Source organism: Ipomoea nil, unplaced genomic scaffold (assembly GCF_001879475.1).
Source record: "Ipomoea nil cultivar Tokyo-kokei standard unplaced genomic scaffold, Asagao_1.1 scaffold1043, whole genome shotgun sequence".
Taxonomy (NCBI): Eukaryota; Viridiplantae; Streptophyta; class Magnoliopsida; order Solanales; family Convolvulaceae; genus Ipomoea; species Ipomoea nil.
In genome coordinates this window covers 8,560,210-8,620,078 of record NW_017617471.1, presented here as the reverse complement: position 1 = coordinate 8,620,078, position 59,869 = coordinate 8,560,210, and the positions used below count along the sequence as shown (strand labels likewise).

At 31.5% G+C, this 59,869-nt stretch overlaps 4 protein-coding genes, 1 long non-coding RNA gene and 1 pseudogene across 7 annotated transcripts; 4 read left to right on the top strand and 2 right to left on the bottom strand.

The window, feature by feature from the left end:
* The first annotated feature begins 23,650 nt into the window (after positions 1 to 23,650).
* Positions 23,651 to 26,890, top strand: LOC109182187 (RNA-directed DNA methylation 4-like). The gene is made up of 11 exons (XM_019332283.1): positions 23,651 to 23,789; positions 24,234 to 24,347; positions 24,451 to 24,534; positions 24,687 to 24,778; positions 25,008 to 25,079; positions 25,166 to 25,216; positions 25,459 to 25,601; positions 25,714 to 25,832; positions 26,132 to 26,219; positions 26,302 to 26,375; positions 26,463 to 26,890. The coding sequence occupies exons 2-11, from the start codon at positions 24,257 to 24,259 to the stop codon at positions 26,729 to 26,731; spliced, it is 1,083 nt and encodes a 360-aa protein (XP_019187828.1). The 5' UTR covers positions 23,651 to 23,789; positions 24,234 to 24,256; the 3' UTR covers positions 26,732 to 26,890.
* A 1,422-nt stretch (positions 26,891 to 28,312) lies between these two features.
* On the bottom strand, positions 28,313 to 29,578 carry LOC109181227 (annotated as a pseudogene).
* Positions 29,579 to 30,572: 994 nt separating this feature from the next.
* LOC109181081 lies at positions 30,573 to 33,144 on the bottom strand. Of its 2 annotated transcripts, XM_019330838.1 has the most exons (9): positions 32,980 to 33,144; positions 32,691 to 32,937; positions 32,487 to 32,576; positions 32,305 to 32,405; positions 32,072 to 32,146; positions 31,807 to 31,972; positions 31,372 to 31,716; positions 31,071 to 31,280; positions 30,573 to 30,985 (listed from the first exon to the last, which is right to left on the bottom strand). In XM_019330838.1, exons 1-9 carry the CDS (start codon positions 33,111 to 33,113, stop codon positions 30,695 to 30,697), a joined length of 1,659 nt encoding a protein of 552 aa, XP_019186383.1. In that variant the 5' UTR covers positions 33,114 to 33,144; the 3' UTR covers positions 30,573 to 30,694. The 2 variants fall into 2 exon arrangements, with proteins under 2 accessions (XP_019186383.1, XP_019186382.1); XM_019330837.1 differs by having other exon boundaries at positions 32,691 to 33,144.
* A 2,516-nt stretch (positions 33,145 to 35,660) lies between these two features.
* LOC109181326 lies at positions 35,661 to 38,953 on the top strand. The gene is made up of 3 exons (XR_002054173.1): positions 35,661 to 36,025; positions 37,234 to 37,305; positions 38,624 to 38,953. It is a non-coding gene; the product is annotated as an uncharacterized LOC109181326 (long non-coding RNA).
* A 6,620-nt stretch (positions 38,954 to 45,573) lies between these two features.
* LOC109181962 lies at positions 45,574 to 54,977 on the top strand. 2 transcript variants are annotated; one of them, XM_019331948.1, is made up of 6 exons: positions 45,574 to 45,588; positions 51,542 to 51,636; positions 53,179 to 53,296; positions 54,103 to 54,199; positions 54,329 to 54,415; positions 54,694 to 54,977. In XM_019331948.1, exons 2-6 carry the CDS (start codon positions 51,573 to 51,575, stop codon positions 54,826 to 54,828), a joined length of 501 nt encoding a protein of 166 aa, XP_019187493.1. In that variant the 5' UTR covers positions 45,574 to 45,588; positions 51,542 to 51,572; the 3' UTR covers positions 54,829 to 54,977. The 2 variants fall into 2 exon arrangements, with proteins under 2 accessions (XP_019187493.1, XP_019187492.1); XM_019331947.1 differs by lacking the exon at positions 45,574 to 45,588 and having other exon boundaries at positions 51,498 to 51,636; positions 53,142 to 53,296.
* A 1,348-nt stretch (positions 54,978 to 56,325) lies between these two features.
* Positions 56,326 to 59,122, top strand: LOC109181961 (glyceraldehyde-3-phosphate dehydrogenase B, chloroplastic). Its single transcript, XM_019331946.1, has 9 exons — positions 56,326 to 56,479; positions 56,740 to 56,847; positions 56,939 to 57,097; positions 57,187 to 57,354; positions 57,485 to 57,645; positions 57,842 to 57,903; positions 58,003 to 58,052; positions 58,321 to 58,727; positions 58,816 to 59,122. The coding sequence occupies exons 1-9, from the start codon at positions 56,390 to 56,392 to the stop codon at positions 58,949 to 58,951; spliced, it is 1,341 nt and encodes a 446-aa protein (XP_019187491.1). The 5' UTR covers positions 56,326 to 56,389; the 3' UTR covers positions 58,952 to 59,122.
* The last annotated feature ends 747 nt before the right edge of the window (positions 59,123 to 59,869 follow it).

The following is a 59,869-nucleotide window of genomic DNA, read 5'->3' as shown; positions in this document are numbered from 1 at the left end:
TTCAAATTTAACTAACAGTGGTCATGAATCATGGATAATTAACTTAAATATTGAAAGACCATATGTCGTTAAATTTAAAAATTAAAAAATCACTAATGATTAACTTAAATGTTTATAACTAAATATAAAGATATTATAATACCCGAAAAATTACAATTGGTATTAACTTTTTTTTCCACACATTCACTCACTTATATGTCATGATTCTTTTTTAATTTCTACTTTTCTTTCATGTATTGTCACCACCACCACCGCCTACTTTGCCACCATGCATCCAATTCAGATATGGACAGAGAGTGATGGTGATGGGTTTAGACGGTAGAGGTCGTCACTCATCAAGGCTACCAAATAGGAAAAAGAAGAGCAGTATTATATATAAATAATATTATTTTATTATACATAATACTACTTTTATATATATATATATATATATATATATATATATATATATATATATATATATATATATATATAATTTTAGTCTACATTAGTGTCATGTTACGTTAATGCCCGCCACATAGAAAATAAGTCATTATAATAGTTTACTTGACGATGATGAAAATATAACATGCTAATTAACTATACTAATTATATTTTACAAGTGCTTTCAAAAAAAAAAAAATTATATTGTACAAATAGTTTTAGTAAAGTGGTTCCAAGTGTATACTTTTACATTTTAATACGATGGTCAAATTAAATATAAGTGGATTAGAATTTAGATAATTAAATTAGTATTTGTGAAAAAATTAATGAATTTATATATTTATTAATTAAATATAAAAAAAATTAATCAAATATATATTATTATCATTTAAGAATATGAAAATTAAGAGGGATGCATCAATACTCCTTGTACATTGTGTTACTTTATGTACAATTATGAATTCTTATCACTTTTACCTTTTTTTTTTTCTTTTTCTATTTTAATTGTTAATACTTTTAAATATAATAACTTATACACTATGATTCATTTCTTGCACACTAAAAAATTCTTTCTAATGTATTCTCAATGGTCTTTATGTAATTCTGTTAATTTTTCTCATTATATATTTATTTAATTGCACAATAATACATGATATTTAACTAGTCACTTTTTTTGAAAGCTACTGGCTCTATTACATTGTAGTATCTGTTCATATACTTTCTCAACCTACTGAAACACAAAGAACCAATAACGCCTCCACTGAGGTTCGAATTCATAATCTTCCAAATGAAAGTCCAACCCGGATACCATTAGACCACATAGTCCTGGTATTTAACTAGTCACTTATATAATAACTTATATACCATAATTCATTCTTTGTACACTTACAAATTCTTTCTAATGTTACATTTTTGTTGTTTATCTAATGTATTCTCTTTGGTCTTTAATTACCTTATTGTAATTTTGTTGATTTTTTTTATTATATATTTATTTAATTGCACAATACGAAATCCATGTTTACATTATTCAATGTATAATATTAATTTATAAAGAGGCACTAGAAAATTGATCACAATGTTAACGTTATTATATATTGTATGTATAATAATATTGGATAAGTAAAAACAAGTTTAATTAATATTCAAAATACATTTTATTATGGCTACTGTGATTAACAAAATGAATTGAAATTATGAAGAAAAACATAAGGTTCATTATACTTTTTGCCCCTAAAATATGCAAATCAAAAGGGTTAAATGAGTCGTCTCTCAAATCTCAAATACAACTTACAAGTATGAGCCAACTTGATCCTAATTATATACCAAGGTTGTTATTCTAGTCTATCTTTCTATGATATTCGTTAGTTTCATTTTAAACTTTGTACATATTCTAGTCACATATAAGTAAAAAATATTAAAGTAACATGGAAACTTTGAGCACACCAAATACAAGTGTTACCATTTAAGATAATTTATTTTCTACGATTATCAAATACACATTGATGGTATAAATGACGCGGTGTATGTATATACAAATCAATCATTCCTCTATGAAATTATTAAAAAAAAATGTTATCAAAATAGACTTGAAAGGAACAAATTCCATGAAAGAATCGGCTTAGAGAAGCTTTTGAAGGAATGTTATTGAGAGATGGCCTTGTCTATGTATATGGAATGACTCTTCCTTCTCCCGTGCTTGAAGGGTTAGGGCCCTTATATAGGTGGAGGTCGTGACCCTTCAGGAATAAAATATTTTTTAAAGGACATGTGACCTTAACTCGAACACTGAAGAGATGCACAAAACGTATAGGGAGGTATACTCGAAGAATAATATATTTCACACATATTAGCTAGCTAGTACAATTAACCCAAAACATAGTAGAATGCAAAATTTTTTTTTAAAAAAAATTTGCATAGATATTGACAAGAAAATTTTGATTTATGAAAAAACTCCGTACTCGCTATCAAAGGTTCTTGGAAGAAAACTAAAAAGTTGTAGGTAATGACACATGATCAAAACTTGCATGCACAGTGTGGGAGTTACATCCATATAGTGGCTCTTTGTAGGCACCAAATGTTGATCCTCCCACCTAATAGACCACTGAATCATCGTAATTTATATATTTAATATCTTATTGGACTGGTGTATGGAGTCTGGAAACGAGGCGAGAAAACAAAAAAGTATGATAGGTGTTAGTGTGTTACAACGATCTTCACAAAAAAAAAAAAGAAAAAAAGATAGGTGTTACAAATAGGATAATTTGCGATAGTAAAAAAGGAACCAATCATGCATGTGCAATAATAATTATTAATAAATGCTATATATAATAAGGAAAATGCAAATGAATTACGGAGTATGATGCCAAGCACCTTGTATTTAGATGGCATCTCTGTGACTCTCTTTGAAGGAAAGTCATAGGATCGAACTCCGGTGTTAGAGTGTCAATAGTATTCAAAAGAAATAGTTCAATAATGTGTGAAATGATTGAGTGCTGGAGGTGATAATTTGAACCATGTGGCTGCTCTGCTCAAGTGTATCATATATCACCCTCATAATAATGCTCTATTAAAAAAAACAAAAGCTCTATTATACATTTCCAATATTGCATTCAAACTAACCAATTTGCCTATTAATGAAGGAATAACTTGTGAACCACTCTCTAAAAATCATATACTAGTAATATTACAGTAAATATTTATTCCTGATATATAGTAAAGCTCTGACTTGCAGGCAGTAGGGTTGAAGTGGATGATTATTGGCCATCAAAGTATACATTAGGAGAATCATATATTATATATTTTGTTGGGATATGCATTTTTCATCACTAGAATACAAAATTTGTATCATATATTCTCGAGACCCTAAAATATTAATAATATAAAATTTCACTCGTTGTCAACACAAAATAGTCAAGGTAGACATCATCATTATGAGTACTAAACTCAAAGAAGCACACATATCTAAGTATCTAACCACACATGCAAGTGTGGACTATGATACTAGTGATAGAGAAAGTGTTGTGATAAGAGAAAAATAGGCTATTCATGAGTTTTCACCTAATACCAGGGTGTGTCTGGATTAGCTATTCCCGTTGCATGGGGAATAAGAATAATATTTCAAGGAATAAAAAACATTAACAAACAACGAAATATTACTATTCCCATAATTTCATTTCAGGTCTATTCCGTGAACTAAACATACAGTTAATAATTGCAATTTAGGATTAAAATGTATTCTCAAAAAAGGATTAAAATTTAGCGTTTTTTTTGTTTAGGTTTTAGCATATTTATTTAAAAATGCACTTTATACTGTTAAAAATTGCATTATATAGCGTTAAAAATTGCACTTTAAAGTTGAAAAAAGTAGAATGTCATTGTGATTTTTTTTTTCAAATTGAATTGCATTAGATTCATTTGATTTTTTTCAAATGGATGGTTGAAATTGGTTCTTAGTCTTCTCTCTCTCTCTCTCTCTATATATATATATATATATATATATATATATATATATATGTATATATATATATATATGTATATATATATATATGGGCGCACTCATGTGAGAATGGATGCTCAGGAAAGAACTGAGAATCAATCCGCAGTTAGCGGTTAGTGGATTTGACCAGCTAATTATATCAACAGTTAGTAAAAAGATATTTGAAAAAATTAGTTGTTTAGATTAACATGTAAAATGACTTAAGGGTATAATAATAATAATAATAATAATAATAATAATAATAATAATAATAATAATAATAATAATAATAATAATAATAAAACTCTATTGTGAGACCGTCTCACATATCTTTAATCGTTAGACGGGTCGGGTCAGATCATATCAATATGAAAATGTATTATTTATACGAAAAAATATAATATTGATCAGGAAATAAAGTATTTGTTACTTATAAGGGAAAACGTTACATTTTGATGTAAACGTATTAAATTTTTCATTAAAAGTATTACATTTTCTCTTATAAGTAAGGTTGACAAGCGTTTGTTACTTATAACGTGAAATGTAATACTTTTAAATCGAAATGTAAAAGTATTACACTTTTCTATATAAATATTCCGTAATAAACATTTTATTCATAATTATTATTATATTTTATAATATAAATTACATTTTAATCTTCACTAACTTATTTCACAGACAAAGATTTGAAAAACAGTTTCACACAAATTTTTACATTTTTATCTTTTAAAAATTGGAAGTGAAGAATTAAAAAAAAAAAAAAATAGTTAAACCCTCTCAACGCCTCAATCCTCTCCCTTAAGTCGGCTGTCGTGGTATCTCCCCGCCACTCGCAGCCGCCGATCTCTCTTTTTCTTGTTCCTCACTCTTCTCATATTATCACCGCCTCTCTCTTAGAACAAAATTGTCTTCAAAAGAAGGATTGGAGTAAGACCGTTGGAGGGTTACCTTAGATGGCTGTGATTTCAAAAACATAAGACCGTTGAAGCGCCTATTCCACAGCTTTAAAAGGGGGCGCCATCTCAACTCTTCTAATCGGGCTTGTTCCTTTGTTTATAGATATAGAGAAAGATCTCAGAGAGAGTTGGAATATAGAGAAAGATACCCAGAAAGAAGACGATTTGATTTTCCAGAGGCATATCTGAAAGAATGGCTTCAAGACCCGTGGTTCAACAGCAAAATAGAGGAGGTAATCATATATCTGATTTTGAAGATTTTATTACTACTATGATTCTTTAATCTCGCTCGATTGATGGGTTGATAAAGGTTATTTGGGCTTCTTGATTTTCTTGATTTTTCGATTTTTGGACTTGTTTCACCTAATCCAGGGCTGGGAGTTGTGTTCTTGACTGTTCATGAACTGTTTGATTTATTTCATACTGGTCTCTTGATTGGTTTTTTTTTCAATCTTTCTTTTCATGAGTTAGTAATGTGTGTCTGAGTTTATGTATGAAAACTAAGATTGTTAGAATTCAACTTTTATGTAAATTTATTTGATTTGGAGTAATTAAGATAAAATTCATAAGAGACTCTTGTCCTTATAGATCAGAAACATTTTGTGTTAAAACCCCCCTTTTTTTTGGGTGTTTGTTACCTAATGGAATGCTTTCTTTCAATTTTTCTGATTTGATGTATGAAAACAAGGAGTGTTAAAAGCCAGTTAGTCTGTAAATTTATTTGATTTGGAGTAATTTATAGATCAGAAAAAAATATATTCTTTGTTAAAAAGTCAGATTTTTTGGGTGTTTGTTACTCGTAATGGAATGCATTTCTTTTGATTTTTGTGTTCATGATTTACCAAAGTGTTTCAGATTTGATGTATGAAAAAGAGTCTTTCAATTTATTTGATGGAGTAATTATAAGAGACTATCTTTAATTTGTGGATCACAAATATTAATTTTTGGGTGTTTTCTTGCCTGACATAAATGAATTGCAGATTTGCAGTCGAGGGAATAAAGCAAAAGAACATGGTGGCAGAGGGAAGGAACCGCTGGGAACTTGGGGATATGTTTGATTTGGCTACAAGGAAGCTGAGGTAAACATCTTCTATCATTTATACTCTTTGATTAATGCTTCTATAAATGTTAGATGTGTTTACTGTATAGTGCTAGATTCTATGTTTGATTGCTCTAGTAATTACCATTGCCTGTTTTTAAAATTACTATATAAGCTTGTGTTTACTGTATAGGGCTAGATCAATGACAAATAGGGAGGTTGTTAATTGTTAGTATTGTCTTTAGTTTATAAAATAACTAGTATTTGCGCCCGTGCGATGCACGGAATAGATTTGTTGTAATATATTAAGAATATTTGAATCGATATATAATTATTTAAATTAGTGCAATTGATGGTATGGTTTGGATCGTTTATGTGTTTTTATGTTATTAATTGCTCAAATTAATAGCTAATATGTAGATGTACGCATGCGGTGCTGTAACTTTGGAAATTTTATTTATCATTGTTCAGTACCTTTATAAATTAGTCAAATATGCTCGTTCTCTAGCAACTCAGTTATAAAAATGAATTGATATCCTAATTTATTTGTATGAAAAATATATTTTTTGTCTAGATATATAGCAATTTTGCCATTTAAAAAAACATAATATCACAGATTGTATTTACATACTATTGAAACTTCTTTGTAGACAACATTGGTAGTAACAACACAATCTTGTCTATCTTCGTCTAGAGCTAACACCTTTAGTCCAAAAGGATGGGTGACTCGGGTGAAAATATATATTGGTAGAATTTCAGTCAATTAGTGATCCTTTTATATTTTCACTCAATTAGTAATATGAAATTCATTTTCAGCCAAATATTCTTTTTTATTTTTAGTCAATTAGAATATTAGATGCATTGATATTTTTACCTAATTTCTATTACAGTTTTAATTGATGATGTAGAATAATTTTACTGAAATATTTTCGTTGTATTTTTTATTTACTTTTACTATTGTTTAAAATATGCATTTACTATTGATAATGTAGAATATTATTATTGAAATATTTTCGTCCAATTTTTAATTTCAGTTCCATTTTTTAATTAAAATGCAATGAGCTGTTAATTTATTTTTCATTTCAATTATGGATCATTTTTTATTTGTAGTCAATTATTAATATTCATTTCCTTTTAAAATTTCAGTCAATTAGTAATATCAGATTCATTTTCAGGCAATTTTTTTTTTTATTTTCAGTCAATTAGTCAATTAGAATATCAGATGCAGTGATATTTTTACCTATCCGAACCATTTTTAATTGATGATGTAGAATACTTTTATTGAAATATTTATGTTTCATTTTTAGTTTACCTTTACTATTGTTTAAAATATGTCTTTACTATTGATGGTGTAGACTATTATTATTGAAATATTTCCTTTTCATTTTTTATTTACTTTTACTTGATGATGTAGAATATTATTATTGAAATATTTCCGTTCCATTTTTAATTTATGTTCCATTGCTTAAAATTGTGAAAGATTTATGATATAATTGTGATTTGATTTATTCTACTATGTAATATTATTATGAAAAATTAAAATGCAATAATCTGACAATTTTCTTTTCCATTTTAGTCAATTATGGATCATTTTTTTTTTATTTTCAGTCAATTATTAATATTCATTTCCTTTTCCAATTAACTTATACACATAATTGTATAAACAAACACATAACTGTATAAAAAAATACACATAATTGTATAAATAAATACACATAATGATATAAACAAATATACATAATCACGTTAACCCCCTTCCGTGTCTCCTAAAACGACGTCGTTTTGGGAGGCGCGGGACTCACAGTGATGCGCGCGCTGTGGTGCAGGGTACGACGATTGTGTTTTACCCATGTGTTGCACAGAATTTTTTTTATATATATTATGAATTTAAAATTAAAAATAGAAAACAATGAAAATATATTATAATGTACAATATAATAATATAGTTGGACTTTTATATATTTGGTCAAGTATCTATTTTCATAACATACAAAATTTAAATTTAAATTTTGTATGGTTAATATAATCTCTAATCATGTACATATTTAGATAAATTTATTGAAAAAATTTACATAATTAAATTGATTTATTCCTAATTGTATTTCATATATATTATAATTCTAAAAATATGAATACTAACTAAGAGAATTGTACTTAAAATGAATAAAAAAATGTAAATTTTAAATTTTGTATGAATAAATTTAAATTCTAATCGGACGCATTTCCTTATATGATTGTATAGATTGTATAATATATTGTATATAAACATAATATTTATTAATATGTATATAGAAAAATTCTATAATATAATTTCATTAATTATAACTAATAAATATTGTGGCAATTACCATAATAATTTCATTAATTATTAATTCTAATATTTGTTCTCTTCCAATATTTAACACATTACTATAAAATTATCATAATAATTACACGAAAAGAAGGAAAGAAAATTATTAGAATAATTACCATTAATAAAAATTAAAAAATTATATTAAAAATTAATTATATATTAAGGTAAGTATAATTTATTTTATGTCAATAATACTATACATTAAGTATATATATAATTATTGAAAAGAGAATATAATTTTAAAAAGTAAATTATTAATTAGATTACCTAATATAATTGTCCTACTAATTGATTTTTTAGTCAATCAATAATCTCTATTACAATTTTCAAAAAAAAATAATCACTATTACAATATAGTATATCTGTTCATATACTTTCTCAAAAGTATATGAAATAACCCCTATTGAGGCTCGAACTCACAACCTTCCAAATAGAAGTCTAACCCAGGTACCATTAGACCACATAATCTTGGTTATAAATAAAATATAATATTATTAAATTGAAATAATTAAAAATAATGTGTCCATATTATAAAAGATTTTATAATAGTAATTTTTTTTGCCTAATTGAATTTGTCAATTATTAAACATTGTTTATGGTAATTATTGTATGACATTTAATACTAAGATTATTAGGTATAATTTTTATAATTAGGGTATAATATTATTAAATCAAAATTATTAAAAATAATGTGTCTATAATATAAAATAAATTATACTTGACTTAATAATTATTTATTAATATAAATTTACAATTATAAATTTGTATACGAAAAAAATATAGAAACTGAAACTTCTGGTTAAAAAAAAATCTCTCCATTTCCTTTTTTTTTTTTTTTTTTGCCACCAATGAATTGTATTTATAGGTAGAGAATGTGAGAATTATAAATTAATAATATAAGTTTCATTTTTCATTTCCTTTTCTATTCAGTCAATTAGGGATTTTTATAATTTTCAATCCATTAATAATAAACGTTTCCTTTTTCAATTTGCATAATTTTAATTTCGTTTTCCAAATCCGTGTTTCATCTGTTATTCCCATACATAATATTCACGTTACTATAAATTGATTAGAAATTAATACATTTACAATATCATAATTATGTAATATTATCAATTAATACATTTGTATTAATTTACATTAAACATATGCTTACCAAATAAGATTTATTAATTATTTGACTAAAAAATATAAAATATTTAATTAATTTAGTACACAAGTTTGGACGTGAAAATTATGGTATTACGTTCATATGAAATAATATTACCATACATACTTGTTAATATTTAGATTTATTAAATTGGTTACAATTCATATTATGGTATGAATAATTCTTATGCAATATACAATTTGGCAACTCAATTAATATTAAGATTTCACACAATGAACATATATTTCATCTTGTGTACTCGTTTGACCGGAAATATGAAGGTTGGTTCAATAAATATTACCAATTGTTTGGTTAGAAAATAATCTTTATCAGATAAAAAGTAATTAAATTGATAAATTATACTTAAAAGGTGAATATTACGGGTTGTTTTCTTATATACAAACCTTTATTGAATTATTTTATTATAAGGAGCGAAAAATTATATACATAAATTGTTTTATAATTTATTTTGATCTTGAGGTCTCACACACACACACACACACACACATATATATATATATATATACACACCGTAAATATTACAAAATACTTGGTTACAGAATAAGCTTTATTAAGTTATATATAAATTAAAAATGATTAAATTATTAAATTATACAAATTGAAAAACTCTTACCAAAAAATTGGCAAAAATGTAACCACATCCATAAATTTGATTCTTTTTCGTAAATGATTCGTAAAAGTCTGTGTGATTCTATTTCGAAAATAATTAATTTTTGATATTAAAATTAATTATTACGATGCATAAACTAAAAGTTTTGAAATACAAACTATTAAAATTAAGATCATAGTACCAAAAAAAAAAAAAAAAAAAAAAAAAAAAAAACCTCTTTATCATAGACTACATATTCTATAGAGTTTATTGTTTCAGAACATCTTGCCTCTGGAAGATGAATAACACAAAGCACTCCAACATTGATTCTATTCCAAATGAGTGTAAGATGAAGTTGACTACCAACAATTTCGTTGTGACTTCCTGCTACAACAATTAGACAATTATATTATTATTAAAATAAATATAGAAAAAAATAAAAGAGAAATAATTTTAAAAATAAATGTAGTGTCAACTATTATATAATAATAATGCATATTACATGTAAATTTATAAATTCGTTGTAATTGTCAATGCTTAACACCATTCTAGTTTATCCCGTTATTGTGCGTACCTTCTACAATGTGGGCACACGTGGTGTTAGAAGTCATCAATTCTCCTTAATGCATGTAAATAGTTGCTTAGAACCATTTCAATTGTCTCTATATTTGTATCCTGCAATATTTGCAAAATGTGCAGAAAAGAAATAAGAACATAAATTAAGAATTATGCCATTGGAAAATGAAAGACGCAATACAGAACTCACCCCATTACAATTTTTCTAATCACTAATTCATTGTATTTATAGGTAGAGATAGAGAATGTGAGAATTAATTTCTTTTTATATTTTCAATCAATTAGGCTTTATACTTTTCAGTCAATTAATAATACCCATTTTCTTTTTCAATTTGCCTAATTTTTGTTTCCTTTTTCATTAGAATCCTTTTATATTTTCAATCAATTAATAATATCAGTTTCGTTTTTTCAATTTATCTTTACTGAATTTCACAATGGTATATTGGTATTACATAATATTACCAATTAATACCTTTTATAACATTTCCATTTTACATTTGCTTACCAAATAAGTTTTATTAATTTGACCAATAAAATATTTCATTAATTTGACTATAAAAATTTGAGTGGAAAAATTACATAGGAGGATTTTACTTTTATATATATATATATATATATATATATATATATATATATATATATATATATATATATATAGATTATTATTATCATTATTATTATTATTATTATTATTATTATTATTATTATTATTATTATTATTATTATTAACGGATATCTAAAATATAAAAATAAAAATGTGTAGAGATATTAGGATTATTGTTATGCGTGTACATACATATATTTGATTTGAAATTGTGTGTACCAAGGCACAATATAATAAAATAGGTTAGGAAGATATCAGGTAAAACTTGTAGCTTAAAGAATATAATATAAATTAGGCAAAATAATTTATTAATTTAAGATAAAAAATACTAATTTGTATTTATAGGTGGAAAATACTAATTCAAAAGGAAAGAATAATAATTTATTTATTTACGGTAATAACATTATTATTATTATTATTGTTATTATATTACAAAAATAGCCTTAAGTTTTCTCCTAAAATGAGTTAGGAAGATATCAGGTCAAACTTGTAGCTTAAAGAATATAATATAAATTAGGCAAAATAATTTATTAATTTAAGGTAGAAAATACTAATTTGTATTTATAGGTGGAAAATACTAATTCAAAAGGAAAGAATAATAATTTATTTATTTACGGTAATAACATTATTATTATTATTATTATTATTATTATTATTATTATTATTATTATTATTGTTATTATATTACAAAAATACCCTTAAGTTTTGGGGGGAAAACTTGCTAAGAGGATTTTACTTTTATATATATATAGATATAGATATAGATATAGATATAGATATATATATATATATATATATATATATATATATATATATATATATATATATATATATATATATATATATATATAAATTGATTCTATTTCATTTTTTAAGCAAAATCTTTCTTAAAGATTAATAGTAAAATAAAGTTAACTTATTAATATCCGATTCTATTACATTTTTTTACGCAGAATTTTTCTTAAAGATTAATAGTAAAATACGACTAAATTATTAATAACCAATTCTATTCAATTTTTTATGCAAAATCTTTCCTAAAAGATTAATAGTATCTTAATGATTCTTTTTCTTATACTGCTTATTGATTCTTTTCCATTTTTCAGAGTGTAGAAAAAAATTCACATGGCTAACATTTTATTCCATTCATTTCTATTTTTCCATATTATTATTAATTTCCTTCCCAATATTATTCTATATTATTTTGGCGTACGACTTCCTTCCATTCATTTCTATTTTTTCATATTATTATTAATTATTTAGGCGGGAACTTGTAAATGAGGATAATGTTTTTATTAATTAATATAGAATATAGATTACCAATTAAAATTAAAGTTTGTATTATAATTGAACAATAATATTACCAATTATTATTTGAAGATTTTGTAAAACAGTAAGTAAAATTGTATTACGGATAGGAAAATATATGTACTTTAATTTTAATTTAAATTATTAATAATTAATTCTATTTTATTTTTTAACAAAATCTTCCTTAAAGATTAATAGTAAAATAAAGCTAAATTATTAATAACCGATTCTATTACATTTTTTACGCAGAATTTTTCTTAAAGATTAATATAGTAAAATTAAGCTAAATTATTAATAACCGATTTTATTACATTTTTTACGCAGAATTTTTCATAAAGATTAATAGTAAAATAAGACTAAATTAGTAATAACCAATTCGTTTTTTATTTTTTACGCAAAATCTTCCGTAAAAGATTAATAGTCAAATATCTTAATGATTATTTTCCTTATACTGCTTATTGATTCTTTTTCATTTTTCAGAGTGTAGAAAACATTCACATGAATAATATTTCCTTCCATTCTTTTCCATAGTTCCATATTATTATTAATTTTCTTTCCAATATTATTATTAATTGTTTGGGGGTACGTTTCCTTCCATTCTTTTTCATTTTTTCATATTATTATTAATTGTTTAGGCGAGAGCTTGTAAAGAATGATTTGTTTTTATTATTTAATATAGAATATAAATATAGATTAATATAGAATATACATTACCAATTAAAATAAGTTTTTTTAAATATTATATTGAACAATAATATTATCAATTATTATTATTATTATTATTATTATTATTATTATTATTATTATTATTATTATTATTATTATTATTATTATTATTATTGTTGGTTCACATAGTTGAATTATTTATTTTTTTTAATTATTATAAACATAAATAATATTTTACTAATTAATTTATGATATTTATCAAATTGTATTTTTTAAATATAGTGTTTTATCCATGCATTGCACGGAATTTTATTTTTGTTATTATGAATTTAAAATAAAAATAGAAAAAATAAAAAGATGTTAAAATGTACAATATTATAATATAGTTGGAATTTTATATATTTAGTCAAGTATCTATTTCATAACATACAAAATTAAAATTAAAATTTTGTATGGTTAATATATTCTCTAATCATGTACATATTTAGATAAATTTATAGAAAAAATTCATATAATTAAATTGATTTATTCCAAATCGTATTTCATATCTATATATGAAATTTAAAAATATGAATAATAAAAACTAAGTGAATTGTACTTAGAAATCAATAAAAAAAATGTAAATTCTAAATTTTGTATGAATAAATAAATATTCTAATCGAACGCATATCCTTATATGATTGTACAATACTTTGTATATACACATAATATTTATTAATATGTATATAGGAAAGTCCTATAATATAATTTCATTAATTATAATTTATATTGATAGATTTATACTTAAAAAATTATATTTAGAAATTTAAAGAGTATATGTATGTATATTTAAAAAAAATTATAAATATTCATGTTTTGTTAATTTTATAATTTCATTTCTTTAATTATATTTCGTATTTTATTAATTATAATTTAATGAAATTGTCACAAATATGTCTACGGAAGAAATCATATATTTCTCAATTTCATTAATTATATTAATTATAATTACCAAATATTGTGGCAATTACCACAAAAATTTTATTAATTATAACATTTGTTTTCTTTCAATATTTAAATACATTATCATAAAATTACCATAATAATAACACAAAAGAAGGAAAGAAAAAATATGAGAATAATCTATATCTATATATAATTAAAAGTAAAATCTTCCTAACCAAGTTTATCCCCAAAACTTAGGGGCATATATATATATATATATATAAATTGCATATTTTGTGTTTATATAGTATAATTTTTGGTATCAAACATTTGAATGGTAATAAACGGGGGAAAATGTCAACATACAAATGATAATTCTTTCATTACTATACTAATTTTAATGTTAATTCATTAATTACTATATTTCACGATGAGTCAGTCTGTTCATGCCCATCATTTTTCAAGAAACATAGAAATGAAATAGTCAATTATTAAAATTGTTTATGATTTCGTTTTTAATTTTTGTCTAAAGTTAAAGATATATATTTTCAGCGATTATAACATTTTTTGTATTAACTGAAAATTTGGAAGTTTTACCTTTTTTGAGATCTCTTACCATTTTATAATTTTAATATTGTGCTATTTTGAACTCATCCATGGTGTATAAATACACTCTATATGACCATACAAAATCCATTGAGGAGACATTTGTACTCAAGAGTAAACTTCTCCTTAAACTAAATTTGGGTGTCAAGAAAATCTCTGTTTTCATTCATAATGATATTCCTATTTTTGACTCTCTCATCACTGTTCGGTACATCAATGATGTCTGGATTTCTGGGTCTTCCATTGTTCCCTTTGATCCTTATGATTGTGCCATTGCCAGTATTTTTTTATTTGGGTTCAGTACAACGTGGATTTTTTTGGGAGGTTTCTCTAATTAAATTTTTGGTTAAAAATTTATATTTCCTTTGTATTTTATTTTATTACTTTTTTTATTTATTTATACTAATATGTAAATGGAGTAACACAAAAATAATTGTATTTGTTATTTATTTCTTCTTTTTAAATAATCATTATTTTTGTGTTTTACAAAAATTTAGAAAAAATCAAATATAGCGAGATTTTTAATAGGTTAAACAAACACTCTACTCAAGTTGTGATATATATATATATATATATATATATATATATATATATATATATATATATATATATATATATATATATATATTAATTATAAAAATGCTGTAAAATGAACTCTGTTTGGTAAAAAAAAAAACATAGAAACTGGAATGACATGTACAAATCTCGAAGTCAACATACTAACTCTAAGTTTTAGAAAATCTTACAAAATTATCAAAATTACCGTCTTTATCATCCTCGATTGCATCTCTACAATCTTCCATAAAAACTAAACCAATAGGGTTCTGTTACAAATGCTTTTCCTCCTCAATTTCCTTTTGTTGAAGCAGAGCCTCCTTAAGTATCTTCAAACTCATACCAGATGATATAAACTGCAAAACATATTGAAGTACGTGAGAATATAGTTAGAAAAATGTAGAAAATTTATACAAAAAGAAGTCATTGTATTTATAGTTAGAAAAATGTAGAATATAGATAGCAGAGAGATGAGTCTGGAATTCTTTGATTGAAGAAGTCATTGTATTTATAGGTAGAAAATACTAATTCAAAAGGAAAGTATAATAATTTATTTATTTAAGGGAAAGTATAATAATTTATTTATTTAAGGTAATAACATTATTATTATTATTATTTATTTATTTATTTATTTTTCATTTGACATTTACTTACCAAATAAGTTTTACTACAAAAGTTTTGGGGGAAAAATTTGTTAGGAGGATTTTACTTTTATATATATATAGATATAGATTTTTTAGCTCAAAAAAACGATTTTCAAAATCTTTAAAGTACTCTCTTTACCTCCTAAAATGATTTTCAAAATTATCAAACTCTACTCTATTCAACTTCAAAAATGATTTTCAAAATTATCAAACTCTACTCTATTCAACTTCGAAAATGATTTTCAAAATCTTCAAAGTATTCTCTTAAACTTCGAAAATAATTTTCAAAAAAATGATCAAACTAGTCTCTTAAACTTCCAAAATTATTTTCAAAATTATCAAAGTATTCTCTTAAACATTCAAAATGATTTTCAAAATTATCAAAGTACTATCTTTAACTTCCTAAATGATTTTCTAAAATTTTATAGTACTCTCTTTAGCTTCCAAAATGATTTTCTAAAATTTCAAAGTACTCTCTTTAGCTTCCTAAGTTATTTTCAAAATTATCAAAGTACTCTATTTAGATTCCTCAATTATTTTTAAAATTATCCAACTACTCTCTATTTAGCTTCCAAAATGATTTTCCAAAACTTCATAGTACTCTATTTAGCTTCCAAAATGATTTTATAAAATTTCAAAATACTCTCTTTAGCTTCCTAAATTATTTTCAAAATTATCAAAGTACTCTCTTTAGCTTCCTAAATTATTTTCAAAATTATCCAACTACTCTCTTTTAAATTTTCAAAATTATCAAAGTATTCTCTTTAGCTTCCTAAATTATTTTCAAAATTATCCAACTACTATTTCTTTAGTCTCCAAAATGATTTTTCAAAATTTCATAGTACTCTCTTTAGCTTCCAAAATGATTTTCTAAAATTTCAAAGTATTCTCTTTAGCTTCCTAAATTATTTTTAAAAGTATCAAAGTACTCTTTTTAGCTTCCTAAATTATTTTCAAAATTATCCAACTACTTCCTCTTAAACTTCCAAAATGATTTTCAAAATTATCAAAGTATTCTCTTTAGCTTCCTAAATTATTTTCAAAATTATCCAACTACTCTCTCTTTAGCTTCCAAAATTTCATAGTACTCTCTTTAGCTTCCAAAATGATTTTCTAAAATATCAAAGTACTCTTTTTAGCTTCCTAAATTATTTTTAAAATTATCAAAGTACTCTATTTAGCTTCCTAAATTACTTTCAAAATTATCCAACTACTCTCTCTTAAACTTCCAAAATGATTTTCAAAACAATCAAAGTATTCTCTTTAGCTTCCTAAATTATTTTCAAAATTATCCAACTTCTCTCTCTTTAGCTTCCAAAATCATTTTCCAAAACTTAATATTACTCTCTTTAGCTTCCAAAATGATTTTATAAAATTTCAAAATACTCTCTTTAGCTTCCTAAATTATTTTCAAAATTATCAAATTACTCTCTTTAGCTTCCTAAATTATTTTCAAAATTATACAACTACTATCTCTTAAACTTCCAAAATAATTTTTAAAATTATCAAAGTATTCTCATTAGCTTCCTAAATTATTTTCAAAATTATCCAACTACTCTCTCTTTGGCATCGAAAATAATTTTCATAGTACTCTCTTTAGATTCCAAAATGATTTTCAAAAATCTCAAAGTACTATCTTTAGCTTCCTAAATTATTTTAAAATTATCAAAGTACTGTATTAAGCTTCCTAAATTATTTTTAAAATTATCCAACTACTCTCTCTTAAACTTTCAAAATGATTTTCAAAACAATCAAAGTATTATCTTTAGCTTCCTAAATTATTTTCAAAATTATCCAACTACTCTCTCTTAAGCTTCCCAAATGATTTTTCAAAATTACATAGTACTCTCTTTAGTTTCCAAAATAATTTTCTAAAATTTCAAAGTACTCTATTTAGCTTCTTAAGTTATTTTTAAGGGAAAATTGCACTTTTCCCCCCTGAGTTATATACTTATAGCACTTCTCTCCCCTGAATTATTTAAGTGGCTCTTTTCCCCCCTAAAATGTTAAATGGACATATTTACCCTTAAAATAAATATTTAAAATAAATATTTCATTTATTTTTCTTCTCCAACAAATTTATTACTATAATTTGGTTCAAACCAAACAGATACTGTAGCAACCAAACCAAAATATTCTACTTACAAATTTAGAATCAAAACGCGATATTTAGAGTTTATTAAAATCGCAAACCGGAATGGCCGGTTCATGTTCCGAACTGAAAAAATAAAATACATTTATTGTTGAATTTAGACTATTTTAAAATAAAAAAAAAATACAATTTTAAAATAAAGACAGTTCAAAATCGCAAACTGGATCCGGAATCGCCGGTTCACGGTTCATGATCCATTTTTTTTTTTGGTTCATAAATTTAATAAATTGAAATCCAAATATTGGGTTCTAGATCTGAATTATAACCGAAAACTTTTAATTCGATTGCTATAGTGTCCGGTTCAGTTCGAACCGAGCCGTGGTCATTGCTACATATACACAATAATTTGTTGGAGAAGTAAAATAAATAAAATGTTTATTTTAAGGGTAGAAATGTCAATTTAATATATCATGAGGAAAAACCACCACTTTTAAAATAATTGAGGGGGCTAATGTGCTTACATAAATAATTGAGGGGGAAAAAGTGCTATAAGTATATAACTTAGGGGGAAAAAGTACCATTTTCCCTATTTTTAATATTATCAAAGTTTAGATTCCCAAATTATTTTTAAAATTATCCAACTACTCTCTCTTTAGCTTCCAAAATCATTTTTCAAAAGTTCATAGTACTCTCTTTAGCTTCCAAAATGATTTTCAAAATTATCAAACTACTCTCTTTAGCCTGCTAAATGATTTTCAAAGTAATCAAAGTACTCTCATTAGCTTCCAAAATGATTTTCAAAATTATCAAACTACTCTCTTTAGCTTCCAAAATGATTTTCAAAAATTTCAAAGTACTCTCTTTAGCTTGCTAAATGATTTTCAAAATTATCAAAGTACTCTCTTTAGCTTCCTAAATGATTTTCAAAATTATAAAAGTACTCCCTTTAGCTTCCAAAATGATTTTCAAAATTATCAATCTACTCTCTTTAACTTCCAAAATGATTTTCAAAAATTTCAAAGTACTCTCTTTAGCTTATTAAATGATTTTCTAAATTATTAAAGTACTCTCTTCAGTTTCCTAAATTATTTTTAAAATTACCAAAGTACTGTTTTAGCTTCCAAAATGATTTTTTAAATTGTCAAAAACTCTCTTAAGCTTCCAAAATGATTTTCTAAAATTTAAAAGTACTCTCTTAAGCTTCCAAAATGATTTTAAAAAATTTAAAAGTACTCTCTTTAGCTTCCTAAATTATTTTCAAAATTATCAAAGTCCTCTCTTTAGCTTCTAAAATGATTTTTAAATTTTATTAACCACTCTCTTAAGCTTCCAAAATGATTTTCTAAAATTTAAAAGTACTCTCTTTAGCTTCCTAGATTATTTTCAAAATTATCAAAGTACTCTCTTTAGCTTCCAAAATGATTTTCAAAATTATAAAACTACTCGCTTTAGTTTCCAAAATGATTTTCAAAATTATCAAACTCTACTATCTTTAGCTTCCAAATTGATTTTCAAAATTATCAAAATACTCTCTTTTGCTTCTGGGTCCGTTTACTAACAGAAAAATGTTCTCTATTTTCTGTTTTCTAATTTTTCGGTTTTCATTCTCTTTTTTCTGTTTAGAAAACTTGTTAATAACATAAAACTGTTCTCTGTTTTCTAATTTTTCTAATTTCACCTAAAATTCAGTTTAGATAATATTTTTGAGCTAATATTTTTTTTAAAAAAAAATTGGATATATTCATTTGAATGACATGTACATGAATATATTACGTTTACTTTGAATTCTAATATATGTGAGATTTCAATATTTGATATCTGAACCGAACTTGTATTATGTTGTAACATAATTAAAAATATTCGATCTAATAATCTATTGAGTTCAATTAAAATTTAAAATATTATATAGAGTTTAATTCTTAATTTTGATAATGTAAATAATGTCTAATGTTAAAGTTTAAACAAATAAATTTTGCTTAAATAAGTAAAGTCAGTAGTAAGCATAGAAAATAGTGATAAGTAAAATAAGATGATAATGAATGTAATCATAGTAATGTGGTTATAGTGACATATAACTAAATAGATGATAGATGATTTGTTTTCCATTTCGAAAACAGTTTTTAAGTGTGTTCTAGTTTTTCATAAATTTCCAGAAATTGTTTTCAGTTTTCAAAATGAAAAATTGTGCTAGTAAACATGTTTTCTGTTTTCTATTTTCTAGTTTCTGGAAATTTCTGCAATTAGTAAACGGCCTAGCTTCCAAAATGATTTTCAAAATTATCAAACTACTCTCTTTAGCTTCCAAAATGATTTTCAAAAATTTCAAAGTACTCTCTTAAACTTCCTAAATGATTTTCAAAAATTTATAAGTACTCACGCATCTTAAGCACAATACTCACGCACCTTGAGCACAAAACTCACACACCTTAAGCACAAAAACACACACATCTTAAGTTTCAACAACTACTCACATTAAGCACAAACTCACGCGCCTTAAGCAAAAGACTCACACACTTTAAGCACAAGACTCACACACCTTAAGTACAAAACTCACGCACTTTAAGCACAAAACTCATGCACTAAGTTTCAACAACTACTCACATTAAGTACACACTCACGAAGCTTAAATACAAAACTCACGCACATTACTTACCGCACAACCGCACGGGAAACGTGCACCTGGAACTTAATATATATATATATATATATATATATATATATATATATATATATATATATATATATATCTTGAATCAAACACTTTTTTAAGAGCTGTACAATGTTGTGGTACTTTGAGGTCTTTCTTATTGTGGAGAGATTAGGGGAAATCATTGTGTTGATTAGCTCTAGGCCGGTGGTCGGCCATATCCTGATTTGGGTGACCTTGCTTTTTGTGAGGTTGAGTTCCTGCGACGGTTAGTTGGAGGTAGTTGCTGGTTTGACTTGATTGTTTCCTTGTTGGAGGTCTTGCACGGAAGAGAAAGGACATTTCTTCTTCTTCTAAAGTAAAAAAATAGTGTACACTTCTCATGTAAAGTCGATCTTTTATACTGAAAAGAGTGTAGTTTAATTCAGGAGTATTGTGATACTAATAATATAATATTGATCCATAATTTATAAAATTTGTATAATTGGTTCACAAGTGAGTGTCAATTTTTTAGCGTAAATGGTCTTTTCGGTGAAATCTTAGTTAATTTTTCATCAATTTCTTTATTATTATAACAGGGGTATAATGAGCTTTTCATTTTATCATCACATTTTTTTCCTTGAGCTTTTTGCACTTTTGGTTCCACGAGTATTGTGGCACTAACAATGTTAATCTACAACTTTCAAAACTTACATAATTGGTTTACAAATATCAATTTCTCTTAGCATAAATGGACATTCCGGTGAAATTTCTACAAAATAAAAGGACCATTATACTAGGTGAAATAATTTTCTGGTGAAAAATTGAAAGAGATTTCACTGGAAGGGCTATTTGCGCTAAAAAATTGATACTCGAATCGTTGACCATTTATACAAGTTTTTGAAATTTTTGAATTAACATTGTTAATGTCACAATATTCGTGTGACCAAAGTGTGAAATATTCTATTCATAATTTATCGTTTACTTTATAGTTAAATTATTCACGGTTTTATATCTTAATCATCAATCAATTTGTATCCTAATTATCAACCTCTCTGTCATTAACACTCTCCTAGTTAACATACGTTGACTATATATCAAAATATGATTTTGTATTCGGATTTTCATCGATCAAACCAAATATTATCCTCTCCCTTTGTGAAATATGCACACAAAAGCTGACGTGACATCCTCAATATGCCACACATTGGGATGTCTTTATTTTATGCTTAAGTTATTCATCTGTTTATGTCCTAAATTAACCATATGTCCCTTTATTATGTCGTAATCATCTATTGCATTATTATATCTCACTCAAATAAACTTTCTTTATTTCTTCACTACATTTTCCATGTTGTGTCATGTTGTGGACTTAGTAGTATTTGTTTGAGTGAGTAATACTATATGTACTATCAATTTTTACTCTTTGTTTATATGTGGCATGCTTGATCACCCGCTCTAGTAGGAGATTTTGTGAAGAAGTCTCACATCTGTATATACATATATATATCAAGCTCATCCATCACTTTTATGTTTCAATGTTTATCACTACATATCTGTCGGAGAAAGTTATAACTAATTGTTTTTGGTCTTTTTCTATCCAAAATGCTTGTATTAGAGTATTATACCTTGATATTTTGTCAATTATAATGTCTATTAAATATATATTTGGTAAAATAGTTAGCATATCAGTAAATTGTCTTATTTGATCACTATTAACTGTTTCACTTGGTTAAACAATTAATATGAATGTTTGATTAATTAGCGCACTTTTTGTAACAACTTATTTTCCAAAATGCTAAAATTTAAAAAGTTGTTCAAAGTAACTTTCTGATAAACTTTTTAAGAAAGTCATTTTGTATGTAATCAGTCAACAACTAACAACTAATTTATCAAAATACTTTTTTTTTTTTTTTTTTTTTTTTTTTTTTTTTTTTTTACAATTGGGCACTAAATTGAAATTCGCCCATTGGCATTCAATTAAGTACCAGTAATATATAACGGGATTTTTTATTTTTATTTTTATTTTTAAAATCAACTTAAGTTTAAAGCTTGCAACTCATGTGTTAGAGATGAGTCACAATCACAAATAGATTTTTTTTTTCTTCCTTTTTTCTTTTAATATTATAATAATAGTGTTATATTAGGTGGGAGACCAGAATCTTGACCGAGTGGCGAGTGCTTACTAATAACAACTCGTTTTTTTATGATTCATGTAGTAAGAAAGACCAGAGGACTGAGGAGCACTCACTTGTGTTACGTTACTCACATTATAGTGTTTGGTTCAATTTCCTTTTACTTTAATTTTGTTAAATTTAGTCCTTGTACTTTTAAAAGTGAAATAATTAAAGACAATAGCTGGTGTGGTACTGACATTATATCTGTCACGTTATCATACTTACATGGCAACTCATATATTATTTTATAAATATTTAAATTAATTATTTTTATCACCAATATATTACATTAATATGTCCAAAATAAATATATAAATATAAGCTATTGTCGTTAATTGTTTCACTTTTAAAAGTATAGAGACTAAATTGAACAAAATTAAAGTAAAATGACTAAATTGAACAAAACACTATAATATATGGACCTCGGTGCTCCTATATACTTTGACCGGCATATATATAATGAGGGAATGTAATGTAATGAGCACAAGACATGTAGTATCATCCAAAGGTAATTTGTTGTTAACATTAACATAAAATTATAATTATAATATTTGTAAATAATATTTATTTTATTTTATTTTTGCGTTTATCCTGATTCTTTAAGCAATAATTTGTTGAAAATTGAAACTAATTAACTTGAAATATCTATTTCGTCATTATTTTTTGCAATTCAAAAAGTCTATTTAATATAAAATGAAAAATTTATCAATTATTTTTGAAAAAAAAAAAACAAATATAAATAGAAGAATAATTTACAACAAAAAATGCTACTCCGTATAAAAATATAATTCAAGGGAAAAAATTGTCCTAATCAAATAAGAAGTTGAATAAGAGTCAATCAATAGAGTTTATATACATATACATATACATATAACCCAAAATCCCCAATTGACCCCCAAATCCCTAGTGGCACTGCAATTTGGCTTCTCCCTTCTCACAGAGACAAAGTCACAACCGGTGTCGTCGTCTTCCTCAGCGAGCAATAGCCAGACACCCAGAAAATTTCCGGTATTTATATGCTTTCTTCTGTTTCAATTTCTTACTAGTTCTTCCGAAGTGCCATGGCTTCTGCTTAGAATGCTTTAATCAACCAGACAATCTCTTTCAGTCCTATCAAAGATGATAGCGTTTATAATACTAATTTTACAACTAATTAACTTGATTGATTGAATTTTTCCTCTTTTGGAATTGCAATCCAATGAAACCACTGAATTGCTTGAAGAATTCTTCGTTGTATTAATGATGTTTATACTAGTTTATACGGAGTAATATTTTTGAATTGATTAATTTTTGAAAAAAAATTGGCGGGTCGGTAATTTCTTGGCCTGGAGTTCATAATCACGTGGAAAACACGTGCTTCTTTGAGCCAGTCAGATTCATACATTCCACATAGTATAAATGTGAATTTTCTGATTATTCACGATCCTCTCTCCTGCTTTTCTTCGGCGTCAGTTAAGCTAGCAAGATCCTTAGTAATGGCGGCGACGGCGGAGAATCCGAAGGACGACAAGCCGGTGATTGTTAGGGTTAAGCGAAAGGCATCGCAATTTCGCCTCGATGCTTTATGTGAGTTATTTTTTAGGGCTATTAGCTTTTTTTGGGGTACTTTTATATCTTAGTTATGAAAGCTTTGGTTTTTGAATTCTTTGCGGCTCTGGTGAATTGGCAGGGCTTGAAATCAATGAGAGACCACATAAACGCCCGTTGATTGACTTTGAGAAGCTCTCAATTTCTGAGTCTTCTTCTAGTAAAGGTTTGTGAAGCTTCTATAACACCCCTTCTTCCCAGCAAAATCCATGATTTTTATGTGGGATTCTTCAAATTACGATATATACCTGCCTGTATCTATTTATATTGTAATGCATTTGAGTTTAATACTATGACGCACTTCCAACTGTGTTACAGTAGAGGAATTGAAGACGAAAAAGGTTCTTGTACAGCATGTTGAGACCATAACTTGCTCAGAAGTTACTGCTGATCTTGTGCGGTCTTTTGTGGTTAGTATTATAATGCCATTTTATGATGTATTTTTCTGTTTTCCCATTATTTTCTTTGCTGATAACTAAGGTGGGAGAATTCCTTTGAGGCTTGTATTCATTCACTGTATTATATTCTCCAAATGTGCAAAACATCTCTCTTACCAATCGTATTATGAGGAAGCACAATTTTAACAGTCAGTGGTAGCTACCTATTATAAGTTTATAATGGTTTGTTACTTGGTAACAGCCTGATTCTGCTGATTCTTCAATCATCAAAGAGAAATTTGAGGAAAAAAGACACGCATTTAAGGCTGGCAATGTAAGTTTTTAATGAGTTATTCCATTGCCAAGTCAGACAAATATTTTGATGTGTTAACATGAATGATGTGTGCATTTTTAATGTAGCACATGCAAAGGCAAGATCAGCTTCTTGCAAAAGCTAAACAGAAACAAGAGGTAAACTTCAGGCACTTCTCATTTTAGAGAGGAACTTTCTTATGGTCAATTGTCATTCTGAATAGATAATTTCTTAGTTTGTTAACTGTGATGGAAGTAATTAAAATTAAATCAACCTGTTTCTTTTAAGAATTAAGCAATCAAAAGACTCTTATGTCTTATCAATACTTTTATTCTTTCTTCCTATCTGGTAGATTCCTCTGATAAAATTTGTAATTTATTGTTGTATAATATATTTCTAGGATTTGTCAAAAAATGCACATTTTGAGCAAATATGGAAAAGTAGAAGGGGAAAGAAGGATGATGAAGCACTACATGAAGTCTGCCGACTGTATGATGTTCTTCGTGTTGATTCAGAGGAAAAAAGCCATGATGTACAAGAGGAGTACGTTTTAACGTTTTGTTGCCCAACTTTATTATTGGTTTCTATCATCGCTTTTTCTGTTTTCTTTTTTCTTGTGCCAGGGAAAATAACCACTTCTATTGTGTGTCTGTAGAGATTCGGAGTTGGAAGATCACAGGATGATGTCTCAGTATTTGCCACTCTTAAGAGAAGTCATGCCAAGTGCTGCTGAAGAAATTGAGTCTGACATACATGACTATGTCTTCAAACGAGGTTCTGCCCTATTTTCTCTATTGGGGCAATGAAAGTTGCAATTTTGTTGCTCATTGGGGCTTTTAAATACCTTGAAATTCTCTAGTCTTTTCTGGTATCCAGTTATTTATATAAAAGAGATGAAATGGCATGAGGATAGAACTTAGTCATTTTAGTTTAATTAATTAATTTTAGGTTCTGGTTCGGGGTATGTTGGATGGTTCTTCAATGTCCACACCTATTGTTTTTAATAAGTGTTTTTATAGGTTGCATAAATTGTTGTGCAACATTATTTACTGAAAATGTTAATCTTTGTGCAGCATCTTCAGATGGTTTTGTCTACGACTTCTATGCCGTTAAGAATGATGTTGAGACCATGGAGGAATCAACTGCAAACCATTTTCCTTTGTAAGGAGCCATAGCAGTGTATGCTTATCCTAATCTTGGTTTGTGTCATATTCTTGTAACAATAGCACCTTTGATTTTACAGGGTTCAAGTGGATGACGATGATGAGTTCTATGATGGCCCTGATGATTCAGACTATGAATCTTATGATTCTAATGGTACCCGCTAGTCTTACTTCTTTTTTAAAATTATTATGCTGCCACCGCTCATACATGGTTTGATATTGTCAACTATTTGTATCTCAGATGAAAACAACCCCCGGAATGATTATCCGGATGATGATGAAGTAGAAACTATAGCATCAGATGACGGGTCAGAAGTTGAGAGCGAATCTTCTTCTTCTTCTGAAGAAGAAACTGGCAGCCATGTATCTTGCAAAGGAGAAGATTTGGATCGATACGAGTGGTCAGATGGCAGGGATCCGTTTGTTGAAGATGATATCTATAGTGGTGATGATTGGGAGTCGTATGACAATGATGAAAAGATGTTTGGTGAGGAAGACAAATGGATGTGATTTCTGCTGCTAGTTGTAGTTGTCTGATTTCATATGGATTCCTTTCCTTTTCAGATTTAGGTTCAGAGGATTCTTACACTAAATAAAATATTATCAAGTGTTATTATTGCTTTTTTTTTTTTTTTTTTTTTTAATGTATAAGGAGGAATGTTTTGCTTCTTTCAGGGTGGCAAAACAAACGTGTTTTTCATGAAAAATGAGAAGAAACAGATTTTAAAATTTATATTCTTAAAAACCTGATACACACTTACACTAGGTCACTGTGTTAATAAGTTGACTCAGGTCCACAGAATAATTTGTGAATAATAAGTGGATAATTATGCTGTGAATCCGGGTCCACTTTGTTGGACCTAGATTCAAAATGGGCATTTGGAATAACAATGTCGTAAGTGATACCGTTTCCTCGGCTAATGATATTTTTTGAATATAGAGTTCAAGAATCGTGAATATAGATTTAAAATTGTGTTATACTGTTGAATATAGAGTTCTTTAATTGTGAATATAGAGTTCAACAATTGTGAATATTGAGTTCTGTAATTTTGTATATTGAGATCTAAAATTGTAAAAATTCACTAGGAATTTTGTTCTGTAATTTTATATATTGAGATCTAAAATTGTAAAAATTCACTAGGGTATGGAGGTATTGGGTTCAAGCCTGGTGAAGTAAGCAATTTTTTAAAAATTCAAACGATCGGTCCATGACATAACAATTGATAATAAGTACAGTGGATTTACTTGGATCGGTAATCTCGGACCACTATAGCCAGCTCCTAAATTTATTTATTTAGATCCCGGGTTCGAATCCCATCACCATACCAAAACACCCCAATCGTTATGTCATGGAACCGTGTTCACCATTCATGGTGAACACGGTCCCAAATGGTAAATTTATTTATTTAGATCCTGGGTTCGAATCCCATCAGCATACCAAAACACCCCAATCGTTATGCCATGGAACCGTGTTCACCATTCATGGTGAACACGATCCCAAACGGTAACGGTGCCCGTAAGTGGCACCGTTATCTTCCACCAATTTTTTTTTTTAATTAATTGCGCGACTTTTCTTTTTCATTTTCACATTTCGCTGTTTCACTTCTGGCCTCTTCGCGCAAGCTTCTTCAACACTCATAAATTATGAATGTGTAGGCATGAACTTATGAATGTGCAGTTATGAAATTATAATTTTTTTTTATGAAATTATGAATTTTCTGTTATGAGACTATGAATTTTTTGTTATGAGATTATGAATTTACAGAAAATTCATAATTACATAACTGTAAATTCATAATCTCATAACAAAAAATTCATAATTTAATAAATGTTTGTCTTTTATGAGATTATGAATTTTCTGGAGCAATTTTCAATTTTGGTCACACGACTATAGGGGCTTTATTAATTTCAGCATCTAACTTTTAAAAGTGTCAATTTAGTACCTTGAGTATGTAATTTATGTCAATTTTGGTCACTCCGGCCAAATTGCCAGCCAAATTTGACCGGAAAAATTTAATCCAACATTTAGTCTAAAATTTGAGGAGCAAAATGGTCTTTTCTATCCTTTCACCTAATTTGTGTTGACCTGGTTCAGAATGGAGATGGAGAACTCAAAATAACAGATTTGACCATTACCTTGACCGGAAATGTCCCCGGAGGAAACTTTGTCGTCACCAGCTCTCTCATCTGTCTAATGGCCTTCACTTTGTTGGCTAAAATGTCCAGTAACGGCATCAACTCCTCAGTCTTTAACGGAAAATGCTCAGTTAACCAAATTGACAGGTTTTAGTTTTTTCACAAATTCCTTCTCCTTCGTTTGCGAAGGCGGCGCAACCGGTATCGCCGTCGATCTTCTTCGCAGTTCTGGAATTATGTCTACACTTTTTCTTGAGACACTAATCAACTCTTTGTCCTCCCAAACAAAGCTACTGTGGCATCTCTGTCGATTGGCTGAGTCAACAGAGACGCTGAATCGCGGATTCTCGGCAACTAGAAATCCTTCGTCGGCATCTTCCTCAATTTCCAAGTCTAATGGTAATATTTGCTCACTCCCGGCTTCACCGCTGGCGGCTTTCCGTGATCGAAAGCTGAAAGTCACATTGTGAACCTCGTAAACTATAGATTTCCACTCTCCAACGCTCTCCGTCTTCTCTTGACCTCTCCAATTCGTACGGCCGACGAGAGTTGCTTTCGTCACGTCCATTCCTGGACGATATACGCTCGTTTGGCTAAAAAAAATTGGCAACATCACTGTCGGTTAAAGGACTTTCAGCATTTTCAAATGCACTGAAAATTTTCCGGTCATCGTGGTTGAGAACTAGAAGTGAACCGGCAGGAATGTCAAAATTGTTGTCGCCCTCGCCGAAAAAGAGGAAGCTCTAATTAGCACGCTGAATTTTCAAACCGTCATAGCCCGCTACGGATGTGTCCGCTCTGAGATTGACGTCGCGTTTCTAGATCGTGTATGTATCCGAAGGGGGCGATTTTGCCAACGAATGGAACAATTGAGCTCTCGAAATGAAAGGAAATCTCCATATAGAAGTTGCGCATTCTCCGGAGGGCGAAAACTAGACGGGGGAGACGGTGGCGCCACTTGAACGAGGCGACGAGGTGGTGGTGCTGCACGAGCGTCGCGACAATGTCCGAGCACCTCCGCACAATGGCCTCCTAGAGAGGGTTCCAACCAGCAGCGTTCTGGAGAGAAATGTCTGCTCCGCCATTGGCAAGTGTTCGGACAGTGAAAGTATCGTTGAGGCGAACAACCAAATGCAGAGGCGTCTTGCGGTTGGGATTATCCCGTCGGTCTAGGACGCCACCAATTTTGCCCCCATCTGAGTTCCCAATCCCCATCTCCATTCTGAACCGGGTCAACACAAATTAGGAGAAATGATGGAAAAGACCATTTTGCCCCTCAGATTTTAGACTAAATGTTGGATTAAAAATTTTCGACCAAATTTGACCGGCAATTTGGTCGGAGTGACCAAAATTGATAAAAATTACATACTCAAGGTACTAAATTGACACTTTTGAAAGTTCAGTGCTGAAATTAACAAAGCGTGTGACCAAAATTGAAATTTTCTCGAATTTTCTGTTATGAATTATGAATTTTCTGTTAGGAGATTATGAATTTACAGAAAATTCATAATTACATAACTGTAAATTCATAATCTCATAACAGAAAATTCATAATAAATGTAAATTCATAATCTGAACATAGAATGCAAAACACCGTTAATAGCACATCAACTAAACATTTTTTTTTCTATAAAAACGACGCCGTCTTGAAACGTGTTCACAAAGCACGTTGAACACATTTCCACGGCATAATTTGCGAAAAACCCCCTCCTTATAACACCATTAGACATCCTGCAACAAACTTACCAGCAGATATTGCTGCCATTCATTCAACAAAATAAAACCAAAGCCAAAACAACCTCTCCAAGCTAAAGTAATGCAAACAAATTCAAAATAAAATCATCAAACCAAAACAATCCACAGCACAAAAACACCATTATTTATGAGAGGCTATCAATCAATCAATCATTCATTAAGAATTGAAGCTAGGAAAATCATCACGTCTTATATACAACAATTGCTCTTTCGGAAGACAGTTATCGGCTTCCATTTCTCATCCTTGACATCTTTTGCCCTTAAGAGCTTATCCATTCTTCCAATAAGGCTGAACCCCAACCCGGCCCGACAGAGCATTTGGGAGGATGTAAATCATGGTGACTCAACTGAACATAAACCATAGAGGCTAGATCGGTGCTCACTGCGCACAAGAAGCCCCCCTCACTTTGAGAGTTTCACCTCTATGACCAGTTGAGCTACCCATGCGGGCCTTAAGAGCTTATCCATAATAATGTTGTTCACCACATACATGGGAATCGCCTTAGTATGGTTGAATTGTTTCTCAACTTTTTTTTTAAAAAAAAAAAAGATAGGTCCTACAAATCCTATGAGCTTCGAGTCCTACACGAAACTAAAACCGTGATAGGGACGGGGAGTAGGGAAAGGGGGAGACTTTGCTGCAACGGTTGGAATCTTGATAATGTTTTCCAATAATAAATTTTCCAATAATAAACCATACCCTTCGATACTCTTTGACATCATATGGTCCTCGGCTATAAAACTTCCTTCAACTGTAACATTTTGGACTCGATCTTCATTTTCTTCATTTTCTTCCATATAAAATATCATCATCTTAGTTAAAACCTTGACGTTATTTTTTGGAAAAAGGAACGCACTGACTCCATCAACAACCTGGTAAGTGGCAAAATCAAAATATAATAAAAATCATCAGTTTGTTCTTTTGAATCACAAAAACAAAGTTCTAGTAGGCACATACATGTTTCTTGATAATTGGCAGGTCTGGAGCTATTACAACGGCGATCTGGTAACGCATTGCTTTTAGGAGAGTGTACGGGAAAGCCTGCTCTTCTTCATGGAATGATGCATATATCACAAAATCACTCAATCTCAAAATGGTATCAGCATCTTCGTCTGGACCCATATGCTTCACCGCTCCAATTGGATACTTCAACTTCAATGCAACAGTCTGATTGAGAATTGAATAAATGTGAAAAAATTAAGTTAGCTAGCTGATAGAATGAAAGAAAAAGTTGAGGGCGAAAATTTTGTTTGTTTACCTCTATCATTGAAGGTCCACCAAAAACAACTATTTTGATAAATTTTGGACACCCAACTTCAGTATTAGCTTTGTAAACTGGTAATAGAGCCTGTAAAACAAGAGCTTGATCACGTAGAAGATCTTTGTATTGATATTGTTGGCTTCCCACAATGGTAATCATGGTGTGTGCTGGGCGGCACCCTATCTTTCGATATATATCCCACGTCATTTCCCTCGCCAAATCCCTCGTCAGAACGTCAACACCATCTTCTTCATCTTCAAAATCTTCTTCATCTTTTTGTAATTCAGTAAGAAGCTCTGGAATCACAAAGTAGTTTCCAGTATCAAATTTTGAATATGCAATCTGAAAAGAATAGGAATAGCCAACACACACAAAAATTATCATTCTCAGATAATGAATTCCAACACAACTTTACATTATCTTAATACGTACCGGCAGATTGTAGTTTGGAAACACAACAGCATTGACACGTTTGAAAAGTTTTCTCCAATCATCAACGTTGGTAGTTGAGCTATATGCTTCCAATCGAATGGCAAGTGCACGTTCACGAACAGTCCATATAACAGGCACACTTTTAAAAGATTCTTCGTGTCTAAGTCTGTAACCAAATTAACCACTCCAATCACAATGAACATATATAGAAACATACAGGAGATCATTTAAAACTATTGCTAATAGTATTCGAACTGTTTCTTACTTAAACGTGATGGCCATAGTTGACAATAAGTTCCGAAACATAACATCGAATGAGTTCAGAAACACAACATCGAACCTGTACAACGCATTATAAAACCATTAAAAAAATAAACTCTGCAGATTGTTGTTACTTAATTTATCAATTTGATGCATAATAATATCGCAGCTAGCACATATTTCTCTTCAAGGAAACAAGAAACAATTAGAAAACTCAAAGCCAGGGCAGAGACATACTTTAGCCAATTTAGATTATTAGATCGTGGTATGATTCTGACAGGAATTCCATAATCTTCTCCCCACACAGAACGCATAGGACCATCTTCAAGTGTGAACACCTAGAATATTAGATTAATTAGGGATAAATAATGTATGTTACAAGGAGACGATTAGGAAAATAAGTCAGAAAAATTGCATACCTGGATTTCATGGCCAATCTTCTTCAATGCTGATGCAAAATTAATCATAACATATTGATGTGGTTTATCAATTAATAGATCTGAAAAAATCTACAGAACAGAACATGAGAACAGAATCGAATCAATATAACATATATAAATTATTAGGATTAGGATTCATGCAAGAAAGTGATAAAGCAGAAAAACATCAGATCAGATGCTCACCAAACAAAGTTTGAGTTTTTCAGAGCGGAGTTTGTCAAACTTGCCATTTTCCTGCCTGAACTTATCGATGCTGCGATTATAATAATAAGGCTCAAACTTGGCATCTTCCAAGAAACTCATGTCCACATCTTCTAAGAAACTCAGGTCGACATCTGGCGGAGAAGGAACGGAGGATTCAACATTATGAACGGCCGACGTAGGAGGAGGAGCGGAGAACTCAAAATTATCCGGCGGAGAAGGAACGGAGGATTCAACATTATGAACGGCCGACGGAGGAGGAGGAGCGGAGAACTCAAAATTATCCGGCGGAGAAGGAATGGAGGATTCAACATTATGAACGGCCGGCGGAGGAGGACGAACGGAGAACTCAAAACTAATCTTAAAATCTTGATGTGCTATTAAGCCCACTACTAGGCAAATCATGCTCCAGAAACTCCATTTCGCCGCGGATGAAAATGCCATTTACAAACGCAAGATCGACTCAGAAACTCTTTTTTTGAGGAGAAGAGTAGTGAGTTGAGAGTCAGTTATAAAAAGAGAGCCCGCCCCTGAAAAGATGGAATATAATGAGAATATCGTCAACGATAAATTGAACAAACCAGATATTTAGATCGTCCTTACTTTTTCGTTAGGTTGTTTATACTCACTAGCTTAGTTAATAGTTAGACTAACCTCATCCCTAAAAATCTGTAAATTGTGAGCCTTGCTAAATGATGTTGCAGGAAGAGAAATTTTTTTTGTTTTGATTTTCGGTTTATGTGGACAGCAAAGTGAGAGAGAAAGTGTTAATTTAAAAGTGAGACTCATTTTTTAAAATGAGAGAAATTTGTATGGATGTAGAATAAATAATAGAAAATTTATTCATTTAATGATGTGAAAGTAGGACCTATTTTAGAAAGTGAAATATATTTGCAGGGATAAGGATAGTCTTAGTTGTATAAATTTGAATAATGCATGATAATAATATGCATGCATCCTAGCTAGCGTTCTGTGTGTATTATATATAATTATATAAGTATAATAACATAAGATATATATTAGTAATCAATAATATAATGATCCACACCATACTAAGTACCATACATTAATATGATATCAGTGATATATATGAATACTTAATTACCATGCATCCCTAAAATTCTTTTATTTGTACCATCACTTATAATTATTCTTCCAAAGGCTGAATCCCAACTCTAAGGGCCCCCCACACCCCGACCCGACATAGCATATTTGGGAGGATGACTTATAATTATTACTTACACCGGTGGTGATCGCGAATGGGGTGCGGCATCGAAGATTCTACTTTGACAACATGTGACTTCGCGAGGATCATTGCAGGAAAATTGTTGACAACAGTTGGAGTCGGACAATGGGTTTGATGTTTTTGATTGAATTGCAGTATGTGGGGAGGACATATGGAGATGGGGGAGAACCTACAACAAGGAATTTCAACACAATATTGATTGTTGTAAGAGGCGTCTTGAGAGCCTACGTATGTGCCGTTACGAAGCTGGTTTTGTGGAGTATACCCGTACTGAGAAGCTGGTTTTTCCTTTTAGGTTTTGACAATGTATATTAATAGTATAGATTTTTTTTTTTTTTTGAAAAGATTAATAGTATAGAGTATTTCTAAATCTTAATAGTATAAGTACAATTTGAAACATATTAACATAGAAACTTTTACTTTTCTTTTCATAATTAGTAAGTTGAGATAGTTTTATATTCTTTTACCCACGTAAAATGAAATTAAAAAGAAAATGATCATTTTTTGGGAAGAACAAATCATAATTAAGAAATAACATAATTGAGAGAAATTTTATTAATGTAATAGGAGATGAAGAAAAAAAAAGTGATTGATTTAATTGTGAAAAAGCATAGTGTAGATGATGAGTCCCTATTTCACTTTTTAACAATTTTTTCAAATAAAATTCCTAAATGAAAAAAGCATAGTATGTGTTTATAAAATAGGAGAGTAAAGCTCTCTTCAATTCAAAAAGCGATATGCAGTGCATGTTTGATACTAGGTGAATGGAGGCATGATGCTCCCATTTTATCGAGATATATATATATATATATATATATATATATATATATATATATATATATATATATACTAGCATGGTACCCGTGCGATGCACGGTCAATAAATTATATTTTAATTTTAGATATTGTTATTGTAATAAACTAAATGACTGTGCAATATGTTATGTAATGGTGCAATATATAAAAGATTGTTATATTCAAGATATAGGACTAATAAGGTTTTAGATGTAATAAATAGACAAAATATAATTTATTAGCGTTCCATAAACAAAACAATTTTGTAAACTATATTTTGAGTATTGTTTTAAAGATCTCTAGATTCCCCACAAATTAAGACTTTAAGACCATCAAGATTACTCACCATTAAGACTTTAAGACCATCAAGATACCCATGGTTAAAAACTGGTTTTTTTGTGAAAGTGTTTGACCTTGATTTTTGTTGATCGTCATTGCATATGATAGCATAAGTGGAAACTGCTTTCTTTGAAATTTAAATGGTAGTCGTGAGTATTAAGGAGTCAATGTTATATTTTGATTGGCCGAGATCTTATATATGACTTTATTATATAGTAGAATTATTATTATTAAATAAAATAAGACACAATTTGTAAGCAGTAAAATATCAAACAATTATGTAATTATTTAACTAAACTATATTAATACGAATCTTACAATCCACAAATATACACAAAATATAAACCATATATATCTAAATAGATTTTAAATATTACTCTAACAATGTAAATACATGTACTATAGGTGTAATTAATTCACTAATAAACTATATATACTATTTATTTATATTTTATTAATTTCTATATATAAATATATGTCTTTAAAATATATATATATTTATATATATATTGCTAATCTCCTCAATCAACACGTGTATGTTAATAAATAAAAAAAAAAAAAAGATAAGCTTTGTTGAGAAGAAGGTTGGCTTCTGGACATTTCCGATCTGCACTCTCTCTCTCTGTCTACAGCACTATCAAGGATCTGAAGTTTGCTATGAGGTTTCTTATACTCCTCATTCTCCTGGAGATCAAACAATTCCATAAGCCATGACCGATGATGCCGAGCCGCAATCCTCGACGTTGTCCGCCTCTTCTTCACCAATTTACATCCACCCATGACGTGAGCCCTTCGAGCACGGCCTTCTCCCCATTCCCAAGCTCATCATCACCGACGGCACCGAAACACTGGGCCCCATTTAGGACAAGCTCTTCTAACCGTTAGACCCAATCGCATCACCTTTCCGATTTCCTCCAGATCTCACCTCAGGTACTAAGGTACTAAATTGATTTTTAACAGCTATTTAGGGTTTTTAGCTCATTTTTTTTTATTGAGAATCATGTACAATTCCATAATTTATTATTGGTTAAATTGTAAAATTCGAACTTAGGGTAAGTCAATTGTCTTCTTCCTTTTTTATCTTACAACAGTTGATATAAATACTAAGATATTAGTTTGCAATTTACCATGCATTTTGTTCAAATTTAAAGTTACAGTAGCAATTTGTATTCTGCTGCCTTAAGTTAATTTTGGGTGTTTCTATTTTAAAAATTCACAGACAGATGAAACACAGTATTTTTATACATTTTGAAAAACTTTTTTGTCCCAAACATGATTGTCCTAACATTTTCTCTACAATTTTTTTTTCATTCTATATTTTCAAAGTTTATTTTCTCCACAAAGAATTCTTTTTTGGTTGTTTTTTATAACTGATTTTCAGTTTTCCTTGTTTCAACTTTCAGTTTGTCTTTTCCTTCCAGTCCTTTATTCTTTATTTTTTTTTTTTGTTTTCCATTGTTTTCCATTTCCATTCTTTACTGGACCTGTGTAACTAAATTATATTGTCTTTGTAAACTATGGAGACCCTATCTGGCCACACAAGTCCAGTAGAGTCTATAGCTTTTGATTCAGCTGAGATTTTAGTAGCTGCTAGATCTTCATCCGTGTTAATAAAGGTGTGGGATCTAGTACATTCAAAAAGTAAGTTAGCCTTTCAAATTAGGTTGTTCAGTGAATATAAGTTGCATGTATATATTATTCTGTAAACATGAGATTAAAAAACTGCAACTTGACTTCTAATCTGTCTATTATATATGATGCAGTCGATTTTGATGAAAAGAAGAATGCTTTTCAAACCATGATGCATGCACCCAAAAAAAAGTTCATGAACTTAACAAAATAAAGTAACCAATGTCCAGTAGGATTAGAACCAAATGTCTAGTAAGGACTCCCCAGAACGAAACATCACATAGCGAATTTTCATTCTATTTATTATGAATGTCATATGTTTTTGTTTAAGAACATAGATGGCAGGAAAGCATTCTCCTTTTCATTAAAAAGAAAAACTGTTTCCATATTTACTATCTACTATATAAAATCGAAAAAACTATATTTCCAAGCACATGTGCAATTTACATTACTAATTATGCCTTTCATTCAATTATGCATTTCATTCAATTATATAATATTCTTTTATTATATGCAGGCTGTGTGTCTTTGAAATAATAGGATATTGGGTTCAAAAATGAGAGTTTGTATGATATTCACAGCAACCCAGGTAAATATTAACTTATTCCAATGGAATTAAAAATCACCAGCCTAAACCATGAACCCTAAACCCCGGAACATTAAAATCACCAACCTGCAAAAATTGTAAAATATTTAGTCAAAACAGAAACTTTCTTGTTATGGTTAAATCAAATATGATTACCAAGTTTTTCAATCTCTTATGCCTCTTCAGCAATATTTGTACTGCATTATCAATCTTGCTTGCTTGCAACTGAAAACCTTTTGTGATTCATGCTTGTAAATGCAATCTTATAAATGTATATATACATACCTCTTGCTGCCATATATTTCCATAGGAACAATATATGTTAGTTGTGTGTATTTGCATTGAAAATTACAATTGCCTCACTGATTTCCATCTCATGATATAATTTTTGTATATGAAACTAACTAAACAAAAAGGCAAATGATGAGTACTACCATCTGATGCCTAAGCCATAAGCAAATGTGCAGGTGTTCTCAATTCTAATCCTCACCTTAAATATTCAAGCAACTGTGTTGTTCCACCTTGTGAATGCTTCCCCATCATCATTCCGTAGTTTGTAACTCTTCCATTTTCATCCACTGTCCCTCCGTGAACCTGAAATGGTTTGTGAGTTCTGAAGACTTAAATTTATAGTGTGTTTATAGAAACTTATGTATATATTTAATGTTAGTCTTGAAGATTGCAAAAGTTCAGGTCCTTTTTTGATGCAATCGAGGTTTGTTCTTCCCTGTTTTCTGTCAATTTGCCAAACCTAAACTAACTATACTTGTTTTCATGGATACGGTGACTCATCAAATTCATCGATTGCTTGAAAGGTGTCTGAAATCTGGGGTTTTGATAGGTTTACTCTCATAACTAAGTTAGACAATACTGGTAATTTTGTCCAAAATAACATTCTCTGTTATTTGCTTATTCTATTTCAACCTAACATATAAATTTTTTCGTTTGGTATTTGTAAGCTATTAGCTGTTTCGTGATGCCTATCACTTGGTAAGTCTGTTATAGTACACATTTTTACACTGTTATATAAATTACCAGTCATCTAGAACACTAAGTTTATAGAAGAGGCTTTAGATGCTTATAAAATTTAATTTCCCACCAAATCCAGTTTTAACAGTAACAGTAATAGAACTCAATGAATGCCTTTTCATGTGATATCATATGATAAGATTTACATTGCTTTCAAAATACTTCTACAATTTTTAATTTTTTCGCATATATGTTTGTCATTAACACATTGGTTGAGTTATTTGCACATGATGATAATGAAATATGATGTTTACTGCAGTGAAGAAAGTTCTAATACCTGGATTTGGTGTAGGTTGTGGCTTCCTCTTTCTTCCTATGATTGCGGAAGTTGTTAGCTTCTTCATGCTGTCAGACTTGTGTTCTGGGAAGATATTAGAGAGGATTTTATAAGACTCTGTAAAACGTTTCATGGATTCTTTGGCTATTTAATGTGTGGCGTGAGGGCGTGACATTGGAATACTAACAGTTTTCTTGGAATGAATTTATGTAATTAATGCTCATCGGAAAACATGTATGATTTAGGATACCAAAGTCGGCTATCACAGGGCAACTGTATAACAGTGTATTTAGAACTCTATTTCTATACAAATTCTAAACGACTGTGTTTTTAGTAGGCGGGATTTTTTGGCTCCAACGTGATTCCCTAGGGGTGTTGCTATTTTATATAGTAAGATATATATATATATATATATAGGGATGCACTCAGGTGCGAATAAGTGCCCAGCAAGGAATATGCGAACGAATCAGCGCGCGACACGTGTCCAGATCTAATAACTTAAAAAAAAAACGTGGTGGCATTTTCGTAAATAATTGAACATCGAAGTGCAAGTAAAATCACTTACAAGTGCACCTACCTTCACCTATAAGTGCATGTAATTTTGCCTTGTTAGCATTCACTTTCCGCAAACATTCATGCACCTGAGTGTGCTTATAACTATAGATGCAACTATTTATAACTATAGGTGCAACTACTTATAACTATAGGTGCACCTACTTTCACCTATAAGTGCATGTAATTTTGCCTTGTTAACATTCATTGATCTGAGTTCAGCGGGTAGTAATACCCCTGAAAACCACTCGCAAACATTCATACACCTAGGTGCAACTACTTATAACTATGTGTGCAACTACTTATAACTATGTGTGCATCTACTTAGAACTATAAGTGCAACTACTTAGAACTATAGGTGCAACAAAGTATTGATGCTTAGTGTAAATTTTTACTTGCACCTATAATACATTTTACATGCACTTGTAATACATTTTACTTGCACTTCGATGTTCAATTATTTACGAAAATGCCACCGCATTTTAAAAAAAAATCAGTGTTTCTCATCCATTATATCTGGACACGTGGACGAACAGAATCCATTCCTATTTCGCGCCTGGGCGAAGCATTCGCACCTGAGTGAGATTATATATATATATATATATATATATATATATATATATATATATATATATATATATATATATATATATATATATATATATATATATATATATATATATATATATATGCTTCCTTGATTTTTTTTTTCCTTTTGATAAATGAAAGATTTTGAGAATTAGGGCTAGAATAAATAGTGCTTTTTAGCCAAGCACCTTGTGCTCAGATGACATATCTCTTCCATGTGAGAGATCAGATTGAGTCTCAGTGGGAATGTTGTTGACTCTGTGAGCATTATTTATGCTTATGTGGCAAGCCAAATACTCAAAACAAAATTTATGTGGCGCTACAGGAACATTTACCAGAATCGTGCCTTTTAAAATTTCTTTTATTATCTTTAATTTCATTTTTTTTATTTATGCTTATGTGGCAAGCTCAATACTCAAAACAAAGTTTATGTGGCGCTATAAGAGCATTTACCGGAACTTAATGGAGAGCTAATTGGCTAACGGAGTTGGATGCTTTAAAATCGTGAATTGAGGGGTGTAATTGCACTTTTTAAAAGTTTATGGGCGTAATTGACTTTTCATGTAATGTTTATGGTCTTATTTGACACTTTTCCATTATTATTATTATTATATGAGAAAGTGAAATTATATATATATATATATATTTTTTGAATGCTACTGACTCTATTACAATGTAGTATCTGTTCATCTGTTCATATACTTTCTCAACCTCCTACACTAAAGCTCGAACTCATAACCTTCCAAATGGAAGTCCAACTCGGATACCATTAGACCACATAGTCCTGACGCGTGATTAATTAATCATGACAAATTAAACATTAATACTTAATAGTACATCATTGATAACAAAATTAGGTATACAATATATAGATTATTTTAGTACTTTTTTTTTCAACATTGCGATAAATTTGAGTTACTAAATTCAATGTTACTCGATATTTGCATTTCTAATGATATTAATTCAAGATAGTATTTAACTTGAACTTGAAAAAAAAGAAAAAAAAAAAAAAAAAAAAAAAAAAAGAGCATGCGGTCCCGCCAACCTACATGGGGTGGGTTAGAACCACATGATCCCTAGTCTGCGGGTCCGCCCGAAAAAAATTAAGCCTGCTGTGGGGCGGGTCAACCCGCTTTGAGACTACTATTTGCATAAATATTAGTGCAGTCGTTATATCATAGACCGTAGTGCATGTGCACCGCGGTAAAAAACGGCGCCGTTTCTTTAAGTAAAGAAACGGCTCGCCGTTATAGTTAACGGAGTCCGCTTGTTTGGTGTATTAAACACCAACTGACACTACAATATATTTAAACCGACACTGCAGTTATATCAAAATGATATTGTAGTTATAGTGAAATGAAACTGCAGTGTATATAAAATGAAACTGAATAACATTTCACATATTTGAATGTATATTGTACAATGAAGCTGTAATTATATCAAAATGATCATGTAGTTGTGTTTTAATGAAACTATAGTGTATAAAAATAAAATTAAATAATATTTTCACATTTTTGAGTCTATAAATATCGAATGAAATTATAGTTATATCGAAATGAAACTGTAGTTGTGTTGAACTGAAACTACAGTGTATACAAAATGACACTGAATAACAGGGTTACTTTTTGCGAAAGGGTGCGAAACGACGGAAAACAAACACCGTTTCTTTTCATTTAATAAAATGACACGCGGGGCATGATTGATCATGCACCGTGGTGCATGATATAATTTGCCATATTAGTGCAAATCCACTTCATTTTTTAATGTGGGACGAAGACTACTTCCCAATTATCTCAATTCTCAAAGTCATTTTTCAACTCTAATGTGTCTATTTTGAAAATCAATTTATCATTTACTCATTATTCGTTTTGAGAGTACAATATATTAATTTCATCGTCACACTACAAATAATTTAAATTCACTTTGACCTGATCCAAATTAAAAATGAATCTTAAATTAGGGCTGTGCAGTACCCGAACTACCCGAAGAACCCGCCCGACCCGAACTAGCGCTCACCGAACGGAGATGAAATCCGACGGGTTCGGGTGATATCCAAACCGACCCCACGCAACGTGGCTATTAAAGACGGACGGGTAGGGTTAGGAAATATCCCATCCGAACCAATCCGAGATCCGAAGTATGGCCTAAGTATAAAACGTTGCGTAGACCTAGGGTTTGCCATTTCCATTCTCTCATTCTCTGAGACTCTCCACTCGGCCACTCCCCACTCTCCAGAGCTTCTTCTCGAAATCTCCTTAGTCTACTCTAGCCATCCCCATCCGATCTTCAGTCCTTCTCATCTAATCTTCTTCCATAATCTCCTTCTCCGGTGAATCTCTGATTCTCTGAAGTCTGAACTCTGAGTCTCAACTGAGAGTATCTGAAGTCTGAGAGTCTGAACTCCTCTTCGACTCCTTCGAGTCTTCGACAGTTCGATGGGAATCTTGTGAAAGTGTCTGTGGCTCTGTGCAAACTGGAAAGACGGCAAGAATGAAGAAGCCGCACGGCAGTGGAAGTGGAAGTTTGACGCCTTGAAGCCCTAGATCTCAGAGGGAACCTTTGAGAAAACAAGTAAAATGTAACTCTGTCATTTTTTTCTTATTTTCCTGTTGCATGTTTGTGAGTTTGTCTGTTCTGTTCTAGTTCTATGATGTTGCATGCACCCTAATTTGTAACTGAACCCTAATTTTTAGGGCTTTCCACATACGTGATGAATTTGTGCTTATTCTTATATGTGTTTGTAAGTTTATGGTTAAAGGACCCTTAAATTTGTTATTTCAAAATGTATGGTGGTGGTGGAAGTGTGGAACTGTGGAAGCCTACTGAAATTGTAATTGATATTATGAATTTATGATGTCCATGTTGAATGCTAATAGTTGACTGTTGGAATTTGGAAATTGGAATGAATACTGTTGAATGTTGTTGAATACTTGAATTGTTGATGGGTTGATGGTTGACTGTGGAAGTGTTAAGCCCTAATTTGTGAGCATTTCCATAAAATGATGAGTTCATGATTCATGAATCATGACTCCTGATTATGGAATGAATTTGTTAATGTGTTATATGTAATTATGTATGTCAGTACTCAGTACTGAGTGTTTACTGTTAAGCCCTAATTTGTGGGCATTTCCATAAAATGATGAGTTCATGATTCATGACTCCTGATTATGGAATGAATTTGTTAATGTGTTATATGTAATTATGTATGTCAGTACTCAGTACTGAGTGTTTACTCAGTGCTTGTGTGAAATTTGAATCCTATTTGCTCATCCATAAATCTTTATAGATGGAGAGCAATCAAAATATAAGTGGAAGTGGAACTGGACTTCTTCCATCTTCAACAGTGGATGAACAAGGAGTACAAACCCCAGGCATTGAGACAAGTGCTCAACAGCCTATGGCCACTCCTAAAGTTCCTGCTGTAAAGAAGAGGAAGGAATTAGAGTCTAGATCCATAGTGTGGGAACACTTTGAAAAGATCAAAGATCCTGAAACTAAAAAAGTGATTAAAGGCAAATGTCTTTACTGTGCAAAAGAGTATTTCTGTGAAACTAAAAAACATGGCACATCATCATTAAAAAATTATATGGCCAGTTGTCTTAAAAATCCCCATTCAAAGGATACAAGGCAGTCTCTACTCACATTCAACACTCTGTCCACTTCTGAGGGTGGAACAGAGGCTCCTGGGGGTGTTTTGGGGACATGTGTATTTAATCAAGATGCCATTAGGAGGGCCCTTTGTGAGATGATAATCATAGATGAGCTCCCTTTTAGGTTTGTAGAGGGCCAGGGGTTCAAGAGGTTTATTCTGGTTGCTTGTCCTAGGTTTCTTATCCCTTCTAGGTGGACCATTTCTAGGGACATATATCAAATATTTCTTGATGAGAGGCTAAACCTTAAGAAGTTGTTTAGAGTAGGAACTCAAAGGGTTAGTCTAACAACTGATACATGGACTTCTGTCCAGAGAATCAACTATATGTGCATTACTGCACATTTTTTAGATGACCAGTGGAAGCTTCATAAAAAAATTACTCCCTCCGTCCCATTTTGTTTGTCTGGTTCGGTTAACGAGGCTTGACTGAAGCTATTTTTACTTCAATTTTTCATAATATTAAGTTTATTTTTAGTATATAAAATTTATATATTTAGAAACTACATTAAAAGTACTATTAAACATAAAAAATCAAATTTAAAAATAATTAAAAATTACTAAAGAAAATAAGCAATGAAGAAAGAGTTGGATTGACCAATGAATAGTAAACAGGACAGGCAAAATGGGACAGAGGGAGTATATCCTTTGTCCCAGTTTCTTCTCATAAGGGGGAGTACATTGCAAAAGCCCTAGAGAGTTGTTTATTAGAGTGGGGAATTAAGAATGTGTTTACTGTAACAGTGGATAATGTCTCCTCTAATGACACAGCTATGGGGTTTTTTTAAGAGTAAAGTGTTATCTTGGGGTTCTTCTTCTGTTAAGGTTCAGTACATGCACATGAGGTGCATAGCCCATATCCTCAATTTAGTGGTCCAAGATGGGTTGAAGTTTGCAGATGAGTCAGTTAAGAGGGTGAGGGATGCAGTGAGATGGGTTAGGAACTCACTAGCTAGGCTGACAAAGTTCAGAGAGTTTGCTGAACTGTTTGGTGTGGAAGCTAAATCAGCTTTACATCTTGATGTCCCTACAAGGTGGAACAGCACCTACATTATGCTCAACACTGCAATTCAATATCAAGTAGTGTTTGATGCATATGAGAGAAATGACCCCTCTTATTCTGCTGACTTGGGGAGTGCTCCTACCTTCTTGGATTGGTGTTCTGTGGAAAGCTTAGTGAAGCTGTTGAAAGCATTTTATGATATGACAGTGAGGATCTCTGGTTCACTTTATGTCACATCCAACACATTCTTCTCTGAGATCTCTGATCTCAGTTGCATGCATGAAGCTATGGTGAACTCTGAGCATGGGACTGGAAATGTATTCTCATTTATCTTTCAATTTGTTTGCTTATTGTTTTTTGTATTTCCTGTAATTCTGTAAACTAATAAATTATTTTTTTTTTTTCTGTTTTAGGCAATGGGGACACAAATGAGGAACAAGTTTGACAAATATTGGGGGGATCCAGAAAAAATGAACTCTATCATTTTTTTGCAAATATTCTGGACCCTAGAGATAAGGAGGAATACATGCCTCATCAATTTGTCCAGTTGTATGGAGAAGAGAAAGACAAAGTTTGTTTTACCAAGGTCCAATCTGCAATGGCTGCTTTATATGATGACTATGCAGCTACATACTCTCTCAGTTCTACCCAGACTGCATCCTCTACTCAAGCAGTCCAGTCTGAGGCTAACCAGGCTACTACTTGTACAGTTGGTAGGCCCCAGTCATCTTTGAAAAGCCCCAAACTTAAAAAAAAAAAAAAAAAGAGAGATTGGAAAGTAGTGGAAGCAGTAAGCAAACTGAGCTGCAAGTATACTTAAGTGAAAGTCTTGTGGAGGATGATGAACCTGTTGCTTTTGATGTGTTAAAGTGGTGGAAGAGCCATAGTGAGAGATTTTCTATTCTCTCCAAAATGGCTAGAGATGTGCTTGCAGTTCCTATCTCCACAGTTGCTTCTGAGAGCTGTTTTAGTACATCTGGAAGGGTACTTGATCCATTTAGGAGTTCCTTGACTCCTAAAATAGTGGAAGCACTAATATGTACTCAAGATTGGTTAAGGGCACCTAATCAGCCAATCCAAGTTGAGGAGAACCTGGAAGAGGTTGAAAGATTAGAGAAAGGTAACACTTATCACTTTCTTAGTTACTTTTTTTTTTTATTCTTTATTAAGTTTATTTCCTTTTCACTTTCTTTCTTACTTATTATGTTTTTCACTTTTGCAGAATTGCCCACTGGAGCTTCATCTACTATACCATCAATGTTGCCTACAATCACTGTAATGTTTTTAATATCTGTTTACAATGTGTTCATTTCTTTAATCAGTTTGATATTATGTTATGTACTTATGTTGTTGCAAGTGGTGTTTAGCCTCTAAGTGGCTTGACAACTTTCTGTTATTGATTTGTTGCTGTCATTAGATGAGTTGAGCCCAATTTTGCCCATTTCTCTGCAGTCTGAAATTCTGGTATAACTCTTCCTTGCTCTGTTTTCAGTTTGAATGTATTTGTTTTATTTGGTGGCAATGATGAAGCTTCCACTATTGTCTGAATAAATGGAATGGAGTTGGTATGTTGCCAATGTGTTAATATAACACATTCAGAGCAATTTGCCCACATTCTTACTTGATATGAAAAATTGCACTCTGAGCCACTTAGCCTAGTGAATAATTGCTTAGTATTGTTACTCTAAATGTCTGATTGTCTGTTTTCTAAACTCTAAACACTAATATCATTTTAAGTTTGAATACTAGCAGGAAGAAGAATAGATTATCTAGATGACTAGATTAGTGTTGATTTTGCTGAATTGTTGAAGAAGAACTGAAGAGTACCGGTGCTGACAGCTAAGTCTATGATTTTTTGTATAATCATTGAAATTTGAAAATATGTAATTATTAACTTAGTTTGAAACTTTTATAGTTGTATACTTGTATGTTTTGCTACGCGGTAATGAAACTCAGTATTATTTTTATCTATTTTAGAATTTTTAGAATTTAGAATTTTTTTTATTTTAATTTATTATATCCGATTACCATCCGAAATCCGACAACGGATAACCGAAATCCGAACCTATGAAATCCGATAGGATCTGTCCAAAAAAATAAACGGATAGGGGGGTACAAATGAAATTCAAAATCCGATCGGATGGACCGATTGGACATCCGATCCGTCCGTATCCGACCGATGCTCATGCCTATCTTAAATGTATTTATATCACAAAATAATAAAATTTATAACACCATTGTTAAAGAAACGTTTCGAAAGTACAAGTACATTTAAAAAAGAAAAAGGGAAAAGGTACAAATAGGCCATTGAACTATTTGGGGGTTAGCAATTAAGCCACCGAACTCAAATAAGCTTCAAATTGATCTATGAACCTGCAAAAAAAGTGCAATTAACATTTTTAACAGGTTAACAACAAGTTACTGCTGACTAGGATGCCATTTGTAATTTTTATTTTTTATTTTATTATTTTTATTATCCTAATCAGCATTTGACACCAAAAAAAAAAAAAAAAAAAAAAAAAAAACTTAAGCATTTGACCCTCTTGACCAAGACTACTGTCAAAATAAACCATATTTCTTCTCTTCTTCGTTGCTCCGAATCGGCTCCGATCCCTCCTCTTCTCTTCTTCGTTGCTTTGTCGCGAACATCAAATCCTCTTCTCTTCTTCGTTGCTTTGAATCGGCTCCAATCTCTCCTCTTCTCTTCTTCGTTGCTTTGTTGCGAACATCGAATCGGCTCCAATCTCTCCGGCTCAACTTTACTTTTCTCCGGAAAACTCTACAATAAATTGGTAATTTCTTCTCTATTTTGCTGTTTTTCTATCTTTTGCTGTTGTTTGCGTTATTTTTTAACACTTACAAGTGAGTAACCAACTCATTTTTATCCTTCACTGCTTTTGGGAACAATTACAGGTATTGTTGTTACTCACTTGTATTCTTGTTCTTTTGGGTTCAGGCATCAAAGTAGAAGAACGGTCTGTTCTGGAAAGCGATAACCCTCCAGGTCTTCTCTTTTTTTTCTATGTAATTTTGTGTTCGGGAAATTTCCATGTATTTTTTTTTTAATTTTTGAATTTTTCTTCTAATTCATTTTGGTTTTTGAATTTTGTAAATGGAATCAAGATGATGAGGTTTGGCTTTGTGTGATAGTTTTAGTGAAAATAAAGAAATCTTGTACTGTAATTGAACTTGGGATTTTTGGGGGATGATGAGCTGCAATATAGCTTGGTATTCATGAAACTGAGGGCATGGTTTTGCTTTTGTTTTGGGGCCTGGTTTTGCTTTTGTTTTGTGTAACAATTGACACAGTTTTATTTGGAGTGAAAAATTGAGATTTTGAATCTCATGTTTTTATGATAAATTGGATGCTGGTGCAGGTGTTCTTATTGCATTTGATAAAGTCAATTTTGTTAGAATATTTGTTTCACTAATTTTGTTAGTCATTAATTTCACCCCTAAAATTATAATGAGCAGTTATAATGCATCCATTCTAGACAGTTTGAAACACTCTGCTTTTATGGTCTAAATATTTCATTTTGGGCAGTTTCATTCTGAGCAGTTATAATGCATTTCCTTTACTTTGATGCATAATCCCTGCAATTTTATGTATTCCATTTTACAATTTTCAGAATGTATGACATAGTAGATTTGAGAATTCATTATGGGGGTAGTTTTGTGCAAGATCCAAGACTACGATATATAAATGGAGAAGTTGATGAAGTAACAACTGATCCCGATCTTATTTGTGTACCTCACTTGATGAAGTTCATAGCACATGAGAGATATGGTAAGGTCAAAAGTCTATCTTACAAGTTAAGTATGGAGGCGATGGAAAAGCTTAGGCCATTCTTTAATGACACCCACACGATGGAGTTGATGACGCTAGCACGTAGATATAAGAAGGTGGACATATATGTTGAGCATGGTGTTGAAGAAGAAAATGAAGGTAATCCAAGTGTTGATCTTGAGGAAACAAATGAAGGTAATGATGATGATGGTGAAGAGAATAATGATGATGAACATGATGAATGTAATAAGGATGATGAAGAAGCAGAAAAAAGAAATCATGGTGCAGAATTGAAATCAGGAGCAACACATGCACCAAGTAGAAAAAAGAAACATACAGTTCAAGAAAACACTATTGAGGATGATGAAGTAGATAGTGTTTATTATGAGTCAGATAATCCACCTAGTTACCAATCTGAGATGGAAGATGATGAAGCTCAACTACAACTGGAACAATCAAGTAAAGCCAAGGTCAAATGTAAATTTCCATCTTACAATCCAAGTGTTGAATTTCCCGAGTTAGAGTTGGGCATGTTTTATGAAGATGCATCAGAGTTTAAGAAAGCAATGATTAATTATGCAGTGCACTTTAAGAGGGACATATGCTATTATAAAAATGAGAGTATGAGAGTGATGTTTAAATGTGCTGGCATTGAGAGTATTGATGGTAAAGGCTGCCCATTTCATTGCACTGCTTCATGGGAGGAGAAATACAAGTGTTTTCAATTAAAGACTCTTGAGGCCAACCATAATTGCAATCAAAAGTTCAGCTTGCGTTTGGTGAGTCAAAGTTGGATAGAAGATAAATATGAAGAAAAAATTAGAGATAATCCTTGCATTGGACCTATAGAGTTGAAAAATCACATTGAGTCAGAATTGAAAATAAATTTAAGTATTAGCAAAGTGAGAAGAGCAATTAGGTCTGTGCTCAAAAAAATTAATGCAAGCTTTGAGGATCAGTTTAGGAGAATAAGGGACTATGCACAAGAGTGTATGAACTCTAACCCAGGAAGCAAAGTAAAACTAAAAACCAGTATGGTCACACCTGACAGTCCTTGTGTGTTCCAAAGAATTTATGTATGTTTTGATGCACTAAGAAGGGGTTTCTTAGATGGATGTAGAAAGATTATTGGATTGGATGGGTGTTTTCTCAAAGGGTTGCTAAAGGGAGAAATATTAACTGCAGTAGGAAGAGATGCAAACAATCAGATGTACCCTATTGCATGGGCTGTGGTGGAGATTGAGAACACAGATTCATGGGGATGGTTTTTAGAGTTGCTGAAAAATGATTTGGGAATCACCAACACTTACCCTTGGACAATAATCAGTGACCAGCAGAAGGTATGCACTCTTAAATGTATTTAGTGATGTCATTTGCTCAAAATGTATTAGTAGTTCTTTCTTGCTATTTACGGTGTGAAAGAGGCTATCTTGCTCTTGTTTTTTGAATCTTAATTTTATTTTATCATGTTCTTATTTTATGTTGCTCTTGTTGCAGTTTTAATTAGTAGTATCTTAATTACATTGACTAGCTTGTGTTAATTACAATCACTAGCAGTATCTACATTACATTGACCAATGTATATTTGCTTCATATACAGTGACTAGTGTCTTTCTTACTGCATCATTATATATATAATTTTAATTTCAGGGATTAACAACTGTTATCCAAGAGTTATTTCCGGATTCAGAGCACCGAAATTGTGCAAGGCATGTGCATGCAAATTGGAGTAAGCGCCATAAAGGAAAAGTTATGAAGAATCACTTTTGGATGTGCGCCAAGTCAACAACAGAAGTTCAATTTCATGAACAACTAAAAGCCTTAGAAATGAGAGACAAAGAGGCTAAAGCTGACCTAGAACGGTATCCACCTAAGTTTTGGTGCAAGGCTTTTTTTAGAACAACAAGTAAATGTGACATTGTTGATAATAATATATGCGAAGCATTCAATGGGACTTTGCTTAAAGCAAGATGCAAGCCAATAATTCCCATGCTTGAAGACATTCGAGTGCTTGCTATGAGAAGGATAGCCAAAAAAATGAAGTTCGTAGACACTTGGAAAGGTAGATATGGACCACTTATTATGAAGAAACTAATTGCAAATAAGAAAGAAAGCATTGGATGGAAGGTACATTGTTTATACAATTTTTTTAAAAATAATATAACATTACATTTGTTGGGGTTTAAATTTGAGTGGTAAATTTTGTTGCTAGGTTGATTTTAATGGAGATGATGGATATGAGATTAAGAAAGGACGAAATCATTTCAAAGTCAGGCTTGAAAATAAGACATGTTCGTGTAGATCATGGGATTTGACAGGTCTACCTTGCCCTCATGCTATATGTGCCATCTTCGACAATGGCAGGAATATGGAGGATTATCTTGATCCATGCTACTCAAAAGAAGCATATCAAAGGACTTATGCACATGCTCTTCTACCGATGAATGGAGAACTCTTCTGGCCTAAAACAAATTGTGAGGAAATTTTGGCTCCAATCCCAAAAAAAATGACAGGTAGGCCAAAGAAGAAAAGAAATCGTGAGGAAAGTGAAGGTTCATCAACTGCTAGTAAGAAGACTCAACTAAGTAGGAAGGGTCGCATAATGAGATGTTCCATTTGTAGACAAGAAGGGCATACTAGAGCAAAGTGTAATTCTGTTAGAGGTGTTTTGGGTTAATGTTTTGGCAGAAGAGTAGTTTTGAGTTAATGTTTTGGCAGTAATAGATTAACAATATATTTATGCATATCAAATGTTGTAGTGTTGCAATTAACAATGTATTTTTGTATGGCAATGCAAACTATATTAACAATATTATTAATTTCTGCTTAGCAATGCAAATTTATATTAACATTATATTTTTTCACTAGTTAGTAAATAGACAAATTTTGTATTATATTATGCGCGTAATTTCTTAAATATTGAAATTTCAATGTATTTTTTCTAATTCAAAAATGTCGCAAACAATCGAAAAAGAGAGAAAACAAAAAATGTCGCAAACAATCGCGAAAGAGATAAAGCGAAAGGGTCAAATGTTTTTTTTTTTTTTTTTTTTTTTTTGGTGTCAAATGCTGATTAGGATAATAAAAATAATAAAATAAAAAATAAAATTACACATGGCATCCTAGTCAGCAGTAACTTGTTGTTAACCTGTTAAAAATATTAATTGCACTTTTTTTGCAGGTTCATGGATCAATTTGGAGCTTATTTGAGTTCGATGGCTTAATTGCTAACCCCCAAATAGTTCAATGCCCTATTTGTACCTTTTCCCAAAGAAAAAAAAAAAAAGTCCAATAGTAGTGTCATCATCGATCTAATCGAACGAAAAAAAAATCATCATCCAATGCCTGCTTCTCCACCACCGCCACATAATCTTCTCTGCACAAAATGGCGACACCTCTTTCTAACTCACTGCTCCTCTCCAAAACCACTTCTCTCCATTTGTCTTCTGGTAATTCCATTGATTCTTCTTCTGTGGTTTGTTTCTTGATCTCTGATTCATTGTCTTCTGTACTTAAATTATTTATTTTACTAAACTCAGCACCGCACTATCTTTCCTGATTTTTTCCCCTTTCTTCTCTTTGCTTTTTGATGTGTTTGAGTGTAGGAAATATTTCAAATCTCAGTAAGATAAAGTAAAATTGGAAGTTTTAATGGAGCTTCTGTAATTAACATTGTAGTTCAGTGGCGATAGAATTTTTCTTGTTATAGATGATGCATACTCGTATGTGCTAGTGTTCTACTTGCAGCTCAATATCTAGCTATCTTTTAGCTTAGGGTTGAAAGGAAACGGTCAGAAAACAGAGAAAAACGGTCGCTAGAGATGGGATTGTTAGGTATAAATATATATTAACATAAAATTATTGAAACTTAAATCACGAGAAGTCTGACCTCGTAATAGTAGAAGCTTTAGAACGATCGGAATATCTCTCGTAGTAGGGGAGGCTTTCGAAAGTGACCGTGCACTCTCATCTCTTAAGAGTGGTCGGGATTTCAAAACCCTACCCTGGAAAAACAATCTGACCAGCATTTTGTCCTTAATTGGGCTGGCCTGTGAACAAGATTAGTCTGAGTATGGTACATGCTTAGAGGTTCCTCTTATAGTTAGGGACTAAAAAAATAGAATGTGATTTGACCTTATGACCTTTCATCTAGAATCTTGGGCATAGCCATTGGACTATTAGGTCTCTGGCTTTCAGTTGGAAATTGATTATGGAGGAGTAAAACACAAGGACTTGCAATTCAAGAGAAGCAATTTTTCTGGGAACTTCAAAATTTTCTTAGGGAAAATGAATTAGGAGATCTATAATACCATTTATAGGCGCTGGGACCTTACTTGATCAAAGGACCTTTCCTTGGATTACACAGATTACACGAACAATAATACTCCTAATTCCTAAAATGTTTACATGTATGACTCTTTTTCCATAATTTTCTGCGAGATAGAGATGACCGTAGTGCCATATACTGATACACGCATCCCTTATTTTAAAAGTTTCTTTGCCTTCTATGCTTTATGTGCTTTTTGATCCGTTTTACCATTCTGTTTTCCCACTAATTATCATAAAATGCAAAGGAGTGTTTAATACTGTTACTGTAACCTAACCAAAAAAAATTGTACTATGACTTCTTATTTACAAATTGTCCGGAGTGCTTGATTGAAATTGAATGGCCAAGGCAATAATAGGTATTTAGTGTTTGGTATAGGATGTCGAAGCCTCGAAGGAGTATATGGCATCTTGCACTGTGTTTGCCTCAAATTATTAAGATGACGGTTTGGATTAATGTTGCTTGCTGTTTTCTGTGTGTTCCTTTAAAAAAAAAATTTATACATGCGTTTTTTTTATTATGGAGAAATTGCAAGTTCCTCTATTAAATTGATAAAGAGTACAAGCCAAACAAGTTATAATGCATTGGTCTGTCTCTATTGCTCCTTTTCTCCCAACTCTCTGTCAGCAAAGCAGTGTGGCATTGTTATTTTTTAACGTGACAGGCTCTTGTCTAAAGTCAATAGAGCAAAGTGTATGCCCCACCAAAGTGTGCTTCAATCGAAGGCATGCCAGAAACCCATCTACATCTCGAAGCTCATTTGCTATTCAGTCACAATACAGGTTTGTATCGCTAACCATAATGCAAAACAGATCTGTGGGCTGAATAGTGTTGTAAAAATCGGTCTCGGCGTCCTGCCTAGCCACCCTAGGCAGAGGGATTTTATCCTTAGGCGGGCATTAGTTGTCCGGTCAATAAGTCGGCCGACTAGGCGGCCTAGGTGCCCGAGTTGGCCAACTCGATCGAGTGTTTTTTTTTTTTTTTTTGGGTGTGCAATGTGTTTTATTGTTATTATTATTACTCGCCCGCCTAGGCGCTAGGTGTCCCTGACCGCCCAACTAGCGCATATCGCCTTCTACAACATTTTTTTAGTATTATCGACTGTTACAATGTAGTATCTGTTCATAACTACTTTCTCAACCTACTGAAGCACAAAGAGTTAATATCACCCCCACTGAGGCTCGAACCCATTACCCATGACCTCCCATATGGGAGAGCCACTTCGTGCCACTAGACCACAAGGTCATTGGCGGGCTGAATCAAAGTTTATTCTTTCTAGTTTTTGTTTTCTGTGTTATGCCTGAAGGACCGAGTGTATCATCGTCTTCCCTAGGTCATTGGCCAGACTATTAGTTAGGAAGAAAGAGATAGATAATGCTATGTGAATCAGTAATTAGGATCCTAGTATTAGTTAGGAAGAAAGAGATAGGCAATGCTATGTAAATCAACTAAAGGATCCAAGCTAGAATACCGGGAGAGATGTGAAAGTTCCAATGGAATATTATACAATGAAATGTAGTTTCATTTTCTTTTCATCCATTATTGATATGTAACGAATCGTTCATAGCAATTTTCTGTATAATAGCAGTGATGATGGAAGGTCAAGCAGTGCTGGGATATTTGTTGGTGGTTTCGTTCTAGGAGGATTAGTTGTCGGTGCACTTGGATGTGTGTTTGCACCTCAGGTAATCAGTGGTTAACTAGAAATTGCTAGGCGCCTAGACCTTGCCATCTGGCATTTTAAGTTCCATAATTGTTCTTTGCTCCAAGCATCAACATGATGAATAACTACAGATCTCATTGCTCTCGAACAGATCAGCAAGGCTTTAGCTGGAGCCGATAGGAAAGACCTCATGAGGAAACTGCCCAAGTTCTTATATGACGAAGAAAAAGTCCTGGAGGTAAGCAGATTGTGTGCACAAAATTAACCCTAAACCTGAGGGCCCTTCGTCCCGGGCCTGTGAGATGAGGTAAATCGCGGGATGTGTCTCAGTGAGGCAGGGTTTGATTGCTTGCTTTTTGCCCGAAGGCTAAGATCCTCTCTCATTGAGGATTCGAACCCGGGCATTTGCTGGGTCACGACACCCACACTCAACCTTTCGACCACTGAGCTATGTCCCGGGGGCTTTGTTTCCTCAAATATGTTTGTATGATGACATGCATTTTATCTTCACTTCAGAAACAACGCAAGATACTTGCGGAAAAGATCGAGCAGCTTAACTCTGCTATAGATGATATTTCTGCTCAGTTGAGGTCTGAAGACAACCCAAATGGAGCAGCTGTGAACACTGATGAAGTTGAATCTGCTGTATAATAGGTTTCGGATTAAGAAGCTAATGCCATACTTGTTTAGAAGATTTAAGGGCATTGTGAAAATGTTCCTGTTTGTGCTTATAGTGTCCATTGGTAATCACTATCTGATGAATTCTAAATTTCTGAATAAAATGTGTATTTTGTATCGCTCATCTGGTCAACTAACTCAAAATTAGTTAATATTTTCGCTTTTTTAGCTGCAGTTGAGACACATCCTGCACCAAAACCACAATCATGGGATATAGCCATTAGCCAATTCCATTCTTTCTCAAAACCACAATTTTCACTCTACAAGCTGTTAACCATCAGCTGCAGTTGCTTGTCAACCAGAAGAATTCCATGTAGCCAAGTAGAGGTGGAAATAACAAATGTAACTGTGGGACCTTCTTCATTTGTTTGCAAGCCACGTGTCCTATCATTGGCCTCTACCCCAAGATTTCATTTTTTTTGGGTGATGATGGAATGCCTGATAGCGTGTATTGAGTAATTTATGTCTTATGATCTTAGCTGGTAAAGGATCACAATAAGATTAGCCTACAATCTTAGTTGGCAAGCTGACAAAGGATCACAATAAAATTAGCCCACAACCCAAATTTTAAGAAGGCCAATAGTCCACTCCCATTAGGACTTAGGAGTTGAACAATTGTTATGTCGTGGCAAGGTGGACACAGTTCTATGTTCATAATTACTGAACTATATGTTTATAATTATAAAACTCTATGTTCATAATTTTAGAACTTCATATTCGCAATTATTGAACTCTACATTTACAATTATAGAACTCTATGTTTATACTTACAAAATTCTATGTTCATAAATTTTGAATTTCATATATATTCACAATTATTAAACTCTATATTCACAATTACAGAACTCCATGTTCATAATAATAGAACTCTATGTTCATAATTTTTGAACTCTATATTCATAATTATGACAGTTTTGGAATCGTGTCCACCTCGGCATAATTTGCCGGAGTTGAACTTGTAACTTAATAGTTACCAAGACTCTACCCCAAGATTTTATCAGATACAAAGCTACTTTCTCAACCTATTGAAGCACAAAGAGTCAATACCGCCCCATGACCTCCCATTTGGGAGAGCCACTTCGTGCCACTATACCACAAAGTCATTAGCAATTGTAATCTATATTTAATTTCAATATAAACAACCATAGAATAATGTGTTTGTATGCATATATTGACTCATTTTTCTTACATAACTATAATCATTATATATACAGGTGTCACTTACACAAGATTGGAAAACCATTAAAAGCAAATTAAAAACAAAGGTGTATAATTGTGTATGTAGCAGCAATAAATTTTTGTTATATATGTTAGCTTCTTGTGGTTCAGATTTTGAAGGTCAATATACCATGACAGACTGATCTTATCTCGTATCAATCTTCACCACACCATCCTCTCCACTCATTGCTTTACATGAATCGCAGCCATGCATTTGTTTAAAGCATTTTTGATCAATGAATCAAATGAAATGTAGTATAAATAACTGGGAAATCAGGATTTGTAAGTTGGTCCTGAAGTTGTTGCAGTTGCAGCCATGGCTTCCCATGCAGCTCTAGTTTATTCAAGAATCCCAACCCGAACCAGGCTTCCCTCCAAGACCTCCACTCCTCAATGCTTCTCCAAGGTAACTCCCAGTTGCAGTACCTTAAAATTTTGAGGTTTCATAAGGTTTTGTCATATGATCTGTTGGGCGGAGGCCTGAAGGGCCAAGTCCAGCACTAAAGGATTGTTGGGCGGAGGCCTGAAGGGCCAAGTCCAGCACCTTGACTCTGGTGATGATACAAGGAAATAAAGTTGCGCCTTTTCTACTAGCTATGATTTTTTGGTTTAGTGGTAAGCATTTGATCCCAACATGATCTGATATCTTGTTTTCTGGTTGGTTAGAGGCTAGAAGTGGCTGAGTTCTCTGGTCTGCGTTCAAGTGGATGTGTTACGTTTTCTAACAGGGAAGCTTCCTTCTCTGATGTTGTGGCTGCCCAACTCACTCCCAAAGTAAAAATTCTCGTTTGAAATATTGGATTGATTGTTGATACTGCTAAACCATGTTGTTTCTAACATTTTGAATGGTGTCTGGAATCTGCAGGCTACAGGAGCCCCAGTTAAGGGGGTCACTGTTGCCAAATTGAAGGTTGCAATCAATGGTTTTGGGCGCATTGGTAGAAACTTCCTGCGCTGCTGGCACGGGCGCAAGGATTCGCCATTGGAAGTTATTGTTGTCAATGACAGTGCTGGTGTCAAGAATGTGAGCGAAAAAAAACAAATCGAATCTGTGCTATTACTGTTTCTTTCCTGCTTATTTAGAGTGTAAATTGGGCATGAATGGTGGTGCAGGCGGCTCACTTGCTCAAGTATGATTCCATGCTGGGAACTTTCAAGGCAGATGTGAAGGTAGTGGACAATGAGACCATCTCTGTTGATGGGAAGCCCATTAAGGTTGTCTCCAACAGGGATCCTCTCAAGCTTCCCTGGGCTGATATGGGTATTGACATTGTTATTGAGGTATATATATATATATATATATATATGCTCATGAATAACGACAATCTGCTATCTGCTAACTGCTGATTGTGGTCGGAATCTAGGATAGCCTTAAACCTTAAAGAACAAAACTTTGTTGTTTGAATGACAGGGAACAGGAGTGTTTGTGGATGGTCCGGGTGCTGGAAAGCACATACAAGCTGGTGCAAAGAAAGTTATCATCACTGCCCCAGCAAAAGGGGCTGATATTCCAACCTATGTTGTTGGCGTAAACGAACAAGACTACTCCCACGAGGTCTCTAACATCGTAAGGCGAGTGCTTCCACGAATCATCCATCAATACTAATTCTTAGCTGATATGATCATTGCCTAATTTGTTTTTTTTGGTTAGACCACCAGAGTAGGCCCTAACTATAGGAGGCACTTTTAAGCCCGTACCATACTTGGCGGACTTGGCCATTTAGAAAAGGGTACTAACAATTTAATTTGGTTCTTGTCACAACTGCAGCAATGCTTCTTGCACCACAAACTGCTTGGCTCCCTTTGTAAAGGTCATGGATGAGGAATTTGGTAAGCTGCCAATAGCAAGAAGCTTCATTCCATCATGTTATCTGGCTTTGGATAATACTATGCAAGCTAAGTTAATGGAAATGGCCATTTAATTTGCAGGTATTGTCAAGGGAACAATGACAACCACTCACTCTTACACCGGTGATCAGGTGATAATAGAATCCACTCTTGCCCCTTAAGAGAGGTCGGGAGTTCGAACCCCCTCTCGTATGGAAAAACCAATCTGGCCAGCACTCTGCCCCTTAATTGGGCTGGTCTGGTGCAAACAGAGATTAGTCTGAATATGGTACGGGCTTAAAGGTGCCTGTCCTACAGTTAGGACCTGCTCAGGACACCTTGTGTTCTGACAAAAAAAAAAGAATCAGTTCAGGATTAACAAACAAAAAATAATGTAATGGTTAATTTGGTTGCATACAGAGGCTGTTGGATGCATCACACAGGGACTTGAGAAGGGCAAGAGCTGCAGCATTGAACATAGTCCCAACCAGCACTGGTGCTGCCAAAGCAGTGTCTCTGGTGCTACCCCAGCTGAAGGGCAAGCTCAACGGCATTGCTCTCCGAGTGCCAACGCCTAACGTCTCCGTTGTAGACCTCGTGGTCAACGTCCAGAAGAAAGGACTCACCGCGGAAGATGTCAATGCAGCCTTCAGAAAGGCGTCCGATGGCCCACTCAAAGGCGTGTTGGATGTCTGTGATGCCCCTCTTGTGTCTGTTGATTTCAGATGCAGCGATGTTTCCTCAACCATCGACTCTTCCTTGACCATGGTCATGGGAGACGACATGGTCAAGGTCGTCGCCTGGTACGACAATGAGTGGGGATACAGGTACTTAAACTGCATTATTTAAGTTGATAGCGAGACTATCTTTATATACCGTCATGATTTACTATACGCTTTTTTTTGGGCGTTGCAGCCAACGTGTGGTGGATTTGGCACATCTAGTAGCTAGCAAGTGGCCGGGGGTGGCAGTTGCAGGAAGCGGAGACCCTTTGGAGGACTACTGCAAGACAAACCCGGGAGACAAGGAATGCAAAGTCTTTGAAGCTTGATTCACCACCAATTTTTTTGGTGAAATCAATGATTTTAGGTGTTATGTTTGAGGGAGATAGTTAATTAAGATAATACTGAAATATGTACACATTTCGAAAGTCTAATGTGCAGTTATATATGTTCTGTTCTACCTTTCCTTCTCAAAGGGAGCATTTTGATTTTTGAGCTTATGTTCAATGCATTAATAATGTTTTCATTTTTCTAAAAATAAAATGTGACTATTTCAAAAAATAACAATTAATTATAACTATAACACTAATTATCAATAATAACAAAAAAGAGTAATTAATGAGTTACCTTAATGATGCAAACCGCATCTATGCATAACGCTAACATCGATGACGAACAACAGGCAAAGAAAATCTCCAAAATTCTCCCCATCTTCGTGAGTTGATCCGTTAGTGGTATTAATCTCAATGCAATGCCTAATGGTTCGTAACAGTTTATTGGTAGTACTTAATTACTATTTATAATAGATTACCAAGAAATAATAATTATCATGAAATGTAATAAACGAGATTAGTCCCAAAATTTAATAACAGTAATTAATAAATATAACCGGCATATAAGCAAAGATGTAATTGAGAAGATGCCAAATGTCAATCTCATATCACCACATAATAATTAACAATGACTATTATGATTTTTTTTTTTTTTTTTTTTTTTTGTGGTTATTAGGAAGACTAAAATTGAGGTAATAACCAAATTACCGTTGCAAAGGCAATATACCAACTATATTGCATGTCATAAACTTAAAATTATTATTAAAGCCAATAAAACTATTAATAGAACAAGAACTTAATCAGTTTAAATAATAGTTATAAATCTTACTGGCTAAAATAATAAGGAATAAGGGTCAAATATGTAATTGAAGTGCACACAAAACTGTAATTGAGCCATTGAACTAAAACAAATTG

Excerpts from the sequence above, each read along its gene's own strand:
- LOC109181081 (XM_019330837.1), bottom strand. The coding sequence starts at position 33,113 with ATGATTTGCCTAGTAGTGGGCTTAATAGCACATCAAGATTTTAAGATT. Across the intron at positions 31,281-31,371 it reads GTGGACCTTCAATGATAGAG|ACTGTTGCATTGAAGTTGAA; the intron begins GTAAACAAACAA and ends ATTCTCAATCAG. Across the intron at positions 30,986-31,070 it reads TGCCAATTATCAAGAAACAT|GTTGTTGATGGAGTCAGTGC; the intron begins GTATGTGCCTAC and ends GCCACTTACCAG.
- LOC109182187 (XM_019332283.1), top strand. The coding sequence starts at position 24,257 with ATGGCGGCGACGGCGGAGAATCCGAAGGACGACAAGCCGGTGATTGTT. Across the intron at positions 25,602-25,713 it reads AGCCATGATGTACAAGAGGA|AGATTCGGAGTTGGAAGATC; the intron begins GTACGTTTTAAC and ends GTGTGTCTGTAG. Across the intron at positions 25,833-26,131 it reads TGACTATGTCTTCAAACGAG|CATCTTCAGATGGTTTTGTC; the intron begins GTTCTGCCCTAT and ends ATCTTTGTGCAG.
- LOC109181962 (XM_019331947.1), top strand. The coding sequence starts at position 51,529 with ATGCCTGCTTCTCCACCACCGCCACATAATCTTCTCTGCACAAAATGG. Across the intron at positions 53,297-54,102 it reads GCTATTCAGTCACAATACAG|TGATGATGGAAGGTCAAGCA; the intron begins GTTTGTATCGCT and ends GTATAATAGCAG. Across the intron at positions 54,200-54,328 it reads GATGTGTGTTTGCACCTCAG|ATCAGCAAGGCTTTAGCTGG; the intron begins GTAATCAGTGGT and ends GCTCTCGAACAG.
- LOC109181961 (XM_019331946.1), top strand. The coding sequence starts at position 56,390 with ATGGCTTCCCATGCAGCTCTAGTTTATTCAAGAATCCCAACCCGAACC. Across the intron at positions 57,646-57,841 it reads GAGGTCTCTAACATCGTAAG|CAATGCTTCTTGCACCACAA; the intron begins GCGAGTGCTTCC and ends TCACAACTGCAG. Across the intron at positions 58,053-58,320 it reads ACTCTTACACCGGTGATCAG|AGGCTGTTGGATGCATCACA; the intron begins GTGATAATAGAA and ends GGTTGCATACAG.